Below are 71,932 nucleotides of genomic sequence, written 5' to 3' on the forward strand. Positions count from 1 at the left end.
CATGTCATGTTTGGTAGTCTCAAGTCATTGAAAGCATGCACGGCCCACATCTCTCATTGGTTGATATGTCACGAAATAAGAAACAAGGAGGGAGTTAATGCACCGTGCCTAAGTATTTTGGGATTATTTGGTTTTCGTAAGGTGACTTACACAACATTTTTGTTTACATGCATTAACATTTAATAGTTAAATCAAAGGTCAAAACTTGGCGCAAAATGCAAAGGGGACCAATAAACCAGTAAACATCAAACTTCTCTCGTTTGGCCCCAACTAGAGGTCCGGTGAGATGACTATACTGCACCGGCACGGAGGGAGACGCAGCTTCATTGACTTACGGCAACTGCCTTTGGGTGAATGACACGTGGCCCCAGGGGGTGGCTGGCCCACCTATCATACAGCCAAAGGCAGGTGCAGTAGAGGGCCGAGGAGTAGTACGAAATCCTACGCACCTACGCACGCTAACCAAGGGCTGAGTGATCACTCGAATCGCAAGATCAATTGACTAGAAGCTACGCTAGACCCATGGAGGCGATGAGCGCGAGCATCAGCCGGCTGTGCCAGATGGTCCACGACGCCGGCCTGCGGCCCGGCACCGAGGAACGTCTCCAGGTAGTATTGCTTGAGGCCACCAGGGCGAGGGGCCGCTTGGACAACAGCTTCGTCTCCTTGTTCGACGAGGTCCTCGTCGGTTTCCTCGACAAATTCACCGTCGTCAAGAAGCTTGCGGACGACTTTGACGTAAGCCTCCAGCCGACGCGCCCAGGCTCTGTGATGCCCGCCACCCTCAACGGCCACTATGGTAACAACCTCTTCGACGCACTGGTGGCCCTGCGACTGCCCGCCGTCGCGCCAGAGAATGTCCACCTCGAGGTCGCGCTCGCCGTGCAGCGCCTGGTGAAGCAAGACACCATCGACATAATCACCCAGGTCTACGCGCAAATCATCCACAAGGACTACTACATGCAAGAGGAGGACGATAGGATGCTGGCCTTCTTGGAGCGTAGGGCAACCTTGGACGGCACTGTTCAGAAGCACGTTGAGCTCGCCGCCAACGCCGTTGCTCCTCACACATCGGTTGGTGACCCGGCACACTAGGGCGTGAGGATGTCGTTGAACGTTGATGGATCCGTATGTATTTTTATCTTTCCGTCAAATCCATGTAGTAGTATATGATACTATAGTAATTATCTTGTCGGATGGCTGAGAAAACAGGAGGGAGAAGAGATGGTTGTAGCACGGACTCCAAGAAAATTGGTGTCGGATGGGACTCGTGTGGGTGGCGTGTGCCGTACTGCTAGACGTGAATGCTACTGAGTTATGGCCCATGCCACCCCACTATATCGAGGTACGTAGAACAAATTTCCTGCAGTCCGTGCTCAGCCCTCCTCTATCTCTCTACTCAGCCAGCCAACGGACGCACGGAGCCCATCGTCTGTTTGCTCACATGCGGCCCCACATGTCAGTGAAAATGCAAGAGGACCCACTAAACCTGCACATCTTTCACCTCGACGTGCTGGTGATGAAAAACAAATCCAATAAATATCTTCGGTGGCCGCTTTTGGAGTTACTCAAGAGTAGTAAGATTCTATGTACAGTTTAACCCAAGATGCACATCTCGTGGCTTCAACTACCACTCTATTTTCTTTCATGACATGACCTGGATGCTGGATGTCCCACGTGTCGGCAAAAGGAGGAAGAACCTGACCAAATCTTTGGTTCTGCTATCGGATGAGATTAGTGCACTTGTTGATACTCCTACTAGAATAGAGGCTAGACATGAGAATAGATGCGAGGAAGCAACGTCTACTTCTTTACACTCGAAGAAGAAAGAAGCACGCAAGATCGAGCCTCCGCAGATCAACAATGAATGCATCGAGAAGGCACTAATCCAACTTACAGGAGTAGTAAAATGTATTCTTGTGGTTCTTGTTTTCTTTGGTCTTGCTTTTCTAGTCAAAATTATCGTTGGAGTTCGTGCAAAACGGAGGTCCATTTGGGGTCATGCGTTGGAGTTGGCCTTACAAGTGGGACCGCAGTTAAGGAAACCGACTATCGGCAAACCCCCACCTCGCCCGCCGCGCGATGGCTGAAGTTAGGCTGGTCATAGTGGGAGTAACTTAGCAAGTAACATAGCGCATTTCAAGACAAGTTTGCTTATGTGGCATATAGTTAATGAGGAGAGAAATGTTTGGAGTAACATAATATGTTACTATAACATAACGCAAACCAAAGCAAAATGAGTCTATAATGTAATAAATGCAATCATCTATGATACTACTTGTATGTTACTTTGCACTATGAAGGTAGTAACAAAGACTAGTGTCATATGCATGACACTAGTCTAAGTTACTCCCCACTATAACCAGCCTTAGAGAAACGACGAGGTTGAAGAGATTGCTCAAGAAATAATATGGTGTCAGATGGATGTCGTGGTGGTGGCGTGTGCCGTACTCCTGGACGTGAATGCTTGTTCTGGCCCATGCCACCCTACTACTCCTACTACTTACTCCTACTACTTACTCCTACTAGTATATAGTATACTAGTATCGAGGATTCGAGGTGCTGGTTACGTACAACGAACACATTAACATATTGCTACAGTAAAAACACCCGCCCGACGCACGAAGCATGTGAAGCTAGTACAAATTTAGAGAAGCGACTCGAAAGCCATTCATAAATTTAGTAAGTTTATCACAGGCATATCATTTTATTACATACAACAGGTCACCAACCCACATCGACAACGAGGATACATTATAAATACTAAATTTTTTACCACACAACAAATAACAAGCCATGAAATGAACTTCAACTCAACCATTCTGTGGCATTGGAAACGCTTGCTTTGAACCACAACTGATTCTCTGGGACGGGCCATCTGTTGTCGATCTGGAGACCAACGCAGGACCGATCATCCAGGCTGAAGCGGCCTACTATATCAGTACGAGGGTAGGGAACCACCCAAATGTCCGAGGTATAGACACAGTTGCTTCTCATAAATGTGTCAGCAGCATTTGGATCGCCTTTCACCATCATCGGATAGTTTTGTCCAAGGAAGAGTGAGTTTTCTCCAAGACTATCAATTATGTGCCAGGGAGAAGGAGTTGGCGCTAGCACACTAGTATCCATCCCGAATACCATGCAACGGGTGTTGGAATAGGTCCGGAGAGTGCGACCATGGGAGACACCTGCTTCCTTACCAGTAACATCATCAGTGGGTTGTATACACACAAGAAGAGGTGATCCATCGGAATTAGTTGCCAGGCGCCACAAAGTATATCGGCGCTGCTCGTCCTCATGCTCGTGATCATCACCATCGTCATCTCCCCCTTGGTTATAAAAATTTTCAAGTATAGGTGGTGGGATGTTCACAGGACCTTGGAAACACAAGAAGAAGGTTAATTAGTAAAGGGAAACTTGCTAACCCGCATGCATGTGGATGAAAAAATTATAATTATGGTGGAAGACAAACGTACCGAAACTACTAGGATGCCATGCAAAAACAGTGCCACGAGTGGTGGCAGCAAACACAAGGCCCTCCTATTGAATTGCATCACAGTACTCATCTGTGTACAGAAACTGATTTTTGAGCAATATCCATCGAGTCGAACCACGAAGGACGGCAACAAGCTTGTCGAAGATAGCAACAACTTGATAGTTGTTGTAATTCCAGGAGCGGTTGGGAACTCGACAAATTGCTATCTTCCGTAGAAGACAGTCACCATGATCGTATTTGAACGTGCGTACATTACCGGTGTGCTCAACCTCTGGGCAGTGTGCTGAGATTTTTGGAAGTGGAACCCGGTGATGAGTGTACACATTCACAAGTTCCCACTCGCAGTTGGACCCAATGTAAACAACCCAATCTCCATTTGCGCCCGCCCAAGCCTTGCCCTCGAGCGATGGCATCTTAACATCATACGTATCATTATCAAGCGGCATCAACTGGCACAGGGCGAGGCCTCCGTCGTGCCGGCGCCAGTCATCAGGGTCACGGCAAAGAAGATAGGGGAGATCAAACCACTCCTTGACTCTTGGGTTCTTTGTAATGATGTTATTAGTTGAGTCGAGAATGGGCTTGAACGAACCTGCCATGCTAGCCGAGGTGATGACATCGCACCGATCAATGAGTTCCTCCACCACGTCATCTTTCAGATCGGGGCAAGAATAATGGGGTCGTTTCCGGCATGTTCCCTCCATGGAGAAGACGGTCGAACAATGGCAGAAGAAAGGGTGAAGGGTTGAAGGAAAATGGAGGAGGGAGAGGAAGAGTGTGTGACAGCAGTTCCAAATCGAGAGGGAAAGGCAAAGAGTCAGTGGACGGTTGCGAGTTTGCCACGGTTCACGAAGAGGCGCCCCGGCCTACACGTCCGTTCGGAAATACTGGGCTATGTGGGACACTCTGGCCTGTCTAGACAGCCTTTTCTTTTATGTTTACCACAGACCAGCCCAGTAGTTTTTTTTTCTTTCTGAATATGGCTAGCCCAGTTCTTTTGTGATTTGTCAAGTAAGTCGTTTTATCAGGCCTGCTGGGCTGCAAATCTTTCAAGACGAGGAGAGCTTCATTTGGCTGGCCGAGAAAATGGCCTATCAGTAATTAGAAATGGGTTGTACATTTTAAAAACACATCAAACCGGCAATTATTTTCAAATATCTTTTTTTTCATTTCGAGATTTTAAATTGCATTGATTTTTATGCGTGGACAATTTATTGGATTTTATATTGATATACATTTATTTTTAAAATCAGTCTGAATGTGACTCGAAATTTCGTGATTAAAAACAGTTCAGACCGCACCGACATATGCAAAATTTCGTATAATTTTTTAACCGTGGCCACAATGTGGGCTGTAATGCTAACATAAAGAATATGGGCTCAAAAACCCCATAAGAATTAGCAAATGGGCTGTAAATTATGTGAAATAATGGCAGATGGGTTGTATGCTGTTTTCCACAGATTTGAGGCTTTCCACAGATGGCATGTATACTATTGGATGTCCATCCAACGGCCGTCGTGCTTCTTCAATCTCTGCTCTTCCTGCTCCAGCCGCTCAAACAAGCGTCGGCGGGACTGCCTGCTCCCTCCTCCCCGCGGCCGGCTGTGCTGCTGCACAGGCCTCACCGCCCCACCGTACTCCCATCGCTGGCCTAGCCATCCCTCTACTCATCCACACCTGTTGTTATTCTCCAGCGACGGCAGACGAACCAGTAAACCCTCGTACAGTCGTACTCCCCTCCGCGTGGGAAACAAAAACAACGGCCGAGTCTTCCCTGCCTCCATGTCGTTCCCTTCCTAGGACTCGCCGTTGTCCACCGCCCTGGTGCTCTCGGCGTGGCGTGGTCAGCGTGGTCAACGACCGACATGCATCTGAAGTGGACTGTACGTGGAGAGGCTGACAGCTGGGTCCACGGCCGCACGCAAGGAAATGCCTCCTTATTACGCGCAAAATAATGATTTCCTCCACCTGACATCTGGGACCCACCGAAACGGCCTCTGTATTTCGCGAAAAAAAATGTTACCGCCGCTGATAGCTCGGAGCCACCAGCTATATCTTCGCACGCAAGGAAGTGCCTCCTTATTACGCACAAAAAAATGAATACTCCCCCTGCTAGCTGGGACCCAGTATAGTGTGCCTACTAAGTTGACGGGGACGAAGGGCTTTGTCAACTTAGTCAATATGCATGATTCTAGCTTGACTGACCGTACGATGTCCATCCAACGGCCGTAGTGCTTCTTCAACCTCTGGTCTTCTTGCTCCAGCCGCCCAAAGCAGCGTCGGTCGTGCCGCCTGCTCCTGCCTCCCGTGGCCGGCTGTGCTGCCGCGAAGGCCTCACCGCCCCCATACTACTCCCACCGCTGGCCAGGCCATCTCTCCACTCCACTCACCCACACCCCCTGTTATTCTACGGCGACGGCAGCGCAGCCGAACCAGTGAACCCTCGTACTCCTCTCCGCGTGGGCATCAACTACCGCGTCTTCCCCGGCTCCGCGTCGTCCCCTTCCTAGGCCTCGCCGTCGTCCACCGCCGTGGTGCTGTCGGCGCGGCGTGGTCAATGTGGTCAATGACCGAATTCCATCGGAAGAATACTGTACGTGGAGAGGCTGACAGCTGGGTCCACGGCAGCCGCAAGGAAGTGCCTCCTTATTACGCGGAAAATAATTATTCCTCCACCTCACAGCAGGGACCCACCGGATGCCCACCAGTATATTGCGAAAAAAACGTTTGCCCCTGACTGCTGGGACCCACCCGACAGGCCACCGTATTTCGCGAAGAAAAACGTTCCCCCTGCTGTCAGCTCGGACCCACCGGAAGTGCCACCTTATTACGCACAAAAAAATGAATACCCCCCTGCTAGCTGGGACCCACCTTAGTGGCAGGCTGACTTGTGGGCCTACTAAGTTGACGGGGACGGAGGGCTTTGTCAACTTAGTCAATATGCACGATTCTAGCTCCAGTGACCGTACGATGTCCATCCAATGGCTGTAGTGCTTCTTCAACCTCTGGTCTTCTTGCTCCAGCCGCCCAAACCAGCACCGGTCGTGCCTCGTGCTCCTGCCTCCCGTGGCCGGCTGCGATGCGGCGGAGGCCTCACCGCCCCTACTACTCCCACCGCTAGCCAGGCCATCCCTCTACTCACCCACAGCCCCTGTTATTCTGCAGCGACGGCAGCCTCACACCGCAGTGACCAGTGAACCCTCGTACTCCTCTACGCGTGGGCATCCACTGCCACATCTTCCCCGGCTCCGCGTCGTCCCCTTCCTGGCCTCGCCGTCGTCCACCGCTCTGGTGCTCTCGGCGCGGCGTGGTCAACATGGTCAAGGAACGGCTTCCATCGGACGTGGACTGTACGTGGAGAGGCTGACAGCTAGGTCCACGGCCGCAGCAAGGAAGTGCCTCCTTATTACGTGCAAAATAATTATTCCTCCACCTGACATCGGGGACCCACCGGACGGGCCACCAGTATTTTGCGAAAAAATCTTTTCCCCCTGACTGCTAGGACCCACCGGACGGGCCACCATATTTCACGAAAATAAACGTCCCCCCCCCCCCGCTGTCAGCTCAGACCCACCGGAAGTGCCTCCTTATTACGCACAAAAAAATGAATACTCCCCCGGCTAGCTGGGACCCACCTTGCTGGGAGGCTGACTTGTGGGCCTACTAAGTTGACGGGGATGAAGGGCTTTGTCAACTTAGTCAATATGAACGATTCTAGCTCCAGTGACCGTACGATGTCCATCCAACGGCCGTAGTGCTTCTTCAACCTCTGGTCTTCTTGCTCCAGCCGCCCAAAGCAGCGCCGGTCGTGTCGCATGCTCCTGCCTCCCATGGCCGGCTGTGCTGCCGCAAAGGCCTCACCGCCCCCTACTATTCCCACCGTTGGCCAGGCCCTGCGGCGACGGCAGCCTCACACCGCAGCCGAACCAGTGAACCCTCATAGTCCTCTCCGCGCGGGCTTCCACTGCCGCGTCGTCCCCTTCCTAGGCCTCGCCGTCGTCCACCGCCATGGTGCTCTCCGTGTGGCGTGGTCAACGAACGACTTCCATCGGAATAGTACTGTACGTGGAGAGGCTGACAGCTGTGTCCATGGCCACAACCCAGTTTTTTTGTGATTTGCCAAGTAAGTCGCTTTGTCAGGCCTGTTGGGCTGCAAATCTTTCAAGACAAGGAGAGCTTTCATTCGACTGGCCGAGAAAATGGCCCATCAGTAATGAGAAATTGGTTGTACATTTTTAAAACACATCAAACCGGCAATTAGTTTCAAATATATTTTTTCATTTCAAGATTTTAAATTACATTAATTTTTATGCGTGGAGGATTTGTTGGATTTTATATTGATATACATTTATTTTTAAAATCAGTTTGAATGTGAGTCCAAATTTCGGTATTAAAAACAGTTCGGACCGCACCGAAATATGCAAAATTTCGTATGGTTTTTTAACCGTTGCCACAATATGGATTGTAATGCTAACAAAAAGAATATGGGCTCCAAAAAAACCTTAAGAATTAGCAAATGGGTTGTAAATTATTAGAAATAATGGCAGATGGGTTGTATGTTGTTTTCCACAGATTTGAGGCTTTCCTAAAAAAAGGTTGACGCACAAGCACTGACTGTTGGATGTCCATCCAACGGCCGTCGTGCTTCTTCAATCTCTGCTCTTCCTGCTCCAGCCGCTCAAACAAGCGCCGGCGGGACTGCCTGCTCCCTCCTCCTCGCGGCCGGCTGTGCTGCCGCGCAGGCCTCACCGCCCGACCGTACTCCCATCGCTGGCCTAGCCATCCCTCTACTCACCCACACCTGCTGTTATTCTCCGGCGACGGCAGACAAACCAGTAAACCCTCGTACAGTCGTACTCCCCTCCGCGTGGGAAACAACTGCCGAGTCTTCCCTGCCTCCGTGTCGTCCCCTTCCTAGGCCTCGCTGTCGTCCACCGCCCTGTTACTCTCGGCGTGGCGTGGTCAACGTGGTCAAGGAACGACTTCCATCGGATGTGGACTGTACGTGGAGAGGCTGACAGCTGGGTCCACGGCCGCAGCAAGTGCCTCCTTATTACGCAGAAAATAATGATTCCTCCACCTGACAGCTGGGACCCACTTGACGGGCCACTGTATTTCGCGAAAAAAACGTTTCCCCCCTGACTGCTGGGACCCACCAGCTACATCTTCGCACGCAAGGAAGCGCGTCCGGGCAAAAAAACGATTCGCCCCCTGACTGCTAGGACCCACCAGCTACATCTTCGCAGGCAAGGAAGTGCCTAACAGTCGGGGCCCACCTGGTCGAAGCGTACGTAGCGTTGACATTCTGGTGGGGAACATGTACGTACATACTGGTCGATGTAGAGGCGCGCACATGTCGTAGTAGAGGCGCGCACGTAGCATATACACGTACGTACAGCGGCCAGGTGCAAGAAAGAAAATACGGCCACGTATGTCTACGTACGGGCGGGGTCTCGAACGCCTACTCGCGCATACGTACGGCGAGGGCTCGTGTACATGACTGGGTCGGAACGGAGAAACAGCGTCGTCATCGTGTTCATGGGGAGGCAACGGAATGCGTCGTGTTCATGGGGAGGCAACGGAATGCGTCGTGTTCATGGGGAGGCAACGGAATGCGTCGTGTTCATGGGGAGGCAACGGAATGCGTCGTGTTCATCGGGAGGCAACGGAACGCGTGGGAGCCAACCGGCTGGGTCGGAACGGAATGCGTGGTCGTGTTCATCGGGAGGGATTGGACAGAACAGGCGATGAAAACGAGGCCTAGCGTACCGCACAACATAGGAAACAGACCTCCTACGTTCGGAACGGGGTCCTGTTGATCGGGGGGTCTGGCGTACCGCAAAACGGAGGAAACGGACCTCCTACGGTCGAAACGGGGGTCCTTTTGATCGGGAGGGGTGTGGCGTACCACAAAACGGACAAAACGGACTTGTGTTGGAGGGCTATGGTCGAAACGGGGGTCCTGTTCATCAGGAGGGGTGTGGCGTACCGCAAAACGGGACTCCACGGGATACTGTTCATCTCCACCGTCGACCCCCTCCAGCCTCCACGAGCTACTGTTCATCCACCATCGACCTCCTCCAGCCTCCACCTGCGACTGTTCATCCACGGGCTCCTGTTCATCCAGCCTCCACCGCGCGCTACTCCACCGGCTACTGTTCAACCAGCCCTCTCCACGGGCTCCTGTTCAACCACCCCTCCACGGGCTACTGTTCATCCTGCCCTCCACCATCTACTGTTCATCCTGCCCTCCACGGGGTGGTCCTGTTCATCCATCCCTCCACGGGGTCCTGTTCATCCAGCCCCAACCGGCTCGATCGATCGGGGTCCTGTTCATCCAGAGGCAACACCACGGGGTCCTGTTCATCCACCCCCACCGGGAACTGTTCATCCAACCCCCCCCCTCCCGCAACACTCACTGTTCATCCAGAGGCAGCATCGACCGGCTTCAGTTAGCAGCAGTAGCGAAGGAATCGCTCGATCGGGTTCAGTTAACAGCCATCGATCGATCGCTCGGTTTCAGTAACGCGTAGCCTGCAGTGTAATCGCTCGGGTTCAGTTAGAGCCCAACGCCTCGCTCGGGTTCAATTAGAGCCAACGCCTCACACACACGCGCATACGTGTATGAGAGAAACGTGCATCGCTCGGCCCCCGACCTCCCACCGTAACCGGGAACTCCCCGAAATTTTCCTCCCCCTCGCTTCTACCACGGTTTTTTTCCGTCATGGACGGCCCAAAGAATGTCATGCAGCTGCGTCTCCGGCCCGCCCAGGACGAAAAGCCCATTTTATGTCATGATTTTTTGTCATAGAAGTAGGACCCCACCACATCTATGATGATACCGGGTTTTGTCACAATTATCGTCATAGAAGTGTCATATGTATGACAGAAAAAAAATTCGTTCGGCCCAAAATGCCACGAATGTGTCTTTTTTTGTAGTGAAGAGAGAGAAGGAGTAGGGATGATCGATATGAACGAAGACACCCTCGGAGAAGCAAGGATTCGGAAAGGAAGGACAAGTCATCAAGGAGCTACACAAAACGAAGACATCAAGCTCATGTTGGTGAATGGGTATCCGGCTCCGACTCCGACAATGACTCCGAGAGAAGCTATCACTCCAACTCCAAATATACTCAAGATGAAGGTGTTGCCGGACTAGCACTTGTGTCAACCAACTCCTACGACATATTTGATTCACCAAATGAAGGAATTGGAAGATGCTTCATGGCCAAAGATCCAAAGGTATCACACCCCGAGTATGTTGATTTCAATAGTGATGAAGATGACTTGTTAGGTGATGATGAGTTACTTGTTGACAACTATAGTGATGAGTACTATGATGAAATGAATGACAATGATAAGGAGAAGATTGAGTTTCTAACTAAAGAACTAAACACTCTTAAGTTAGCTCATGAAACTATCTTAGGAGATCATCGAGAACTTTTAAGGACTCATGAGAAATTACCTTTTGAAAAGCTCAACCTTGAGCAAGAGCATGAGTTCTTAAAGGCAATCAATGATGATCTTCGCAAGAAAAGTTCTTCTTACATTGCCAAGCATTTACTCTTATCCACTTACATGCCTCAAGTCAAGTCTAGTAACAAGAACAAGAAAGATTCTTCCTCTAGTAGTAACAATAATCATGCTAAATCCAATGTTGTTGCTTCTAGTAGTTCTCTTGATTCCACTAATGATTCTCTTAGCCAAGTTACACTTGAGCAAGAAAATAGCTTATTGAAGGGAATATAGAGAAAGGTGTACAGCCTTGCCGGGAGTAAGCAATTCGAGGAAATTGTACGCAAGCAAGGAAGGCACCGGAAGAATCAAGGTATTGGTTTTGAACAAAAGTTCAATGCCAATGGAGTTGAGTGGGAAGAAGATCAATACCCCAAGACGAAGTTTGTTCCTCAACAAGAGAAGTATGATCCTACTTCATCCAAAGGGACACAAGCTCAAGATGATATTCCACCACAAGACCACAAGCAAAAAGGCAAGGACAAGCTTCAAGAGGAAATTGATGCATTTGAAGAAGCTCCTAAAGCCTTGGTCAAGTGGGTTCCCAAGACTACATCAAGTTCCACTTCATCAAGTACAACTACAATTCCGAGGATTCTGTAGGATCGAAAGTATGTCTAGAGGGGGGGTGATTAGACTACTTGACCAAATAAAAACTTAACCTTTTCCCAATTTTAGTTCTTGGCAGATTTTAGCTAATTTAGGACAAGTCAAGCAATCATCACATAATTCAAGCAAGCATGCAAAGATTATATAGGCAGCAGAAAGTAAAGCATGCAACTTGCAAGAATGTAAAGGGAAGGGTTTGGAGAATTCAAACGCATTTGGAGACACGGATGTTTTTCCCGTGGTTCGGATAGGTGGTGCTATCCTACATCCATGTTGATGGAGACTTCAACCCACGAAGGGTAACGGTTGCGCGAGTCCACACAGGGCTCCACCCAAGGGTAACGGTTGCGCGAGTCCACACAGGGCTCCACCCACGAAGGGTCCACGAAGAAGCAACCACCCACAAAGGGTCCACGAAGAAGCAACCTTGTCTATCCCACCATGGCCATCGCCCACACAGGACTTGCCTCACTAGCGGTAGATCTTCACGAAGTAGGCGATCTCCTTGCCCTTACAAACTCCTTGGTTCAACTCCACAATCTTGTCGGAGGCTCCCAAGTGACACCTGGCCAATCTAGGAGACACCACTCTCCAAGAAGTAACAAATGGTATGTAGGAAATGAACTCCTTGCTCTTGTGCTTCAAATGATAGTCTCCCCAACACTCAACTCTCTCTCATAGGATTTGGATTTGGTGGAAAGAAGATTTGAGTGGAAAGCAACTTGGGAAGGCTAGAGATCAAGATTCATATGGTAGGAATGGAATATCTTGGTCTCAACACATGAGTAGGTGGTTCTCTCTCAGAACATATGAGTTGGAATGGTGTGTGTGTTCTGATGGCTCTCTCCTCGAATGAGAAGAAGGTGGAGGGGTATATATAGCCTCCACACAAAATCCAACCGTTACACAGTTTTCCAATCTCGGTGGGACCGAATCAATAAACTCGGTCGGACCGAAAATGTAAACCTAGTGACCGTTAGAGATTTTCGGTGGGACTGACATGCAACTCGGTAGGACCGATGTGGTTAGGTTTTGGGCATAACGTAACCTCGGTGAGACCGATTACACAAATTCGGTGAGACCGAATTTGGTAATTAGCTAACCAGAGAGTTGGTCAGGCAAACTCGGTGGGACCGATTTGCTCTTTCGGTGACACCGAGTGGAACTCGGTGAGACCGAAAAGTTACAAAGGGGAAACACTGAGTTTACATTGCAATCTCGGTGGGACCGATTCGCTCTTTCGGTGAGACCAAAAAGTTACGAAAGGGAAACACAGAGTTTGCAACCCCATCTCGGTGAGACCGAGATCCTTATCGGTAGAACCGAATTGCTAGGGTTTGGCAGTGGCTAATGACAAGTGAAACTCGGTGGCGCCGGATAGGAAGAATCGGTAGGACCGAGTTTGGCTTAGGGTTTAGGTCATATGTGGATATGGGAAAGTAGTTGAGGGTTTTGGAGCATATCACTAAGCACATGAAGCAAGAGGCTCATTAAGCAACACCTCATCCCTCCTTGATAGTATTGGCTTTTCCTAAAGACTCAATGTGATCTTGGATCACTAAAATTATAAAATGAAGAGTCTTGAGCTTTTGAGCTTGAGCCAATCCTTTGTCCTTAGCATTTTGAGGGTTCCACTTTCACATCCATGCCATACCAAACATTGAGCTTTCCTGAAATAATCATCTTGGAATAGCATTAGCTCAATGAGCTATATGTTGTTATGAATTACCAAAACCACCTAGGGATAGTTGCACTTTCAGATTCCCATCAAGATGGTGTGGATCCCGAAGAAGAAGAACTAGAAGAGTTCTTGAGGGTGACTCCGCCAACATACTTCACTCTTATCATTTTGGCAAGAACAAGTGCAATCAACTTCCACATCCTGCACTAGTTCAAGGAGTCACAAACCCTCTTGTTGATAAGACAAAGGACAAGGTAACCTAAAGCTTTCATAGACATCATCTTGTGTGTGCATCACTCTATGTCTATGGATACCCTTGTTTGTTCCTTGTGGGACTAACCCGTGTAGGTATTGAAAGTGCAACTCACTCCAAAGGATAGCTCCAAATGATCTACATCAACATAGAGCATCCACATCTTCAACACCTACATGAAGTCATCATCGACAAAACCCAAGGTTAGTTCATCCCTCTTAAGGGGGATCTCACATCTAGGGGGAGCTTTACTCTAACAATTGAGTTAAAGCAACTCTAATGGTGTGAACACAACAACACTTTATGTAAAAGTGGTAACCCACATGTGCTTAAACGATGAGTATGACCTATGATCAAATGTTCTCATTTGACTCCTAAGTCAATATACTCATATATAGATGACCTAGTCATCGCCAATTGCTTGATAGATGCTAGAATTGTTTGTGCATGCTTTGCCACATATTTTATTTGTCATTTTATTGTGTGAGCATGTTGGTTGCATAATTTACTCATTCGAGGACACCCACTTGTTGTTTTGATTGATTGATTTCCTTTTCTTTTGGCCAAGTGGATGGACAAGAATGCCTAAGAACCTTATCTAGCAATCTATGCTTTTCTCGTCTCAAACTCTATTCATGCTGCATCACAAAATTTGATCAAGTCATATTCAAACCACTCTATGTGAGGAGCACTCAGAGTCCCCGATTCGTCATAGACTTAAACTTCCAAAACTTCTTTGTGCGTTTTGGTCTGACCAATTCACCCATTTCGGTCATACCGAGATCACTAAGTCGATCTAGGTTTTCAACCTCGGTGCAACCGATTTGAACTTTTCGGTCACACCGAGTTGCAGTAACTGCTTGCAGTTATGCATCTTGGTGCCACCGAGTTGTTCCACTCGGTCACACCGACAGGGTCGGGCTATATATACCCACGGGTCAAATTTTGGAAAACTTTCCGAACCTCCTCGACCCGCGCTTAGCCCGCTCTCTACCTCTAGGGTCTCCAGATCGTCTTCCTCGTCGCCAGCCGCCTCCTGCCGCTGGTCTCCGCCGCCGTCAACGGGAATCAACCCCGCCGTTGCCGCCGTAGCGAGTTCTCCGCTGAACTAGGGTATGAACTCGATCATTGCGCTATCCCTATCTGATTCCTAGCACATTGTGTTCGCCATGTATCTTGCCACGATTGAGATCATTCTTATGCAGTCAAAACACTCCGTAGTTTAGTCATGAATTGAAAATTTAGGGTTAGGTTTCCGCCGAAACCATCTCGGACCCACCGAGTTGTGGAACTCGGTACCACCGATTGGGCTCAGGCCACTGCACATGTAATTTTTGGTCTGACCGAGAATTGCAAATCGGTGTGACCGAGTTCAGGACTTTGTGAAACCCTAGCAGTATCGGTGCCACCGAACTGTGACTCGGTCTGACCGAGTTCACTAGTTTAGGTTCCAACAGCTGCTTCGGTATCACCAAGTTTACAAATCGGTTGATCCGAAATGCTTTCTGTGGAAAACTAAAACTAAGTTTTTGACTCATTCTTTTCATAGGGTCTATCTCATCTATATCTATTCACGGGGTTTGCTGTCAGTGTTTGCAATATGTCTGATCAGAGTGACAGCCAGAACAGGTCAGAGGAGCAGGTTCACCTGAGTGAGGGCACTAGTCCCTCTAGCAGCTCAGATGATGGTAGCAGGAGCACCCCAAGCAACTTACCCAAAGCTGCCACCAGGGCCAGAAAGAAGAAGACCTCTGAATCTGAGGATGAAGACTATGTGGCAGTTGAGGATGAGGCCACTTCCAAGAAGAAAGTGGTTAAGAAGGAATATAGCACTGCTGATGCCACTAAGCCTGACATGAAAACCAAAATGCCTGCAAAGAGAATTCCAATGTCTAAGGCCAGAGCATCTACTCAAGTCCCTTTGGAATCTGAACCCAAAGAGGTTGCTGCGGAAGGGAAGAAGATGAAGGAGAGGGTCAAAAAGACCACTGCTAGAGTGCTTGGAAGATCCTCAATCATGAGAGATTCTGAAGAAGAAGAAGAAGAAGAAGAAGAAGAAGAAGAAGAAGAAGAGGAAGAAGATGTTGCACCAGCACCCAAAGCTCAGAAGCTTATGGGTGATGCCATCAGGGCAGGGGCTATTCCATCTAAGCCTAAGACTGCTCCAAAGGCTGTTGTTTCAGCTCCAAAGCCAAAACTGAAGAGGAGCACCAGGAACATCCCTGCTGAGGAAAAGAACAAGGCCCCAGTGCCTGAAGCTGAAATGGAAGAAGAAGATGATGAGTCACATGTCTTGAGGAAGCTGAAGCCAAAAATCCCAGATCACAATGATGCTCATCCAGTAGCTGAGAACATGAAGATAAGGAAGGACTCAGGTCTGAGGCTATGGAGAGAGTCAGATCCATATGCCACCAGGAGGAGGACTGCTGTGGATTACAGGTTCCATACAAAGGAACAGCAGGACTTCTATGAGACAGTGTTGCTTGACAAGAAGCCCATAGTGTGTGACATGAGATGGGTCGACTGGGACTACATCAAGGAGAATGAGGATCACTATCCAGGTGTACATGACAGTTTCAAGGCTTGTGGAGTCGATGAGTTTGTGGCTCAGAAGCTCACAAAATGGAATGATGAGCTCATCATGCAGTTCTACTCCACAGCTCATTTCTACCCAGATGCAAGGATTGTCTGGATGTCTGAAGGTACGAGGTACCAGTCCACGGTTGCTGAATGGGCGAAGTTGATCAATGCCCCAAAAGAGAGTGAAGATGACTTGGATGTCTATGCCAACAGGAAGAAGGATCACAACACAATGGCACACATGTACAAGGAGATCCCAGATGCTGCTCTTGAGACACATAAGTTTGGATCTGTACATTACCTTCTGTCAGGCTTGCCAACCATCAACTGGATCCTCAAGCACACTCTCTTGCCAAAGTCAGGTGATCACAAGATGATCAGAGGCCATGCAATTAACTTGCTTCACATCTTTGATGTCCCACAGAAGTTCAAAGGCATTAGCCTAATAGTTGAAACTATCAAGAGGACAGCTGCAGATCAGAAGAGGAGTTGTGGGTATGCCCCACAGATCCAGGAGCTGATCAACTCCAAGATGGGCACTGGTACATATCTGCTGGAGAAGGAGCACATGCCTATCTATCCAGACTTCGAGGACAACACTGTGGTTATGAATGAGGATGAACCATCTTCTGTGCACGCACAAGCTAAGAAGTAGAAGGCAAAAGCTGAAAAGGCTGCAAGGATGCCAACTACAGAAGAAGCATCTCAGTATCTCCTGAAGAGCAAGCAAGATCAGCTTGGCTACCTGATTGCATCCACTCTGAGGATTGAGAAGGGACTGTCCACCCTAACTCAAAACCAGGAGAGCTTAGAGAGGATTATGGAGCAAAAGTTCTATGACTTGGATGTGAAGGTAACTGAGATTCAGTCTGTTGTGGAGCAACTTCAAGATGATATGCAGGAGAGGAAGGGCAAGACAACCACTGATGCATTTGACAGAGTGTCTAGAGCTCAGAGGTCTGCTGCAGTGCCTGTTCCAGACACCAGAGCCACGTCATTTGCACCAGCTACAGCTTCAGTGCCACCAGCTCCAGCACGTACTCCATCAGCTCCATCTACTTCAACTAAAGCCTTCGTTCTTGGAGTTATCCGGACACCACCACCTGAAGACCAAGCCTGAGATACGATCTAGTGCTATGCATTTTCTTGGAACTTTTTGGTAACTTGTTGCCAAAGGGGGAGAAAAATGTATAGATCATAGGCTTTGAGAGAGAGCGTTGCTTTTTATTCTCTCTTGCTTTGGTGGTTGAACTTTATTTGCTTTGCTTGTTTGAGATACCTTTTGTCTTTGTGATACTTGGATGATCATGTGTTTGATCATATGCTACATTAATGCTTGTTGGATGACATTGTCCTTTTATCCCTATATAATGCTTGGTGATGAGTGCATGCATTTAATTATTATCATTTTGAGCGCTCCACCAAGATGTATGTGACATGGAAGAGTAACCCATGAGCCTAACTTTTTTTGCACTTGCAGTCCAAAGCAAACCATAAACTATGCACAAATTTAGGGGAAGCTCTTGCCTTTCACATACTTCTCAAAGCGATAAAGTTTTTCACTCTTATTATCATTTGTCGAAGCTTTGATCTATATGTTGTCATCAATTACCAAAAGGGGGGAGATTGAAAGTGCAACTATCCCTAGGTGGTTTTGGTAATTCCTAACAACATATAGCTCATTGAGCTAATGCTATTCCAAGATTAATATTTCAGAAAAAGCTCAATGAATGGCATGGCATGGATGAGGAATGTGGACCCCTCAAAATGTTAAGGACAAAAAGATTGGCTCAAGCTCAAAGCTCAAGACTCTACATTTTATATTTTAATGATCCAAGATCACATCGAGTCTATAGGAAAAGCCAATACTATCAAGGAGGGATGAGGTGTTGTTTAATGAGGTTCTTGCTTCATAGTGCTTAGTGATATGCTCCAAAACCCTCAACTACCTTTCCACATCCACATATGACCTAAATCAAAAGTCAAACTCGGCCCCACCGATTCTTTCTATCCGGCGCCACCGAGTTTCAAATGTCATAGCCACTGCCACAAACCCTAGGCAAATCGGTCTCACCGATAGGGATTTCGGTCACACCGAGATGGGGTTGTAATCTCTCTGTTTCCCTTCATAACGTTTCGGTCCTACCGAGATGAGCGACCGGTCCCACTGAGATTGCAATGTAAACTCTCTATTTCTCTTTCGTAACATTTCGGTCCCACCAAAATGAGCGATCGGTCCCACCGAGTTTACCTGACCAACTCTCTGGTTAGCTTATTATCAAAATCGGTCCCACCGAGTTTGTGTAATCGGTCACACCGAGATTACGTTATGCCCTAACCCTAACCATATTGGTCCTACCGAGTTGCATCTCAGTCCCACCGAAAATCCTAACGGTCACTAGGTTTGCTGAATCGGTCTGACCGAGTCTTTCACTTCGGTCTCACCGAGATTAGTAAATTGTGTGTAACGGTTAGTTTTTGTGTGGAGGCTATATATACCCCTCCACCCACTCTTCATTCGTGAAGAAAGCCATCAGAACATACCTACACTTCCAATACACATTTTCTGAGATAGAACCACCTACTCATGTGTTGAGGCCAAGATATTCCATTCCTACCATATGAATCTTGATCTCTAGCCTTCCCCAAGTTGCTTTCCACTCAAACCTTCTTTCCACCAGATCCATATCCTGTGAGAGAGAGTTGAGTGTTTGGGAGACTATCATTTGAAGCACAAGAGCAAGGAGTTCATCATCAACACACCATTTGTTACTTCTTGGAGAGTGGTGTCTCCTAGATTGGCTAGGTGTCACTTGGGAGCCTCCGACAAAGATTGTGGAGTTGAACCAAGGAGTTTGTAAGGGCAAGGAGATCGCCTACTTCGTGAAGATCTACCGCTAGTGAGGCAAGTCCTTCGTGGGCGATGGCCATGATGGGATAGACAAGGTTGCTTCTTCGTGGACCCTTCATGGGTGGAGCCCTCCGTGAACTCGCGCAACCGTTATCCTCCATGGGTTGAAGTCTCCATCAACGTGGATGTACGATAGCACCACCTATCGGAACCACAACAAAAACATTCGTGTCTCCAATTGCGTTTGAATTCTCCAAACCCTTCCCTTTACATTCTTGCAAGTTGCATGCTTTACTTTCCACTGCTCATAGACTCTTTGCATGCTTGCTTGAATTGTGTTAAGATTGCTTGACTTGTGCTAAGATAGCTAAAATCTGCCAAAGACTAAAATTGGGAAAATGACAGATTTTTATTTGATCAAGTAGTCTAATCACCCCCCCCCCCCTCTAGACATACTTTCGATCCTACAGGCGGCACTACAACAAGGGGTACTACCTAGCTGATGGCATCTATCCGAGATGGTCTACATTTGTGAAGACTATCTCAAACGATGTGCCAGGAGGCAAGAAGTCCCACTTTGCCAAGGTGCAGGAGGCTTGCAGGAAGGATGTTGAGCGGGCATTTGGTGTGCTCCAATCTCGATTTGTTGTTGTCCGGTACCCTGCTCAGACCTGGTGGAAAGATCAAATGTGGGAGATCATGACTTGTTGTGTCATCTTGCACAATATGATCATTGAGAGCGAGCAGGAAGAGTCAGTGCTTGACACTGAATCATACTACAGGCAGGGTCCTCTAGCCCAAGTTGATCACCAGCTACCGGCAACCTGGACTGCCTACCTCAATATGCGTCAGGAGATCCGAGACCCACAGGTGCATCAACAACTGCAGCAGTATCTGGTGGAGCACCTATGCAGGATCAAGGGCGACGCCTAGCTCGACGTGTGATGAAATATGAGTTTTTATTTCTTGAACTATATAATTTGTATTGAACTATTTGTTGTTGAGCTATTTGTTGAACTATTTGATTTTTATTGATTTTCTGTGATGAACTATATGATACAAAAATTACTTATGTTGAGAATTCATGCCGAACCACGCTGGATATGGGCCGATTCGTGTCGATATCGGGCCATTTTTCGCTGAAAGTGGGCTGAAAAGCGGCCAGAAATGGGCCGATATCGGCGCCTGGGGGCGACGGTTGGGTGCCCAACCGCTCCCAGAGCCGATTCTACCACCGGCTCGCCCCAGGCGGTGATTTTTATGCCTCCTGGGGGGTGGGGGAGGGAGCAACGGCTGGAGATGCTCTAAGGCCAAGTGTTTTCTTCTGATAAAGCAACATCTGCTTTGTAGTAACACCTACAATGATGATTTGCCTCTTCAGATTTCACTGCCTCCTTTGCCACTTATCATCTGCATATTCTTTGATCCTACACCGATGAACAAGGTCAAAGAAATAGAAGGAAGCTGCAGACCTTGCAATCACAGTAACGCGAAAGCATCATGAGACCTTACAAGGTTTAAATGATACATAATTTCATCAGAAATAGCATACATAGCTTGACTGCTGAACAGCAAATTACTCTTTGATGAAGCATCTCCACAAATGAACTTGAGATATAAGTTGATCGCGCTGCATAATTTTTTCTGAGAAAAACATGATCGACCTGCATAACTCAAGAATTGCCATTATCTTACATACATGTAATGAGAGGCCAGCGTAGCCTGTGCTATTCTTCAGTAATCCTGGGCTTCAGACATGACCTGATGCTGCTAAGCTCCCTGATGAAGCGGACGAGGCGCTCCAACTCGGACGACGACGACCCGGTCCCAGCAACATCCAGCTTGGATTAGCCTGGGTGATGGTGTCGGTGTCGGAGTTGGTGCATCGTGGACACCCGAATGTTCACATTTGTGCTACACTTCTTGTAAATATGTTTCCTACTTTCTATAAAAATATAGTACGTTATTGACGTACTCTCGGAAAAAACAATCAGGGTATTGGTATGGCAGGAGCCGCCATGCTTGCGAGGGAGCACGATCTTTGGGCCTTGTCATGGACACTAAACAAAAGTGTAAGGCGCAGTACCTACTTCTGAATGAACAATGAACTACAGAACCTTGTCTCCTAACAATTGTGTGGCACCTAAGAAGGCAAACAGTTTCTTTCACGGCTTCTCTAACTAAACAGAGAACTAAAACCAGATCGATTCTGCATAGGCAAAGGGATGACCGACGCAAACATGTCATTTTTGGCTTCACAGCATTGGTTTGTCAATGCCTTTTTTTCCTCAGAAACAATGAGGTGTCCAGCACGTATGCCAGGTGTATTTCTTTTCCTCTCTCAAAAAGTCAACACTGCAAGCAGACGCTCCATGGCTTTCAAGAGCAGTAGCAGGAAATCAGGGGCTGCAAACAAAGACAGCAACACATGGCACTGCCTGCCAAGCTATATTCATCCTGTCAATCATAGGGCTGGCTGGCTGTTGATGGTAAATTATACTCGACCATGTTACATCCATTATACAACCGAGCATGGACATGCTTTTATTCCTGTTATATAGGTTTCTTCATTGTTGGCTCTAACAATGACTGACTAGAAAGACGCCGCAGTCGCTCCAACTCTGTCGCGGGGGATGAGTCGCAGCTCCGAGCCATGCTTCAAGAACACGTTGCCTGAAAAATTAACAACAGTTTTACATCAGCCGGGCAATGAAGAAAAGGGGCACATTTACATAGGGAAGTGGTGTCCTATTGGCTGGACTTGAAGTGCATAATACACAGTATACAATTTGCAAGCTCAACAAGGAGGCTGGGAGAAGATTAAATAACCTAAATGAGAATGGTAGTGAGTACTCCAGGAGACGTAAGTTTCAGAAGGAGAGAATCACAAAGAGGCTATTCAGATATGCACTCACTTCATGTAATATGTCAGAAAAATGATATGCAGTGTTTGATGCCTGTTTTATTGCTTTGCATGTCATCAATCCCTATGGTGATCATCTACTCTTCTTTTACACAAAAGCTGGTTACCTCATTTAAGTTCTAGTAGCCAACAATTTTAGTGCCAGCAGCCCAGCACAAATCAAATGGTTCGATATAAGAACACACACAAAAATATCAGTGACCTCAAACAGTTCCAGCTAATAAGTACAACCTAGTAGACAACTGAATCCAGTGACTCAAGTATTTCTATGGTACAAAATAGTTTGTCGAAAATATACTTGTGGCTAATGGAATGAACTGGGAAAGAGCGCAGATCTGAAATAAAATAATGCAAGTGTGGGTATCTGCAAATAGTACCTGCACTTTGCTGTGGGTTGATGCCTACTCCATCTGCAAAGGGGGTAAATGCAACATTATTTCAAGTGAGAAAATTGTGTATCAAACAAACAGGCAAAACAATAATCAACAAACACTTTTCTGCTCTAGTGACCTGAAGCTGGCCACATGTTTGACAGCTCATAATCAAATCGTATTTGCATTAAGAAGCCATCAAAGGACCATGCTACTATTACTATGTTAGTGCTCACCACCAATATGCCACAAAACTAACAGTTCAAAACTATACTGCAGGTTTTCTACAAAGTATTCCCTCGTTTTAGGTCACCAAGTAGTGACCTAAAATGTCTTACATTTGTTCACAGAAGGAGTGCAAACAAACAAGCTGGGAAATAATATTACCTGCGTTCAGAGATAAGTGGCATGGTTTTAGTTCAAAAATTGAAATAAAACCACGCCACTTATTTCCAAACGGAGGGGGTACATCCTTGCATGCTGGTCTAGAATTCCATCTTTGATAGGCTAAAGTTTTCTGTTAACAAATGAGATTATCATAAATGAATCTGCCAAGACAGGAAAACCCCGAGGACTGTTTTCCCACATTCGTAATCACCACTTCACCACATCATCATCATCGTCATACAAAATGTGGTGCGTGATAGCCTATCATCATCATCATTCATCAAGCGCTAGAAGTCAGATGATATGTAGTGGCCATGTCTGGATGGAAAACGATCAACTAGCACAAATCAGTAAATCACCACCGACCATCCCATAAGGTTTAAGGTCACGAAGTGCCAACCATGATTGGAAAACCTGTAAACATGTCCCGGAAAGCAAAATAAATGCCACATGGGTTCCTACTCACGCTGTCCATATCTCAGAAAACGGTGCAAGCCGTCCACGGAAAGCCTCAGCGAATCAAATTCACTCGCTAGAATAGAATCACCAATTGGCTTGCCAAAGCCAGGACAGATGAGTAATCTGTCTGTCTGGATCAGACTACATGTTGAAACCGTGCTATGCATTCCCCTGTTCCCACAAACATACAGACTTCCCACTGAATTCGTCCTGTATGTCGACAATTCAAAGTAAACTCTCTTTTTTCCCAATTCACAGGCATACCTGAACCTACAGAATACCTATATCATCAATCATTCCAACATGAAGATAAATCCCACCGAGTGGAACAACTGGCGCAGAGAAGCCATGGATTATCTACCACTTCCCCGTTAAAATCGCAACCTGATAGGCCCTCGTGACGCACCCCTAATCTAAATCGCATCAGAGCAACCAAGAGCACCACGGTCCCGACGGGATCCGACGGGAGGACGCGCGGAGGTTGGGGGCGGGGGGTCGTACCGTTGGTGATGATGGCGCTGGTCTGGGGCGGGACCTTGAACTCCTCGGCGGCGAACTTGAGCACCGCGGTGAAGGGCGCCGCCTCCGGCACGCTGAACCTGCGAAAGCCACCGAACGACACACACGGATCAGGGACGGGCAGCGGCGCACGGATCAGGACGAGATCTGGTCCGAGGAGGGGAGGGGAAGGGGAAGAGGGGGATCTGTACTCACACTTTGAAGGGGAGCTTGGGGTCGGAGGTGAGGATCACCTTGAACGACACCTTCCCTCCTCCTCCTCCGCCGCCGCCCTCCGCCGCCATGGGTGTGCTGTGGGGTGCGAGCCGAGACGCCGCCGCCGCCTGGTGGGTCGCGTGATAGAATGCGATGCGCCTCACGAGCCCTTCTTTTTGTGTAGGAGGAATTCCCTTTACGTTACTACGTACTTTTTTTCATTTCTTTCTCTTTTTTTCCTTCCGTCCAAGAAAGAAAATATTTATATCTATACAGATACGACGAATATTTCGAAAGTAAATGCATTTTGGAAAAAAAATATTTGTATAAAGACACATTTTGCAGTTCAGGTCTCCCTCACACATTCTCTTACTCCAGCTTGCCACGAAAAAGCACCAGACGAGTGCAGCCTGAACATGCTTCAGTTACGGCTATGAAACCGCAGGTTCAGCAACGGTAAACAAAGAAAACAAAAAACATCTGACCGAAATATTTGGGGACGATCCTGTATTACACTTTGGTGAAGGAACTTTAGGACATCCTTGGGGAAACGCACCTTGATCAGCAACAGGCTGATGACGCGTTCGTATATAACATCACAGATTTAGCAATTTCACATTTGACACACAGCTCTGAATCGAGCAGCAAGCTGAGCTAAAACACCCCATGCCACTCTCACAACTGAAACAAACAAACAAACAAACAAACAAACAAATCGAAAGAAATACATAGCACCTGACAGCCCTCAAGTTGCTAATGCTAACAGACAGATAGCACATGGGTGCGTGCATGATGACCAAATGAATTCCACTTCCAGCCTCTCGCGTCAGCTTCGAGACACCAGGTCCTTCATGAAATGGCAGGTTCAGCAACGGTGAACAATGAAAACAAAATATCTCTGACCAGCAACAGACTGATGATGCGTTCATAGATAACATCACATCTTTCGCAATTTCATATTCTACCCAGAACTATGATCGACATTGCCCGCCGGCTTCACTTAATGACTGCTTGCTTGCTTGACAGGCCTTGCAGCTGCAGAGTTACAACCTCAAAATTTCCGCAGCAAACAAGCTCAAAACTCGAAATACAACTCCATGCCGCCCCGGCGACAACCGGAACCAAGAGAAAAAACAACAACGAATAAATAGCACCTGAGGTGGTACTAATGCCAATGCTAGTAATACATGGGAACAACACTCATGGCAAAGCGACTGCCTAACCAAACGGATTCCAAGCTCTCGTGTCGAGTTCCGAGCACCCAGGTTTCTTCTTCAGAGCTGCGAGGGGATCTCGCCTTCCTCCAAATCATCGTCCCACAGCTTCAACGGGGACCTCATTTCGCCGTACCCGTCCACGTCCATCATCCCGAGATCAAAGTCGAGGAAGTCATCGGGGTTCATGTCCCCAAACAGCTCCTCGTAGGCGTCTCCCATCTCCTGCTCAAACTCCACGCTGGGCAGCTCCGAGAGCAGTACCCCCTGGGCGTCGTTGATGTCCAGCGGGTAGACTTTTGTGAGAGATCTCTTCTTCAGAGCTTCAGGGGTTGCGGATGGCGTCAGCTTGCTTTCTTGGTTGTGTTCTTCTTCCTGAGGATGACTCGAGACCTCAGATGCTAGAGTACTGATGGGAGACAGCACTGAAGAATCTATCTTGCGATCTGTGTCAGGTGTTTTCATATCTTTGGCAGGATCTGAAGCTGCATGGTTCTTGAGGTCAATAACCTGACCCTCTAAGGTCCCACCTTCAACTCCTTCCTTCAAGTCCACTGGGTAGACTTTCATGCAGGATTCAGCCTTTGGAGCCCCAGGAGTCATGTTCGATGCCGTCTTGCTATGTTGATCAACTTCCCCCTGTTTACCACCAAATGCCAGACCACGGACATACGACGGCATGCTGTCCATCTTAGGTTCACTCGTAACCTTCACTTGAGAAAGATTTGTGGTACGTGACGGACCAGAATCCTTGAGATCAATAACCTGCGTCTCTGGAGACAACTCGCCTTCCTCTATTTCTTCCTCCTGAAACTGGGTGCCTTCTATAGGAGGGCTATCATTCGAAGTGCCAGGGGGCTGCTCATTTCTGCTAATCTTGTTTGCAGGCTTCTCGACTTGAAACTCGTAACTATCTGATGGAAGGAAGACATTGATAGTTGGGTACTCGACAATAAGAGTGCCCCTCAGTTGGGGGCGCAAGGGCTCTTCTATATTGAGTTGACGGTGTGGCGACTTTGAATTCTATAGCAATGTTAAAACAAGAAGTCATTTTAATACAAATTTAGAGCAAAGATCAATAACCGCAGAAGACACATGGAAACTTGACTGCAGTACCTTGGCAGACTTCTGAATGAACAGTTTCAAATCACACAGTTCAGTATTGCGATATGGCGTAAGCTGGTCCTTCCAAGGGGAAGGAGTCAGATGCTTTTCCAATAAAGATAGCAAGCTTGCATTCTCGTCTGTCCTGGAAAAGAAGGCATAATGAGCATTGAAGGAACGGAGATTCTATATTTATGTGTAGGATCAAACTAACTAGCGCAACATATATATGAATGTTTAGCTCTGCTTCCAGATGTTTGGTAGTAGTAAGTAAGTGCAGAATCAGAAAATATGTCCCATAAGAAGTTTGAAAATGATAGACAGATCATCTCCATAACATACAGAGCAACTACTTCAGAAATTTTAAGTACTCTTGTACTAAATCAGCGACAATTAATATGGATCGGAAGGAGTAGCTTTTACATATATATCTTATCATCTTGCAATGGTGCTAAACTAACAAGGATTGCAAACAGGAAAAACAGGAGGAGACATTCTATGCTGATAGATTAGAAAACTTACTGCTCGTCAGTTAGGACAATATCTGTTGAATTGAACTTCCACTCGACTGTCCAGTATATGCAGTCACTTCTGAAAAGAGATATTTACACATAAGGAGGGGGAGTGATACTACTGGTAAGGTTCATTCAAATGTATTTAGGCATAGGATGCTTGCACAAATTATTAAGAAAATAAAACGTTGTATATTGATTCACAACGTGTTGTAGCCAATGTGCTGACAGTGGTTGTGTTATTGCTTAAATAGCAAGGAGAGGACAAACTTGCATGGAAAACTTATCAGTTATGAGTCGAAGCGCCTAACCATGGAATCATGCAAAGGCCAAACTGAATCATAATCACATTAAGTATGACAGGAACCCCAACAATCAAAGACTCTAGAGCAAACTTGCCAAACTTCCGAGTAGAAAAGTTGCTAAGCAACATGCAGGCCCATACATCCACCAGTGCAACTGGAGCAGCTGCACAGGCCCCCAACTTTCTTTTACGTTTTTTTAGGCAATTCTTTTAAGTATTATCAGTTCTGATTAAGAGATTAAAGATTAATCAGTTTGTTGAACTATAAATAAAGAGAAAAAGACACAGGCCAACCATGGAACCAAACCACCAACCCAAGCCCATGGCCAAACTATTGTCTCTCTCTCTCATCTCTTTCTATCACAATCACGTGCAGGAGAACTCTAGAGGCAGTTTATGTTGCGCATCAAATTCCAGGCAGCCTCTCTCTTCCTTGGCTCGCCCCAGCTCAGTGGCAAATCAAATCTCTCCAAATTAAATAGCTGGAAATTAACTCTTGGACGCCTCGTATCCTTGCTCTATTCTCCTCCGATGGCTTCTCAATTTCCTGAGAAGAGAGGTGTCCATGGCAGTCGGCTGCAGGTTCGTTCAACTGCAACATATAAATTAGGGGCTTTCCTATTGATTTTACATTCAATCCTCCCTTAAGAAAATCCGAACAATCGGAGTCGTGTTTCGCTGCTTGGTCTGTGGTCGTGGCACAGAGCAATCGGAGACCCAAGCATCAGCCTCAGTCAACAGCCGGGCTGCCGAAGGTTGTTTCGTCTCTTCTCTTGCCCCTCAGTTCTTTAGTTTCTCTTTTAAGGAAGTCTTGACCTTTAGTTAATTGGTTGTTCTTTCCTGAAGTTGTGCATCCTTGTAGCTTCAGTATCCTAATTTTCTAAGATGTCTTCTAGTTGTAGACATAGGAGATTTTCGTTTAATCCTTTGAGAAATCTATACTGCTACAAATGGTCAATGAAAAATGTTTTAATTGACTTTCTTATATATCACCAGGACCCAAATTTTGGGGGTACGGCCTTGGCAATGTGCATCAGACGTTCACAATGATGTCAACAAGTAAATGATTACTGAATACATAGGCAAAGCAACAACTCAAACAAGATAGAGAGCATTTCACTTCTCCACAGCATCCATTTGCTTTCAGTATCTTCAGTTTCAGTCAACAGTTACTGACACAAAATCAACTTTACTTCAGTAATATATCATCATCATCATCATCATCATATCGCGATAGACAGGATCGATCAATCGAAAGAGCAGCACTGAGATACCTCCTGTCGTGCCGCGAGCGGTTCTGCTCCCTCCTGGTCATGCCAGTGGGTTGGAAGGCGAGCCGGACGCCCCGGCGCTCCGCGGCCTTGCGGAGGAAGGAGAGCCACGGCGGCAGCTGGGCGCCATGGCGTCCCTCGAAGCCGCAGCCGAAGTTGCGGCCCAAGCCGCCGAGCAGCCTGTGGGCTGACTCCCTGACCATGCTCGTCTCCTCCAACAAGTTGTAATCTGCAAGCGGAGAAAACAGGGGACAGACGGTCAGCATGGATGGAGGCCACGGCGAGCGAGCGAGGGAGTGGGCCGGGGGGGCGAGGGACGGGTCCGTCACCGGAGAGGAGCTGGTTGTCGTCGAACTGGGCGAGCGGGACGGGGACGGTGCGGGGGCGCTTGCCGGAGCAGGCGGTGCGGCGCTTGTGGGCCTGCACGCAGGGGAGGCTGCAGGTGAGGCGCGAGCAGCCCGGGCACCGGTACTTCCACGGCTGCTCCCCGCACTCCTGGCACGGGGCGCCCTTCTCCCCGCCGCCGCCGCCGCCGCCGGGGCCGGAGGCGGAGGCGGCGGCGGCGCTGGGGGGCGGGCCCTGCGCGGGCGGCTCCCCCTCCATACCGAGGCCGGGGGGCAGGCGGCGCGGCGGTGGCGGCGGGGGTTTTCTGGCTAGGGTTTAGTGGGGGGTTTAGCAGCGGGGCGGGGCGGCCGGCGGCGGTGACCGTTTGGGTGTCTCTGGCAGCGAGCGAGGTGGGAAAGGTGGGGTTTTTTATCCGCCGGAGGATGATACACCAATTACTAATTTCTATTTGTGCTTTGATTTGACATACAGTATTTGGTAGGGTGCAATGAATATTTCTGCTAGGGTTAGTTAAAGAGTCGACGATTCTGGATTTTTTTGGTGCGATGAATTGATTTTAGTTAAGAGTCCGGAAGATTAGAAAAAACGCTCTAACGTTCAACCGCCATCACTTTAGAGTGAAGGAGGTGAAGTGAAGACAAAGGGATTGTCAGGGTTCCTCACTGACAACGGCGAGGTGAAAACCCCCTTCCCAGGGCATTGCCAGTGACGGATTTGCCCCAGTGACGACTGCCTCTAGTGGCGTTTATTCCTTGCGCTCCCTCATAGATCTCCCCACCGACCTCCCTCTTCCCACTGTCGGCGACCATGGTGGCCGGGGTTTGCTGGAGGAAGGTCGGGTTCTTCCTTTATGTTTTGGTGGTGTTTTTCTTTCACGCAAATAAAGCGTCGACCGGATATGAAGTTGATCGTGATTATCTTTTCTCTCATGTCCCTAGGTACATGTGGATGGTGAGGTAGCAGAGGAAGGGGAAGGCTCTGAGGCTACTTCTTATGCCGACGTTCGTTTTCCTTTTCTGTGGTGAAGCTCTTGGTCACCCGGCATCACTCCCTCTCACCTTCTTTACTGGAATAAACCCCCTTCACGAGTGCTTCCCTTTTATCAGGGGATTTAGTGCCAAATCAATTGATTCGGGTGATTTCCTGCTACAATCCCCAATATTGTTCTTCCCTCTGTGGAGGGGGCGAAGAAGAATTAAAGAGGAGCAAGGTCAGACCTGGTGTTGTGTCTCGCCGCCCTCTGCTAGCAAGGTAGCAATGGTGGTAAAAAGAGGAGCAGAAGAGTGATGGAGATCCAGATTGAGAAGGTGCTAATCATCGATGGCTGCTGTCAAGAGGCTCTCGCCCCTGCTGCAATGGTCGATTGTCAGCCGTTTTAGCTTACCATCGGATATGTTGGTTGAATGGCAGTGTTTCTTCTTCCTCCCGACCAAGATGCCAGATGAGAGACAATGTGGTTTCAGCATGAAGTCCATGATGTGCTACCATGGAGGCTTTGCCGCCCCAATTGGTGTCCCTAGCGACGTGGACTCTATGACATCACTCGAGAGGCCAAGGTTGCGAGGAAAACACTATTGTCGTGATATCGAGTTGAAGTCAAGGAAAGAAAATCCGGTGAAAATCAAGTTTTCAGCGAGATGAGTCAATGACGGGAGAATATCCAGTGGAAATCAAGTTTTTGTTGAACCGAAAACAATGTATAAGATGTTTCAGAAATTCCAAGGAACATGTAAACTTTCAAAGTCAACTTCAATTTCACAAAGGAAACAAACACAAATTCAGCATCAATTCATAATTTCACATTTTCTACATGATTCACCTTTTGATTGCTGAGGTTGGCTTTTTTTCAATAGCTCTCCGGTGAAACTGAATTACGAACCAAACTTTTCAAGGGGGGGGGGGGGGGGGTTCACTTCCAACGCCAATGGCAAATGAACCTAATTCACAAAGCACTGTAATACATCCATTTCATCAAACTAAGATCAGAGGGAGTGCTAAATTTGATCCAGGGCAAAAGTGATTCCTTTTCACTTAATGGAGAGCCAAGGGCAATAGAACCCAATCTGGAGGCATGCACACATTCCACATGTCAAAAGAAAGTGAAACGTAACTTCTTGGAACCAGAAACAGCACAGGACAGAAAACACAATTAAATAGCAAGTTGACCATCTTTAGATTGTGAGTCGACCAACAGCTGTCTTAATATCAAAGAGCTCATTCTAACACAAACGAACCCATAAACCATGGTCTTAAGCTACAATCTCGATAAACAAAATCATCACAGTGTTCGCAGAATTCAAACATCAACAGAGAGGACAGCACCCCAGGCACGCATTGGATCTGAAGACCTGTTGGGTGCTCCCACTTGCTGAAGAGTCACTTCTTCACTCCATGGTAGCTCCAGAACCGAAAGTGCCGCCGCCGCCTCCACGGCCAAAGGGCCTGGCAGCACCACCAGCACCCTGGAGAAACAATTACAGATTGTACAAAATTAGATAACCAGAAGGAAGTATAGAGTTTATATGTGCAATTAAGGAATGGTTTACATAGTAGAGTCTATATGTGCAATGAAGGAATGTTTTACATAGTACAGCACCAGAATTGAAAACTGTTTTACATAGAACAGAAACAGAGCTGAGAACTGCCAAGCTATGATCAAGCCTCATAGGAAACCAGAGCTTAACACTACAATCTATGATCAAGCTAAAAACCAATACAGTATCACAGTAGAATATTTCCAACATATAATGAGAATCAGAGTCCAGTTATCAAAACTGGTTCGAATGCTAGTAGCTAGAAACATAATCATGTCATGAATGCACACCTAAGTTGATGCCAACAATCATATGAAATTTAACAACGGTAATTGCAGTCCTTACCCTGAAAGCTGGCTGGTACTCAGCAGGAGCTCCACCCTTCTCACCAGCAAAATCACCTGGAGCACCACGTGGGCCTCCTCTGTAACCATCCCTGTCACCATACCTGGGCCTGTCACCCTCAAAACGAGGAGGACCCCTGCCAAATTTAGCAAAACCAATTAGTGAATACAAATACATCAGTGTTCTTGATATATGAATGTAAGAGAAACAGACAAGCTGGACACCATGGAAGAATTGTGTTTCATACTTTGCCAAATGTAACTACTTATGGCTTTAACTACACAACATTATAGGGAGGATAATTGTAGGTCAAATTGTAGAATATACATATACAGATATATAAAAAACACAAGCCTAATTCCCCTGTGTTTCAACAACTGAATAGCATGGCCATACAACAGAAATGGAACAGAGATTATTATTGAGCATTGGTGTGGCATGGCAAGGTTCATCAACTAATTTCAACTTTGCTAAACAAATGGTGGATCAGGACTAAAATTTATCCTCATTCCAAGTCAACAGGCACCAAGATTAGACAGACTAATCAAAATATAGAGTATAGCTAGATGATCAGTGTGGTTATATTCTCAACAGCAACAGGAACAACTATGCCCAAAACAGAGAGGCAGAATGATAACATAGCTAGCTCACCTGGGGCGGTCACCCGGTGGGCCAGAGCCGAAGGGGCGGGACGGGGGCTTGGCGGACTTCTTGAGGGTGTTGGGCACGATCTCAGACGGCAGGTTGAGGAAGGTGCGGAGGAACTCAATGCCGTCGTTGGTCAGGTACCAGTAGTAGTGCTGCCACGAGAAGGTCTCCCTGACGTACTCCTTGGACTTGAAGCTCTGCATGAGCTTGATGACCTCGAGGTTCGAGGCATCGACCTGGGGGTGCTTGGCCAGGTTGTAGTCCTTCTTGGCGTACAAGACTCCCTCTGCACACACAACACAATAGATTCATCGGTCAAATCCTTCAGACCATCCAAAGTAGTAGCATTCTTGGACACATCAATCAAAAGTTGAAATTCGCAGCAAGGAATTCAGTTAAGATGCTCAGACTATTGTAATAGTCAGTGGAATTCTTCAAGATTGCAGCTTGACATGAATAAGATTCTACAGTTAGGATGTCAGTGGTGTCCTAACTGTCTATGCTCGAACCTTGCAGCAACCGCGCATCGGAGCGAACTCGCCGCGGTCAATGGGTGCCAAGAACACTAACGGAGCAACCTGGCTAAAACCCTAGACAACACATGGATCGAACCCTACAGAAGAAGACTAACGAGATGGCATCTGGATCCTGACCACGGCCGGCACGGTGCGAAAAATGGGCGAGGGAGGGGGGAGTAGCTCACCCTGGAAGAGGTACTTGCAGATCTCGCGGCGGTTCTTCTTGGAGATGATCTGCGGAGGGAGACAAGGGAGGTCAGATTAGGGAGCTCTACCACCGGAGCAACCAACGGGGAGAGCGGACTCGGCTGGGGGGTGCTCACCATGGTGACGGGCGCCGGGGGCGGAGGCGGGGACGGAGACGGCGGCGCCGCGGCGTGCAGGCGAACGGGAGGCGGAGCGCGGCTGGGAGGGGTGGATGGAGGGAGAAACCCTAGCCGTCTGGGGGGTCGGTATATGTAGGGCAGCCGCCTGGGCCGCGAGGTGGTGGTGGGGTGTGATGGGCTTGCGTCTGGGCTTGTTTTGGGGGGCAGGTTTTGCCACTTTGCTCTGTGGTTCTGTGCAGGCCCGGCCGAGAAAACACACGGTGGCCCAGGTGCTCTCGGTAAACATTGAGATGACATGGGCTTTTGTCTCAGAAAAAAAAATGACATGGGTTTGTACTTCTACTTCCTGTATCAAAAAAATATGATTCGTGTATATGAGAAATGGTAAACCTGTGTCAACAAGTGCTTAGATGTATACCAAAGATGTACAATGGGTATGAAAACAGTAGACCTCAAAACATACATTTGAAAAAAAATCTTAATCAATTATTTGAAAAAAGGTTAAGTATTAGAAAATATTTTATTTACCAAAAAATACACAATATGTATGAAAACGGTAGACATCATAACATATATTTGAAACAAATATTAATCACGTATATGGGAAATGTATCTATCTACTACGCCTATAAAAAGAAGAGAGGGGCAGATCCAAACAATCACATCCATCCATTATCAAGATCTAATGGCCCTTAATCCTTCGGTGTTTAACGCTACCAACCACGCATTAAGCCAATCCATCGATCGCTAGCCCTGCCCCTCCTTAAAACAAAAACCGCTGCCCGCACGACCGCACGACCTCTCGTCCCATTCTCCTCGTCTCGCACCGTTCGCCGCCTCGTCGTTCCCCCCGCAGCCTCGCGCCGCCGTTAGCCGCAGACGCCGCCCGCTGCGCCCTTCACCGCCTCCCGCAGCCGCGCCCTCCGCCACGGGTCGCCGCGGGAGCCGCCGCTGCAGGTTGCTGCGGGTCGCCCCGCGGGAGCCACCGCACCCTTAGCCCGACCGCCCAGCTTGGCGTCCGCCCCGCCGCCCGTCGTTCCTCTTCTGCTTCCCGGCGGCCTAATGCAAGTAAGTTTCTTTTACATTTTCCACCAAAGGGATTGAGCAACTAGGTGGTAACAGATGCGCAATATATCGGCCACTCCTATCCTATTACTCTTGTTGTTGGAGATATTACTGCTGGGCGTAAACCGGCCTATCTGGCCGGGTCAACTTCATCAGTAGTTCAAGAGTGCTAAAGCCCGAGAAGACAGATGAGGGCCTAAAGCCCGCAGTCGGTTTAAGACTTGTAGTTGTAAACCGGCATTTGTATATAAACTTGTATTGTAAGTTAGGAATAAGGAGAGACCAACCCGGATACGAATATGGACCGGTGTTGGGACTTTGTGAACCGACGGGCGTCACCCGTGTATATAAGGGAACGACCCGACGGCGGTTCAAAGACAACAGACAACAACTCGAGACTTCGGCGAAGCTTGTTTGCTCCCTAGTCATCGAAACCCCATCAATTCCATCACAACTAGACGTAGGCTTTTACCTTCATCGAAGGGGTCGAACTAGTATAAACTCTCTTGTGTCCCTGTGTCCGCTTTAACCCCTTCAAGCTAACCCGTTGCGATGGCTCCACGACTAAGTCCTTTCTCTAGGACATCTGCCGTGACAAAACCACGACAGTTGGCGCCCACCGTGGGGCTATCGCACGATGGTTTCAAGTTCTTGGAAGGCCGCTTTGAAGGACTCAAGGGCTACGCCGTGGGCCGGATGACTAAGAGTCGTCGCGGCAAGCTCTACATCGATGATGCAGGCTGGGGCCCCGAGGCCGGCTCAGTTGAGTACGGGTACTGGGTCCCCTTTGGTGGCATACACGTTTTCATCGGCAAGATCGGAGAACCGGGCCCTCAGCCGGACATCTGCACCGACCTCGTCGAAACAGCTCAGCGTGCGCGATCTGCCCGGGTTAAACCGGCCGTGAAGCGTGCCTTCATGGGAGTCATCCATGGAGGAGGACATGAGGACGGATCGGGATCTGGCGGCGAGACCGTCATTTACTCCGGCGATGAGTCATCCGGAGAAACCGAATCTCTTTATCAGCTACAAGATGGCCGGATTGGGGGCTGTTCCGATGGTGACAGTATTCCGGACCCCTCTAATCTACCCAACCGAGTTGGAGTATTCATGGCTGGTACGCAAGCAGCACTTCATTCTTCGACTGCTGCACCAATAACCTCCGGTTCAGCAGCGGCGATAGCTGCTGGGGCAGGGAGCTCTGCGCGCCCGCCAGCTCAAGTTCTATCAGATCTATTTGATGCATTGGCTGCGCTTATGGCGGAGGCTAATCCGGCGGATCAGGAAGTCCACAACGCGGAGATTGCAAAGGTGAAGGAACAGATCACCCAGGCCAAGGCGGACCTGGCAGCTGAGGATGCCAGGATGACCGCAGAGTGGGCTGCTTTAGACGCACAAGCCTACAGGCTCATGTTGGATCAGAACGCGTCGCATGAAGTCATGAAGAGGAAGTACTGATCCCGTTTGCCTTCGGTTTTCGAGGCCAGAGACCTTTTCAACACCCCAGGAGCAGGAGCCAATAATCCGCTGGAGGTAAACCGGGCGGAAGCCCCTGCGACCGGCGCGCCGGTTCAGCCCCGTCGGATGGATCCGCCTCGTCAAAATACTGTTATACCTCAGGCTGTTTCAACACCTCCGGGTCACTACTCCAACCCGATGGACAATCTCGTTGCCGCTGCTGCACGGCTGGAGGCCATTCCAATTGAAGGTGACTCGCCGCAGGCAGTAGAGACGCGACAGGTCAAGGAGCTTCTGAGGACAGCTTTGGTTCAACAAGAAGCATACTCGTACAGCCGCGACCGGATCCACTCGACCCCCCCGTCCAAGCCGGAGCTATAGCAGACATATGGATGAACCGGCAGTGTCGAGTAATGAACGACGTGGAGCGCCCCGTGGAAACAACCCGGCGGGTGGTGCTGAGAACGCTCAGGAAATGGTGGACCGGGCCCGAGCGCGCAGGGAGGCCGAGTTAGCCGCACAGCATCAGGCTCGGCAGCTCATGCCGGTTCGTCCAACTATCTCGATCGAACCTGGTGTTACTTCTAGTTCTTTGGGGGTGCCTTGCCTTATCCCCGCTTTACGCAATGTGCGCCTGCCCAAGGATTTCAAAGGCCCGCGCAAAGTACCAAATTACACGGCGGATCAACCTCCAGAGACATGGGTGGAGAGCTATGAGATGGCCATGGAGATGCTTGATGTGGATGACGCGGCGTGTGCGAAATACTTCACCATGATGCTTGAAGGAACGGCCCGTACTTGGTTAAAAAGCTTGCCGGCTAATTCTATCAGTTCATGGGCCCAATTACGAGCCCGGTTTATCAGCAATTTCAAGGATACATGCAAACAGCCTATGTCGATAGTGGACTTAGCTGCCTGCATCCAGGAGGAAGGAGAATCAACGACTCATTGGGTGCGCCGGGTTTCACAAGTGTTGCACTCATCAGACCGCATCAATGCTGACACCGCAGTATTAACCCTAGAAGGCAACTGCCGGTTTGGGCCCCTAAAGCTGAAGTTGGGACGGATGAAGAGTCATTGCACTGACATGGGGACCCTCATGGCTGCTTTGGTAAAGTATGCTGATTCTGATAGTACCAAGGATCCCGAATCTGATGATGACAAGGCAGGGAAGGGAAAGAAGAACAGCAACTCCAAAGGTCAGCGGCATCACTGGGCAGGCAATGGTGGTGGAGGCAAGCGTAAAGCGGATGGCAATATGGACTTTGTGGCTAATACCAACACGCAGGACAATGGCCAGCGACGCAAGGGTAAACCGAAAAATCGCAGTGGGGCACCCAACCCTAACCCGGACCGCCTAAACTATCTGCTGAGCCAGCCCTGTCCAAGACATGGGACGAAGGAGGCGCCAGCAAACCACCTTTGGAAGGATTGCTTCATTATGCAGGAGTTCAAGAATTCTAATGCTTTCCGGTATGATCACGGCTCCGGCGGTGGCTCAGGGTCCGGGCCGGGTTACGGTGGAGGAAATTCCGGTTCAGGATTTAATGGTAATCCGGGCGGACATAATAATCAAAATAGTTAGAACAACCAGGGTGGTTACAACCAACAGCAGCAACAGTCAGGTTACCAGAGCAACCCAAAGCAGTTGAGCAGTGGGCAGTACCATGTCTTCACCACTATCTTGGACAAGCGAGACCGGAAGGTTCAGAGGCGGGCGGTCAACTCTGTTGAACCGGCCATACCCCGTTATCTACGCTGGTCTGAACAGCCAATCATATGAGCAGAGAGGATCACCCTCCCCAGGTTGATAATCCGGGTCAGTTGGCTCTGGTGGTGGCGCCTCAGGTGGGAGGTTACAAGTTCACCAAGGTGCTCATGGATGGAGGGAGCAGCATTAATATCTTGTACTATGAGACCTTCCGTCGTATGGGACTAACAGATAAAAATCTCAAACCGTCCAATACAGTGTTCCACGGTGTAGTACCTGGCAAATCAGCATATCCTGTTGGTAAGATAGCTCTGGAAGTGGCCTTTGGGGATGATCATGATTCCAGGTCGGAGACATTGACGTTTGAAGTGGTGAAAATCCAAAGTCCATATCACGCCCTGTTTGGGCGACCGGCCTACGCCAAGTTTATGGCATGGCCCTGTTATGTGTATTTGCAGCTAAAGATGCCGGGTCACAAGGGGACAATAACGGTTCACGGAAGCCGCAAAATCGCTTTGGAGTGCGAGGAAGGAGATGCGGCCTATGCAGAGTCGGTTTGTGCCACCGAGGAGCTGAAGTATTATAAGGACACTGTTGATCTGGCGGACATGACTCCATTAAAGAAGCCAACTACGGAGCATGATCCGGCCCTGAAGTTCAAATTGGCAGTAGAAACTAAGCTTGTTGACTTCATACCTGGCAATTCGTCCGAGCAGTTCAGCATCAGTGCCAACTTGGATCCGAAATAGGAAAGCGCGCTCATCGAGTTCATCCATGAGAATCGGGACATTTTTGCATGGAAGCCCTCTGACATGCCAGGTGTACCGAGGCAACTCGCTGAGCACACCCTTAATGTGGATCCTAAATACAAACCGGTGAAACAGTTCCTCCGTCGGTTTAACGAAGAAAGACGCAAGGCTATTGGAGAAGAGGCAGCCAGGCTCTTAGCAGCTGGCTTTATTATTGAAGTTTTTCACCCTGAGTGGCTTGCCAATCCGGTGCTGGTCCTTAAGAAAAACGGCACCTGGCGCATGTGTGTGGATTACACAAATCTTAATAAGGCTTGTCCAGCAGATCCTTTTGCCCTCCCCCGTATTGATCAAATTATTGATGCTACGGCGGGTTGTGAGCGTTTAAGTTTTTTGGATGCATATTCTGGCTATCATCAGATCAAAATGGCAGTTAAGGACCAGGAGAAGACAGTATTCATAACTCCCTTTGGAGCCTTCTGCTATGTGTCTATGCCCTTTGGGCTCAAGAGTGCCCAAGCAACTTATCAACGGTGTGTGTGCAAAATTGTCTTCACAAGCAGATTGGCCGTAATGTACATGCTTACGTGGATGATATCGTGGTTAAATCCAGGAAGAAGGAGACTCTGATTGATGATTTGAAGGAAACCTTTGATAACCTGAGGACATACAAGATGATGCTTAATCCGGACAAGTGTGTCTTTGGTGTACCGGCGGGCAAGTTATTGGGTTTTCTGGTGTCCAATAGGGGAATTGAGGCTAATCAGGAGAAGATCACAGCCATCACCTCCCTGGCTAAACCGAAGTGTATCAATGATGTTCAACGCCTGGCAGGCCGGATTGCCGCGTTAAGCCGGTTTATCAGTCGTCTTGGTGAGAAGGTAATCCCTTTGTATCAGATTTTGAAGAAGACGGATCAGTTTGTTTGGAGTTCCGCTGCTGATGAAGCATTTGAGGACTTAAAGCGGCAATTGGCCAATCCGCCTGTGCTCGCCGCTCCCATTGACAAGGAGCCGTTACTGCTATATGTTGCTGCTAATGCTCGGGTGGTCAGCATGGCTATTGTGGTGGAGCGAAAGGAGGCAGGTAAGGAGCATCCGGTTCAACGTCCGGTCTATTATATCAGCGAGGTACTCATTGAGTCCAAGCAAAGGTATCCGCATTGGCAGAAGCTGGTGTATAGAGTTTTTATGGCAAGCCGGAAGCTTAAACAATACTTCCAAGGGCACCCAATTACGGTGGTCAGTTCTGCTCCTTTGGGGGATATCATCCAGAACTGGGAAGCAACTGGCCGGATTGCCAAGTGGGCTATAGAGCTTGGGCCGCACGGTTTGAAGTATGTGCCTCGAATGGCGGTTAAGTCTCAAGCGCTTGTTGATTTCATCAATGATTGGACGGAAATGCAAGCACCTGAAGAAAAGCTAGATCACACATATTGGACCATCCATTTTGACGGATCCAGGCAATTGGAAGGCTCGGGGGCTGGAGTCGTATTAACTTCCCCACGAGGTGATAAGTTTTTTTACGTTCTCCGCTTAATGTTCCCTTGTACTAACAATGCAGCTGAGTATGAAGCCTTGCTCCATGGTCTCCGGATGGCTAAGGAGATGAATCTAAGTCGAGTTAAGTGCTTCGGTGACTCGGACCTCGTGGCTCAACAAGTGTCTGGCACTTGGGACTCCAAGGACCCACTCATGGCAGCATATCGTCGTGAGGTGGATATTGTTGCAGGTCATTTTAAAGGCTATCAGGTGGACCACGTGGACCGGCGGAAAAATGAAGCGGCGGACGCCTTAAGCCGGCTGGGCTCTCAGCGCAAACCGGTCCCGCCCATTGTTTTTCTGGATGTGCTGCACAACCCGTCGGTCAAGATCCCTGGTGAAGAGGATTTGACTATTCCTGATCCGGAGGCTCAATTGGTGGCAGCTCTTCATGTTATTCTGGATTGGACGCTTCCTTACCTGGCGTACAAGAACCGGGGCGAGTTACCAGAGGATGAGACTCTGGCCCGACAGATAATCCGGCGGTCCAAGTCCATGACTATTATCAACGGCGAGTTGCATCATTGCAGTGTGTCAGGGGCGTTTCAACGCTCTGTGTCTCCTGAAGAAGGCTGTGAAATTTTGCGTGAGATCCACGAAGGAGATTGTGGTCACCACGCCGGTTCAAAATCTCTGGTGGCTAAAGCGTTTTGCCATGGCTTCTATTGGTTAACTGCTCATGCTGATGCGGAGGATCTAGTCAGACGATGTGATGGTTGCCAAAAAATTTCCTACGGTTTCACCAAGATCCATCTATGAGTTCATCTAGCAACGAGTGATCGGATTGCATCTACATACCTTTGTAGAACACGCGCGGAAGCGTTCAAAGAACGGGGATGAGGAAGTCGTACTCGACGTGATCCAAATCACCGGATATCCTAGCGCCGAACGGACGGCACCTCCGTGTTCAACACACGTATGGTCAGCGTGACGTCTCCTCCTTCTTGATCCAGCAAGGGGGGAGGAGAGGTTGATGAAGATCCAGCAGCACGACGGCGTGGTGGTGAATGCAGCAGTCACCGCAGCAGGGCTTCGCCGTTCTTCTGCGAGAGGGAGAGGTGTAGCAGGGGAGAGGGAGGCGCCAAGAGTCAAGGGTGCGGCTGCCCCTCCCTCCCCCCTTTATATAGGCTCCCCTAGGGGGGGGGGCGGCCCTAGGAGATGGGATCTCCTAGGGGGGCGGCGGCCAAGGGGTGGAGTGCCCCGCAAGCCAGGTGGAGCGCCCCCCACCCTAGGGTTCCCAACCCTAGGCGCATGGGGTGGGCCAAAGGGGGCGCACCAGCCCACTATGGGCTGGTTCCCCTCTCCACTTCAGCACATGGGGCCCTCCGGGATGGGTGGCCCCACCCGGTGGACCCCCGGGACCCTTCCGGTGGTCCCGGTACAATACCGGCGACCCCCGAAACTCTCCCGATGGCCGAAACTGCACTTCCTATATATAATTCTTCACCTCCGGACCATTCCGGAACTCCTCGTGACATCCGGGATCTCATCCGGGACTCCGAACAACTTTCGGGTTACTGCATATTCATATCTCTACAACCCTAGCGTCACCGAACCTTAAGTGTGTAGACCCTACGGGTTCGGGAGACATGTAGACATGACCGAGACGGCTCTCCGGTCAATAACCAACAGCGGGATCTGGATACCCATGTTGGCTCCCACATGCTCCTCGATGATCTCATCGGATGAACCACGATATCGAGGATTCAAGCAACCCCGTATACAATTCCCTTTGTCAATCGGTACGTTACTTGCCCGAGATTCGATCGTCGGTATCCCAATACCTCATTCAATCTCGTTACCGGCAAGTCACTTTACTCGTACCGTAATGCATGATCCCATGACCAGACACTTGGTCACTTTGAGCTCATTATGATGATGCATTACCCAGTGGGCCCAGAGATACCTCTCCGTCATACGGAGTGACAAATCCCAGTGTCTATCCGTGTCAACCCAACAGACACTTTCGGAGATACCCGTAGTATACCTTTATAGTCACCCAGTTACGTTGTGACGTTTGGTACACCCAAAGCATTCCTACGGTATCCGGGAGTTACACGATCTCATGGTCTAAGGAAAAGATACTTGACATTGGAAAAACTCTAGCAAACGAACTATACGATCTTGTGCTATGTTTAGGATTGGGTCTTGTCCATCACATCATTCTCCTAATGATGTGATCTCGTTATCAATGACATTCAATGTCCATAGTCAGGAAACCATGACTATCTGTTGATCAACGAGCTAGTCAACTAGAGGCTTACTAGGGACATGTTGGTGTCTATCTATTCACACATGTATTACGATTTCCGGATAACACAATTATAGCATGAATAAAAGACAATTATCATGAACAAGGAAATATAATAATAATCCTTTTATTATTGCCTCTAGGGCATATTTCCAACAGTCTCCCACTTGCACTAGAGTTAATAATCTAGTTACATTGTGATGAATCGAACACCCATGGAATTCTGGTGTTGATCATGTTTTGCTCTAGGGAGAGGTTTAGTCAACGGATCTGCTACATTCAGGTCCGTATGTACTTTACAAATATCTATGTCTCCATCTTGAGCATTTTCACGAATGGAGTTGAAGCGACGCTTGATGTGCCTGGTCTTCTTGTGAAACCTGGGCTCCTTGGCAAGTGCAATAGCTCCAGTGTTGTCACAGAAGAGTTTGATCGGCCCCGACGCATTGGGTATGACTCCTAGGTCGGTGATGAACTCCTTCACCCAAATTGCTTCATGCGCTGCCTCCGAGGCCGCCATGTACTCCGCTTCACATGTAGATCTCGCCACGACGCTCTGCTTGCAACTGCACCAGCTTACTGCCCCACCATTCAAAATATACACGTATCCGGTTTGTGACTTAGAGTCATCCAGATCTGTGTCGAAGCTAGCATCGACGTAACCCTTTACGACGAGCTCTTCGTCACCTCCATAAACGAGAAACATTTCCTTAGTCCTTTTCAGGTACTTCAGGATATTCTTGACCGCTGTCCAGTGTTCCTTGCCGGGATTACTTTGGTACCTACCTACCAAACTTACGGCAAGGTTTACGTCAGGTCTGGTACATAGCATGGCATACATAATAGACCCTATGGCTGAGGCATAGGGGATGACACTCATCTCTTCTATATCTTCTGCCGTGGTTGGACATTGAGCTGAGCTCAATTTCACACCTTGCAACACAGGCAAGAACCCCTTCTTAGACTGAACCATATTGAACTTCTTCAATATCTTATCAAGGTATGTGCTTTGTGAAAGACCTATGAGGCGTCTTGATCTATCTCTATAGATCTTGATGCCTAATATATAAGCAGCTTCTCCAAGGTCCTTCATTGAAAAACTCTTATTCAAGTAGGCCTTAATGCTGTCCAAAAGCTCTATATCATTTCCCATCAAAAGTATGTCATCTACATATAATATGAGAAATGCTACAGAGCTCCCACTCACTTTCTTGTAAACGCAGGCTTCTCCATAAGTCTGCATAAACCCAAACGCTTTGATCATCTCATCAAAGCGAATGTTCCAACTCCGAGATGCTTGCACCAGCCCATAAATCGAGCGTTGGAGCTTGCACACCTTGTCAGCATTCTTAGGATCGACAAAACCTTCCGGCTGCATCATATACAATTCTTCCTTAAGGAAACCATTAAGGAATGCCGTTTTGACGTCCATTTGCCATATCTCATAATCATAGAATGCGACAATTGCTAACATGATTCGGACGGACTTCAGCTTCGCTACGGGTGAGAAAGTCTCATCGTAGTCAACCCCTTGAACTTGTCGATAACCCTTAGCGACAAGCCGAGCTTTATAGATGGTCACATTTCCATCCGCGTCTGTCTTCTTCTTAAAGATCCATTTATTTTCTATGGCTCGCTGCTCAACGGGCAAGTCAGTCAAAGTCCATACTTCGTTTTCATACATGGATCCTATCTCGGATTTCATGGCTTCCAGCCATTTGTCAGAATCCGGGCCCGCCATCGCTTCTTCATAGTTCGAAGGTTCACCGTTGTCTAACAACATGATTTCCAAGACAGGGTTGCCGTACCACTCTGGTGCGGAACGTGTCCTTGTGGACCTACGAAGTTCAGTAGCAACTTGATCTGAAGTTTCATGATCATCATCATTAACTTCCTCTCTAGTCGGTGTAGGCACCTCAGGAACACTTTCTTGAGTTGCGCCATTTTCTGGTTCAAGAGGTAATACTTCATCAAGTTCTACTTTCCTCCCACTTACTTCTTTCGAGAGAAACTCCTTCTCTAGAAAGGATCCATTGTTGGCAACAAAGATCTTGCCTTCGGATCTGAGGTAGAAGGTATACCCAATAGTTTCTTTAGGGTATCCTATGAAGACGCATTTTTCCGCCTTGGGTTCGAGCTTTTCAGGTTGAAGTTTCTTGACATAAGCATCGCATCCCCAAACTTTTAGAAACGACAGCTTAGGTTTCTTCCCAAACCATAATTCATACGGTGTCGTCTCAACGGATTTCGACGGAGCCCTATTTAAAGTGAATGCGGCAGTCTCTAAAGCATAGCCCCAAAATGATAGCGGTAAATCGGTAAGAGACATCATAGATCGCACCATATCTAATAGAGTGCGATTACGACGTACGGACACACCATTACGCTGAGGTGTTCCAGGCGGCGTCAGTTGTGAAACTATTCCACATTTTCTTAAGTGTGTGCCAAACTCGTGACTCAAGTATTCTCCTCCACGATCTGATCGCAAGAACTTGATTTTCCTGTCACGTTGATTCTCAACCTCACTTTGAAATTCCTTGAACTTTTCAAAGGTCTCAGACTTGTGTTTCATTAAATAGACATACCCATATCTACTCAAGTCATCAGTGAGGGTGAGAACATAACGATAGCCACCGCGAGCCTCAACACTCATTGGACCGCACACATCAGTATGTATGATTTCCAATAAGTTGGTTGCTCGCTCCATTGTTCCTGAGAATGGAGTATTGGTCATTTTACCCATGAGGCATGGTTCGCATGTGTCGAATGATTCGTAATCAAGAGACTCTAAAAGTCCATCTGCATGGAGCTTCTTCATGCGTTTGACACCTATGTGACCAAGGCGGCAGTGCCACAAGTATGTGGGACTATCATTATCAACCTTACATCTTTTGGTATTCACACTATGAATATGTGTAGCATTACGCTCGAGATTCATTAAGAATAAACCATTCACCATCGGAGCATGACCATAAAACATATCTCTCATATAAATAGAACAACCATTATTCTCGGATTTAAATGAGTAGCCATCTCGAATTAAACGAGATCCTGATACAATGTTCATGCTCAAAGCTGGCACTAAATAACAATTATTGAGGTTTAAAACTAATCCCGTAGGTAAATGTAGAGGTAGCGTGCCGACGGCGATCACGTCGACCTTGAAACCATTCCCGACGCGCATCGTCACCTCGTCCTTCGCCAGTCTCCGCTTATTTCGCAGCTCCTACTTTGAGTTACAAATGTGAGCAACCGCACCGGTATCAAATACCCAGGAGCTACTACGAGTACTGGTAAGGTACACATCAATTACATGTATATCACATATACCTTTCGTGATGCCGGCCTTCTTGTCCGCTAAGTATTTGGGGCAGTTCCGCTTCCAGTGACCACTTCCCTTGCAATAAAAACACTCAGTCTCAGGCTTGGGTCCATTCTTTGGCTTCTTCCCGGCAGCTTGCTTGTCGGGCGCGGCAACTCCCTTGCCGTCCTTCTTGAAGTTCTTCTTACCCTTGCCTTTCTTGAACTTAGTGGTTTTATTCACCATCAACACTTGATGTTCCTTTTTGACTTCTACCTCTGCTGATTTCAGCATTGCAAATACTTCAGGAATGGTCTTTTCCATCCCCTGCATATTGAAGTTCATCACAAAGCTCTTGTAGCTCGGTGGAAGCGACTGAAGGATTCTGTCAATGACCGCGTCATCCGGGAGATTAACTCCCAGCTGAGTCAAGCGGTTATGTAACCCAGACATAGTGAGTATGTGCTCACTGACAGAACTGTTTTCCTCCATCTTATAGCTGAAGAACTTGTTGGAGACTTCATATCTCTCGACCCGGGCATGAGCTTGAAAAACCATTTTCAGCTCTTCGAACATCTCATATGCTCCGTGTCTCTCAAAACGCTTTTGGAGCCCCGGCTCTAAGCTGTAAAGAATGCCGCACTGAACGAGGGAGTAATCATCGGTACGTGTCTGCCAAGCGTTCATAACGTCTTGTTCTGCAGGGAGAGCAGGTGCTTCACCTAGCGGTGCTTGTAGGACATAATCTTTCTTGGCAGCTATGAGGATGATCCTCAGGTTCCGGACCTAGTCCGTATAGTTGCTGCCATCGTCTTTCAGCTTGGTTTTCTCTAGGAACGCGTTGAAGTTGAGGACAACGTTGGCCATTTGATCTACAATGCATGTTGTAAAGATTTTAGACTAAGTTCATGATAATTAAGTTCATCTAATCAAATTATTCAATGAACTCCCACTTAGATAGACATCCCTCCAGTCATCTAAGTATAACATGATCCGAGTTAACTAGGCCGTGTCCGATCATCACGTGAGACGGACTAGTCAACATCGGTGAACATCTTCATGTTGATTGTATCTTCTATACGACTCATGCTCAACCTTTCGGTCTTATGTGTTCCGAGGCCATGTATGTACATGCTAGGCTCGTCAAGTCAACCTAAGTGTTTGCATGTGTAAATCTGTCTTACACCCGTTGTATGTGAACGTTGGAATCTATCACACCCGATCATCACGTGGTGCTTCGAAACAACAAACTGTCGCAACGGTGCACAGTTAGGGGGAACACTTTCTTGAAATTATTATGAGGGATCATCTTATTTACTACCGTCGTTCTAAGTAAACAAGATGCAAAAACATGATAAACATCACATGCAATCGAATAATAGTGACATGATATGGCCAGTATCATATAGCTCTTGTGATCTCCATCTTGGGGCTCCATGATCATCTTGTCACCGGCATGACACCATGATCTCCATCATCATGATCTCCATCATCGTGTCTCCATGAAGTTGCTCGCCAACTATTACTTCTGCTACTATGGCTAACACGTTTAGCAATAAAGTAAAGTAATTTACATGGCGTTTCTCAATGACACGCAGGTCATACAAAAAATAGAGACAACTGCTATGGCTCCTGCCGGTTGTCATACTCATCGACATGCAAGTCGTGATTCCTATTACAAGAACATGATCTCATACATCACATATATATCATTCATCACAACTTTGGCCATATCACATCACAGAACACTTGCTGCAAAAACAAGTTAGACGTCCTCTAATTGTTGTTGCAAGTTTTACGTGGCTGCAAGAGGGTTCTAGCAAGAACGTTTTCTTACCTACGTTAAAGCCACAACGTGATTTGTCAACTTCTATTTACCCTTCATAAGGACCCTTTTCATCAAATCCGCTCCAACTAAAGTGGGAGAGATAGACACCCGCCAGCTACCTTATGCAACTAGTGCATGTCAGTCGCTGGAACCGGTCTCACGTAAGCGTACGTGTATGGTTGGTCCGGGCCGCTTCATCCCACAATACCGCTGAAGCAAAATAAGACTAGTAGAGGCAAGAAAGTTGACAACATCTACGCCCACAACAAATTGTGTTCTACTCGTGCAAAAAGAACTACGCATAGACCTAGCTCATGATGCCACTATTGGGGAACGTTGCAGAAAACAAAAATTTTCCTACGGTTTCACCAAGATCCATCTATGAGTTCATATAGCAACGAGTGATCGGATTTCATCTACATACCTTTGTAGATCACGCGCGGAAGCGTTCAAAGAACAGGGATGAGGAAGTCGTACTCGACGTGATCCAAATCACCGGAGATCCTAGCGCCGAACGGACGGCACCTCCGTGTTCAACACACGTACGGTCAGCGTGACGTCTCCTCCTTCTTGATCCAGCAAGGGGGGAGGAGAGGTTGATGAAGATCCAGCAGCACGACGGCGTGGTGGTGGATGCAGCAGTCACCGCAGCAGGGCTTCGCCGTTCTTCTGCGAGAGGGAGAGGTGTAGCAGGGGAGAGGGAGGCACCAAGAGTCAAGGGTGCGGCTGCCCCTCCCTCCCCCCTTTATATAGGCTCCCCTAGGGGGGGTGCCGGCCCTAGGAGATGGGATCTCCTAGGGGGGCGGCGGCCAAGGGGTGGAGTGCCCCCCAAGCCAGGTGGGGCGCCCCCCACCCTAGGGTTCCCAACCCTAGGCGCATGGGGTGGGCCAAAGGGGGCGCACCAGCCCACTATGGGCTGGTTCCCCTCCCCACTTCAGCCCATGGGGCCCTCCGGGATGGGTGGCCCCACCCGGTGGACCCCCGGGACCCTTTCGGTGGTCCCGGTACAATACCGGTGACCCCCGAAACTCTCCCGATGGCCGAAACTGCACTTCCTATATATAATTCTTCACCTCCGGACCATTCCGGAACTCCTCGTGACGTCCGGGATCTCATCTGGGACCCCGAACAACTTTCGGGTTACTGCATATTCATATCTCTACAACCCTAGCGTCACCGAACCTTAAGTGTGTAGACCCTACGGGTTCGGGAGACATGTAGACATGACCGAGACAGCTCTCCGGTCAATAACCAACAGCAGGATCTGGATACCCATGTTGGCTCCCACATGCTCCTCGATGATCTCATCGGATGAACCACGATGTCGAGGATTCAAGCAACCCCGTATACAATTCCCTTTGTCAATCGGTACGTTACTTGCCCGAGATCCGATCGTCGGTATCCCAATACCTCGTTCAATCTCGTTACCGGCAAGTCACTTTACTCGTACCGTAATGCATGATCCCGTGACCAGACACTTGGTCACTTTGAGCTCATTATGATGATGCATTACCGAGTGGGCCCAAAGATACCTCTCCGTCATACGGAGTGACAAATCCCAGTCTTGATCCGTGTCAACCCAACAGACACTTTCGGAGATACCAGCAGTATACCTTTATAGTCACCCAGTTATGTTGTGACGTTTGGTACACCCAAAGCATTCCTACGGTATCCGGGAGTTACACGATCTCATGGTCTAAGGAAAAGATACTTGACATTGGAAAAACTCTAGCAAACGAACTATACGATCTTGTGCTATGTTTAGGATTGGGTCTTGTCCATCACATCATTCTCCTAATGATGTGATCTCGTTATCAATGACATCCAATGTCCATAGTCAGGAAACCATGACTATCTGTTGATCAACGAGCTAGTCAACTAAAGGCTTACTAGGGACATGTTGGTGTCTATGTATTCACACATGTATTACGATTTCCGGATAACACAATTATAGCATGAATAAAAGACAATTATCATGAACAAGGAAATATAATAATAATCCTTTTATTATTGCCTCTAGGGCATATTTCCAACAAATCCGGCACCCAAGCTTTTGCCCGGATTAAGGCATTGATTGCACCGGTTCGAGCAGCAGATTTCTTCAGCTCTTCAACCCGGGCAGGAAGCACCGACAGTTTCATCAGAGTGTCTTGAATCAAAGTGGGCGCCGGTTTGTTGTGGGATGCAGTACAGATGATACGCTGTGCAGCAGTGTACAGTTGTTCGATCAACATATAGGCGGCTTTCAATTTCTTCTGCACATCTGACCCCAAGTGACCAATGCGTGTCCCTGAAATATCATAAAGGGTTAACAAACCGGCAGCTCTGTAAGACGGCAGAATCAATTCAGAAGTCAAACTGGCTTACCAAAGATAGCAGTGGTCATGGCATGCACGTGCCGCTTTATGCTGCTCAGTTCATCCGCCACCGGTTTTAGTGCAGCCTCGGCATCCTCTGCTCGTTTGAGTAAATCGGACTTTTTAGTGGCCCAATCCGCCCGCTTCTTCTTGAAGCTCTCCTTAAGCTGTTCCATGGCGCTTAAAGTGCTGGCTAATTCCTCTTTTGCTTTGGAGGTTTCAGCTTGTTGGGATTTCAGATTTTCTTGGAGATCGGCGACTTGGCTTTCTTTCGTCTTCAGCTCAGCCTGCATGCAGACAGTTATATGCTTCAGCAAAACGGTACAAGGATTGAAGTACCAACCACATAACAAGTTATGCACTTGGCACTTAGGGGCTAATGCATATTCGATCTTCATCTTTCAATTGCTTACAAAGTCCCAAGATCAATACAAGTATTCAACTTGGCACTTGGGGGCTAATGGCTATTTGCTCGTATATATTCTGATGCGGCAATCTCAATTACTTAAAGTCCCGGTTTAACTACGCTAAGTTGAACCGGCCCTTGGGGGCTACATCAGCAAATTTCAAAGCATTAATATTCATATTAGTAAGTCCCGGTTTGAAAGAAGATTACAAACCGGCCCTTGGGGGCTAGGAGAGTCAGCAAGAATTGAAGCATACAAGCAGGAAAGAGCATATGGAAGTTACCTCATATTTATCTTTCATCATGTTAACCCGACCGGCTTCATAGTCACGACTGGTATACAGTCGGTTCAGGTAGCCGGAATGGATATCTTGGGCGTTCAGAGCAGCGTAAGTCGCTAGATCAGCATTCCACTTGCCTTTGCCAAAAGCAGCAAATTCTTCCTTGGCAGTGTGTTTGGACAAAGCGACATGATTGCTTGGCTCTGTATGGCCAATGCCAGTAATGACAACCTCATCATCCTTGGCATCGCCGGTTTGCACTGGGGCTGTTGGCTTGTCAGTAGGTTTTGTTGGACCGGTGAATTTCTCAATCCGGATGGAACTTGTGGGCTGATTGACAGGACTGGAGGTATCAATAGGTCTCTCTTTAGCAATAAGATCGTCATCTTGCTGCGGTGGATCATTGGGTATATCCTCAGGAATAGCCGCTTCAAGATCTGGTGTTTTGCCCGGTTCAAGGATGGCATCTTCTTCGGCCGCTTTGTCCAGGCGAGCCTTCTTGCTTGGCCTAGGCTTGGCCCTGAAAGGAATAACAAAATCAAATACAGCATATGTTCCAAGGTGATGTACTGCAAATATTATGATAAGTATAGCTTACCCAAGCACCGTTTTGAGCGGTGGCAGCTGAGTAGCCGATGACTCGCCAGAGGATGAGTGGGAAGTAACCTGGTAATCGGAGTCAGATGGATTAAGAGGTTGACGAAAGCAGCCCGCTTTAGGACAAGCACTGACAAGCAAATTAGAGACCTCTGAGCGGCGTTTCCGAACCGGACTGTTCGGTAAACCGGCGGAGGTAACTACCTGGCCGCTGTGCCGGGTGGTGCGACGAGCTTCGTGCTGTTGGGTCTTCATAAGAAATTTGGGATCCAAATAAGTAAGAGGATGAGAAAATTTAACTTTCCGGTTTGCCTGACGGATTTTTAGTGAAGGCAAAGGTTCTGAATCGGAAGAGAGAATAATTACCTCTGCAGCATCAGCATGTCTGGCTTCGGCATCATCCTGACAAATATCATCATCAATAAGACGCATGAAAAATAAGCCAAGTGAGTCAAGCCCTACCTCAAGGTCCGGATTATCCACATCATCATCAAGGGCCGGATTGGAGGATGCAGTGGTTCTTTTCCTGTGGGCAGTCTTCTTCACAGCTTTAGTCTTTTGCCAGGTTGCTCTTTCCGGTTTGTCTGGTTTTTCTGGTTTCTCCTGTGGCAGTTTCTTGCTCCAAAACGGATCATTGCCCTAGTTACACAGACACTGATATTAAACAATGACCAGATATATCAATAACAGATTCAGCAAAAAGAAAAATCAAAGTCTTATAGCTGGCGGTTTGTTGGTGGCACAGAAGGGAAGCAGGCCGGTTTTAGCACAGATGTGTTTCGGTTCATTCAGCATCTTATTCATAGCCTCTGTGATCTCTTCATCGGTGAGCTGGATGTTGGAATGTCGCAGTGGGTCATCAACACTGCCAGTATACTCGCACATCAAACCGGAGCGCTGACTAAGGGGCAGTATGCTCCATGATATCCAACAACGAGCGAGATCAACCCCTGTTAAACCGTTGGCCATAAAGGCTCTGAGCTTCGACAGTTGAGGAGTATATTTACTTCTCTCCTGGGCAGTCAACCTTTGCGGAAAGGGGTGTGTATTGCTGAGCCACTCCGGACGAAAGCCAGGCAAGGGATTCTCGCCAGCAGGGGAGGTGTCTTTGCAATAGAACCATGTCTGATTCCACTCTTTGGGGTGGCTGTGCAGTTTGGCGTGAGGGTATGTGACCTCTTTCCTTTTCTGAATCGCCACGCCACCCAACTCTGTATTGGAGCCGTCAGTAAACTCAGTACGGCGGTTTAGATGGAAAAGGTCTCTGAACAATTCCACTGTGGGCTCCTCTTGAAAGAACGCCTCACAGAGCACTTGGAAGTGACACATGTTTGTAAGAGAGTTGGGGCCAGTGTCTTGTGGATGGAGTTGGAAATCGGCTAAAACATCCCGGTAAAATTTAGAACCGGGCGGCTTAAAACCCCGGGCTAAGTGATCTACGAAAACGACGACCTCTCCTTCTTGAGGTGTGGGAGGGCATTCTTTGCCGGGAGCCCTCCAATGGATGGTATCTTTGCTGCCTAAGGCACCGATCAGGACTAAATCGTCCAGTTGAGCTTCTGTGATGCGAGAAGGAACCCAATTGCACTCATATACTTGCTTGGCCATGATGAAATCTACATGGTAGAGGATCCCGGTTCAAAAATGCACTGATTAAGGTACATTGGTATGTGCAATGTTAAACCGGAGACAGATCTATCTAAACCGGAGTTTTATGAAGCAACAACATCTGGCGGTTCAACAAGGGGACTAATGGTATATACCGGTTTGGCAATTTTTTCTACAGGGTTAAACCGCCTGATCTAAGCATTGAAACAACTGAGATTGCGGATGGATAAGTATGCAGAAACAGATTTCACAAGATTTCTCTACAGCATTGGATCTGAAGCAAGTTCAGAAAATAAGAAAAATATTCAAAAGCTCAAAGTAGAACAGTATTGAATCAATGGGCAGAAATATATGTGAGATCTATGGTCTTGGGCATGAAACTAAAGGTGGATACTAAAAGCTACCGCTACACAGAGCAGGGGTTCACAGATGCATCCAGGAGCTAGTATATGAACATGAACAGGAGATGAACACTGCAAGAACACAAAACCCTAGAACAGATCTGTGTTGAGAAGAGCAGCAGGCTTACCAGAGTTGAGGAAGACGCGGAAGGTTGTCGCGGTGCTCTGGTGCGTTCAGGTTGATGCAGCGGCCAAGGTTGGTGCAGAAGTTGACGGCGGTGGCGGAGCTCCGAGGCTGGCGACGCGAGGAAGACGAAGAAGAAAGGCACGAAGGGGAGAAAAGAAATGACCCTTCGGTCCTATTTATAAGGCAAAAGGACATGTGTCAGGCGCGACAATCAAGGGGCCGCGAAACGGAGCTGTTGCCTCGATTTCTGTAGATCTATTAAACAAGCAAGCGTAATGGATAGCTTCGTCATGACAGGTGACGTCACTCCGGTTTACAGCAATCAGAGAAGATGACATCATGGCGGTTTACCAATTTATGAGAAGATGTTGAAGACGAAGTTTTTGCTAAAGGATTGACATGAACCCGTTCAAATCAATCTGGGGCCTAATGTTGGAGATATTACTGCTGGGCGTAAACCGGCCTATCTGGGCCGGGTCAACTTCATCAGTAGTTCAAGAGTGCTAAAGCCCGAGAAGACAGATGAGGGCCTAAAACCCGTAGTCGGTTTAAGACTTGTAGCTGTAAACCGGCATTTGTATATAAACTTGTATTGTAAGTTAGGAATAAGGAGAGACCAACCCGGATACGAATATGGACCGGTGTTGGGACTTTGTGAACCGACGGGCGTCGCCCGTGTATATAAGGGGACGACCCAGCGGCGGTTCAAAGACAACAGACAACAACTCGAGACTTAGGCGAAGCTTGTTTGCTCCCTAGTCATCGAAACCCCATCAATTCCATCACAACTAGACGTAGGCTTTTACCTTCATCGAAGGGGCCGAACTAGTATAAACTCTCTTGCATCCTTGTGTCCGCTTTAACCCCTTCAAGCTAACCGGTTGCGATGGCTCCACGACTAAGTCCTTTCTCTAGGACATCTGCCGTGACAAAACCACGACAACTATGCTTCTTACCAATGCCTAAACTCATCATTTGTGTTTTCTCAAAATATGAAGAGAAGATTATCTCTGTAAACTAGAAGTTCTGTTAGGTCTTTTGCTTTATTAATGGCTCTTTTCTCTGATGATGTTCACATCGCCCAAGCCCCATTTATAGTGAGGTGAATTGATGTGATTATATCTTCATGCTAACAGTAACACCCTTTTTGTTTCAGACAATGACAATGATCATGGAAAGCCCGATCAGCACAAGGTAAAGCCGCTTTTATCTATGGGGAACCCAGAGACTGTTGCTCCCCCACCAATGCTTGATTGTAGCCAATCATTTGTAAGTTCATGTCATCATGGGAATTGTTCTCTATCTCATATGCTGCCTTCAGTTGATCAACTATTTTTTTGTTATAGGCTTCCTTATACTGCTGATGCTTATGCTGGGATCTTTCCAGGATATGCCTCGCACGCTATTGTAAGTTTACTCTATCCTTTTACTCTCCAAATCATGTAAGATCTTTTACAGTTCAAGTGATTACATATCCCATTTATATCTCTGTGGTTCACTTATGAGTTCTTTAAATTCGTTTACGATTTGTTGAGTTTTGGAGATCTTATTCATTCTGCTATGGCTTGGCCTCATCGAGAAGATAATCTTTTTACCTCCTTATTGCTGAGTTCGATTACTGTTGCTTCGCAACAGAACACACTTAAAGTGTTCTCTTAAAGGATAAAGAAGTGCATAAACAGATCTTTCATTGTTTTCGCATTAAGGGCTTGAGCTTTATTGACCGCTTCAGAAATAATGGAAACAAATGGATAGGATTAACTGAAATCATATTTTGATCCTGCCAATGCACATGATAGTGGTCATATTTAATTATCGGCCACTCCTATCCTATTACTATGCTTCTTACGTTGTGTGCCTGTACGAATTTCCCGGAGAGACGCCATGGGCACTCTGGTTAGCAACAGCTTCTTCACCACTTCTCTGGTGAGGAAAACATTGCATGATATTCAAAGAATATGCAACTTTCCTACATGATTCAGTTTCTATAATTTCCTATTGCTGTGGTTATGTAAAAAAAATTCTAGACCAAGATTATTTATTCTAGAAAGGAAAAGGTAAAAGGAAGAAGAATAGTGCCTCTTTCAATACCACGGTTCATGGCGAACCAATGCCAGTGTTATGTGTTTGCTGATTTCTTAACCAAATCAATGATTTGGTACAACTTCTGTTGTTTCTTCTATATGATATCAGTTTTTCAAATCACAAAAGTATTTCCCTAGCTTTATTTTTGATATATGCAGGCTGATGATTCTAAGTTATTGGGCTTCTGCTACAAACTGAAGTAAATCCTCTATGTCTTCGCATTGTGGACTTGGGCACTGAACTTTCAAAAATAGTATGACCTCGACCCTTTAAATGTAATGATCGTTTAGTTCTGGTTGTAGCCGTTGATAATGCGTTGACATGTTTTCTTTACTATGGGTTAATTGTTATAACCCATAGGTTACTAGGATTTGTGCTTTAAATGGTTTTCTTACCCTTTTGTGGAAATGAGGCACAAGATCGACCACATTTATGCAGAGTATCCCGGCCCCGAATTTTACTGGCAAGCAACACCAATTTGGATTATCCAGATAAGCCAACCATATGTTTGATTAGGAAACAGCGAACCAGTGTTGTATATTTCTTCTTTCCCCCTGATGACCATGTTCGTTCTTCTGGATAATTGGACACGACATATCTATTTGCCTTCTCCTAATGTACAAGCCATTTAAGATTTTATTCGTTTTCTACTGATGTTACTTCATATGAGATCAAGGTTATGACAAATGTGCAATTTTTTCTGCTAGCATATATGTGTTCTGGATGCGTTGATTTAACCAAAGGAGTGTTATGTTCTCTTCTGATACACTTATTCATTAATGAGATTTTGAAGGAAACTTATGAACACATGTATATGTGGCATACCTTATCTTGAAGTATGGCCAACAGTAGCTCAGAACAATAAGAATGACCATTTTTTTAACTTTTGTACAGAAACATGTTTAGGTACATTGAAAAACGGATGTTATAAATAATGGCCTTTCTGAAACTTAATTCAAGTATAAGTTCGTTTGCAGTATTTTTGACTGCTACTATTGGACTATCTTTTTTATACACGTGAATTTTCACGTGCAAGATTACAGTGGATATCATCCGAGAAAATAAGAACTCTTGAAACTGGCAGTGGGTGGTACTGCTAGCTAAAGTGCCCTTACTCCTGGATCATCACTCAAGTGTATTTTTGTCTGCAACTAGAAAGAGAGTGTTGAAGGAAGTTCTGGGACCTCTTGATTGTGAACTTTCTTCAAAGATGCATGGCTGTTGTATCCTCTCTGACATTATAAAAGTTTTTGCCATGATATATCTTGTTGCGGTTTCATAAACTGAACAATCCTCAAAGTGCCTAGATGTGTTTTCATATTGAAATTGTACTTTCATTGAATATATTGCCATCAATTCCACATATTTCTACTCACTTTGTTGTTCTGCACTTTGAATTGACAGTGTCCAAAAGGTATTTTATTTTATACGCTCACTGTCGTGGTTTTGTCACGGCAAATGTCCTCGTGAAAGGACTTAGTCGTGGAGCCATTGCTACGGGTTAGCTTAAAGGGGTTAAACCGGACAAGGGACACGAGAGTTTTATACTAGTTCGGCCCCTTACGATGAAGGTAAAAGCCTACGTCTAGTTGCGATGGAATTGCTGGGGTTTCGATGATCAGGGAGCGAATCCGCTTTGCCTGGATCTCGAGTTGTTGTCTGTTATCCCTAAACCGCCGCCGGGCCATCCCTTTATATACATAGGTCGACGCCCGTCGGTTTACAGAGTCCCGATGCCGGATCATCAATGTGTCCAACTCAGTCTTTATCCTCCCTATCTTACAATACAAGTTACATGAGAAAGTCGGTTTACATCTACAGGCCTTAACCCGTCTTTGGGCCTTGGGCCTTCGTAAAGCGCCACCATCCTTACGTTTTTATGGGCCTCTGATCTTCATAGAGTTAACCCGGCTACCCCTGGCCAGTTTACGTCCAGTAGTAATATCCCCAACATTAGGCCCCAGATTGATTTGAACTTGTTCATGTCAATCTTCAACACTTAGAAAAATTCTTGCCCTAGCACCTTCGCATGGATCTTGTAAAACCGCCGTGATGTCATCCTTCAGATCCACAGTAAACCGTCATGATGTCACCTATTCGTTGAGGCCAAAGATGCCCTTCATTAATGAGTATCCAACCATCGAGGCGATAACCTTATTAAATATCCATTTTTGAGCTCCTCGATTCTCGTGCCTGTCGCTTATCTGTTCGCCTTATAAATAGGGCTGAGACCCCCTTTTCCGTTTCCTCCGCTACCTCTTCATCTCTTCTTCCTCCTCACGACGTCCCTGCGCCCGAACGCCATCGCCGTCGTCAAGCTTCGTCTCTTCCTCATCCTTGGCCACTGCATCGACCTGAACGCTCCAGATAACCGCGTCACACCTCCGCTATCTTAACAGCTTCGGTAAGTTTTCCCCTTTTTCTTCATAGATCCACTTTAGGGTTTTCGTATTCATCGGAGTTTGTCGCAGCTTCGGTGGTGTTCTTCTCTTTTCTTCCCAGTAGCATCAAAAACTAGCTAGATCTGCTAGCTCTTCGTGCGACTTAGGTCTTATCTGAACCTGATCATCCCCTTCATATATAAGAAAACTCACCTGAACCTGATGAACTGATATCTGTAACTTAGTTCTTGAATATATTCTCATTTTCTGTCACCCCTTAGATCTGAAATCACCATATAAATCTGTGAAACCTGTTTCCCGTACTTAGGTATTTTTTCAGATCTGTACCCTTCACACCAATATAGGCGGTTTAACTTTTTGAAATATGATAATCTGGCAGGTACCATTAGTCCCCTTTTAAACCGCCAATTTATTTATACTCCGGTTTAATAGTACGCATATACCTCTGCCTCTGTTCATTCCTTATCATTCATAAATACCCTGTCGTTGGTTTACCAATTTGCACATACTCGGATTCCTTTTCCTTGTTGTACCTTATGCATCACCATTAATGAATCGTAAACCGGCATTATTTTCTTCCCAGTCTTTCACTTGCAATGGCCAAGCAGTTTTATTCCTGCAACTGGGTCCCCTCCCGGGTTACTGAGGAGCAACTCAACGGAATGGTCAAGATTGGCACCTTACCGAAGAAGAATGAGATCCGGTGGCGAGTTCCTGGGCCGGAAAATCCTCCCACCCCTAAGCAGGGTGAAGTAGTGGTGTTTGTTGATCACATAGGCCATGGCTTTAAACCGCCCGGATCGAAGTTTTTTCGAGATGTACTTGCTAGCTTTCAGCTCCATCCTCAAGATATTGGACCCAACTCGGTATCCAATATTTGCAACTTTCAAGTCTTTTGTGAAGCGTACCTTCAAGAAGAACCAACTGTTGAGCTATTCCGGGATTTCTTCCATTTAAACCGTCGCACTGAATTCATAGACGGACCCAATACAGAACTTGGCGGTATCTCAATTCAAAAAAGGAAAGAGGTTGAGTTTCCTCATGCCAAACTTCACAGTCACCCCAAAGAGTGGAATCAAACTTGGTTCTACTGTAGGGACACCTCTCCGGAAGCTGAAAACCCTCTGCCAGATTACCGCGCTCACCAGCTTGCTAATACTCATCCGCTTCCGCAACGACTAAGTGCCCAGGAACGGGCCTTGTACGCACCTCAACTTGCCAAGCTTAGAGCCTTCTTGGCCAACGGTTTAACAGGTGTGGACTTCGTCCGTTGCTGGATATCCTGGAGCATTTTGTCGTTAAGTCACTGCTCCGGTTTAATGTGTGAGTATACTGGTGACGTAGAAGACTCCCAACGCTATATCAATATTCAGCTAACAGATGAAGAAGTCACTGAATCTGTTAAGAAAATGTTGAATGAATTGGAAGCTGTTTGCAGCAAGAGCGGGTTAAGCCCCTTTTATACACAAAACAAACCGCCCGTTGTAAGTATTGTTTGTGCTTTCGGTTTACATCTGATATTTTTGAACTATGCAATCTTTGAATACCCTCCGCTCATGTTTAAACAGGGTGACGATCCTTTCTGGAAAAAGAAACCTCAAGAGAAAGCAGTGAAGCCTTCTCGTCCTAAGACGAAAGCAGTCAGGAAAACCACAAAGAGAAAAGCACCTGAACCCATCGGCTTCAAGCTTGATGACGATCCGGATGAACCGGAAGCAGAGGTAGAACTTGACTCACTTGGTTCACTTTTCATGCATCTCATTGACAATGATACTTATCAGGAGGACGTTGAGGGCAGCCAAGCTGACGATGCAGAGGTAATTATCCTTTCCTCCGGTTCAGACTCTCTGCCAACACAAAAAATCCGTCAAGCAATCTAGAAAGTAAGATTTTCTCATCCTCTTTCTCACTTGGATCCAACATTTATTTTGAAGAAGCAGCAGCACGAGGCTCGCTGCACAACCCGACACAGCGGCCAAAAGGTCACTTCGACCGGTTTACCGGACACCCTGGTTCGAAAAGGCCGATCTGAGGTCTCACCCACTTCTGACACTTCTTATCCCAAGGCAGGCTATTTCCGACAACCTCTTAATCCGTCTGATTCGAATTATCAGGTGACACCTCCTTCATCCTTTGGCGAGTCAACAGCGACCCAACTCCCTCGTCTCAAAACCATGGCTGGGTAAGCATTTCAACCAAATCTTTTGATGTTTCACACTTTATATGCTATGCTAACCTTTGCATCTTATTTTGTTTAGCGCCAAAGCCAGACCCAGTAAAAAGGCTCGGGTGAATAATCCGCCTGAAGACCATGTGGTTATTGAACCGAAGCAAACTGCAGGATTAGAGGGTCCAAATACTGAGGCCACATTTGATGAACCACCCCCTCAAGATCATAATGCTGATGAACAAGCAGAAATTGATACTGCTGTGCCAGATGATGAACCGGCAAATCCAATCTAGACTGATGACAGACCGTCTAGTCCAGTGAGAACTACTGACATTCCATCAACTCCAGAAAAGGCTGCTGGAGACAAAGAAGGCAAGGTTATCATTACTGGTATTAGTCACACCTCTCCTGGCCATCCTGTTATATTGGCGAAACATAGTGCCAAGGAAGAGCGTGCTGCCATGGAGAAAGGAAAATGGAGCACCGATTTATCCAGCTATGCCCATCTTAGTGCTCAAGAACTCCACTTTGGTTTTCTAAACCGACTGCACTCAAACCGCGACTATGAAGCCAGTTTGGTGAATCTGATGAAGGAGCGCTATGAGGTATTTTCAACACTTTCTCCTTTGTTAAATCCAATTTGTAAGTACCAACTCAAGTAGCCCTCAAGGACCAGTTTATGATGGTAATCATAAATCGGGACTTTGTAATATCTCTACCCTTACATACTTATCCTCCATATGTTAGGTGATCCTTTGAAATAAACCGGCACTTTATCGTTGTATTCCTGTAGTTTTCCTCTGTGTAGTCCCCAAGGGCCGGTTTATCTTTCCAAGGTGAACCGGGATTTTAACCAATGCTCTAATTTGAACAAATGTACATTAGCCCCCAAGTGTTAAGGATAATGCTTGCATTGTATTTGAGACTTGCAAATTTTTCTGATGACATAGCAAATAGGCATTAGCCCCCAAGTACAAAGTGCATAACTTGTTATACGCTTGGTACTTCAAATATACATAGCCCATTGATGATATATCTTGCCTTTGCAGGCCGAGCTGAGTAAGAAGGATGCTCAAACCGCTGACCTTCAGGAGAACATTAAATCTCAGCAAGCGGAGGCTTCCAAGGCCAAGGAAGAGTTGACAAATGCCTTAGCAGCCATGGAGAAACTGAAAGAAACCTTTAACAAAGAGCATGCAGACTGGGAGACAGAAAAGGCCGGTTTAACAAAGAAGGCCGAAGACGCAGAAGCATCCCTGAAGCCGGTGGTTGAAGAACTGACCGGCTTAAAACGGTAGATTAATGCCATGACTTCTGATGTATTTTGGTGAGTGTCCGCATATTAAGCTTTTCCAATCCATAATATCTTACCGAAGACCGGTTTACTGATGCCTTACTGGACAGGGACCCGCATTACTCATCTGGGCTCCGACATGCGGATGAAGCTTAAAGCGGCCTATACTTTGATAGAACAGATGTATGCTGGATCCCAACGAGCCATTTGCACTGCAACGTATAACAAGCCTCCTCCAACGCTGATAAAAAAACCATCGAAAAACTGGCCATGCTGCCTGCCCGGTTGGATGAACTGAAGAGATCAGCCACAAGGTGAGGTGCACTGACCGCACTAATCCGGGCTAAGGCGTGGATTCCAGATCTTGAACCGGCAGATATCGGCCAAGGTTACCCCAGCGTGAAGGAAGATGGCACAAACTTCAACAATGATGATCTCTGAAGGCTGACAAAGGAAATGCGGCCTATATCGAGTAAACTGGCGGATGACACAGATCTATTCATTATCAACCGGTTTATAATGTTGAGGGGAAAAGACAGCCCGCACCGATTCATGATGTAGAAAATCTTGTTCCGCCGATTCGTAAGCATACTTATGCCCCTGACATTGACCCTTCCAACCATATTCATGAAGAAGCCGTTTTTCAAGCCTTAACTGGAATCGATTGGTCAACGATTGATTTCCAGCAACTGGGTAGGGATGAGGAGAATGCGACCGCTCAAGATGACCCTCAATCTTCAAGCCGTCCAGATGAGGAATCATAAACCAGAGGCCCGTTTATCAGTTGTAGTCTGCCGCTCCTATTAAAACAATTATTCAATTTGGGTTGTTTAAAGCGCCTTGTAATAGGATAGCGTGAACACATTATCTGTCATGCCATCGAGCATGTTTGTTTCGCTTGATACTGAGAACTTGCCATGCCTTTCGGATCGATGATATGCATAGTCCATTATGGCTTTTATTTAACTTGTTCATGCATATAAGAACTTGAAAGTGTCCTAGTGGTTTACCACTGGACGGGTCATGATGCCCAAAAAAGATATAGATAACTTGGATGGATAACCAAGATTGGAATAACCAGATATAAAATAGATGATACCTGTGATATATCTCGTTGGCTGACCAACTGTTGGTATAGTAAGGGTGAAAACACCAATCTGGAGTTTTGATGAGTCCTTTCCCTCTTGTCGGTTCATATAAAAACCATACCGGGTTATGATAACCACCTGTTTGTTCGTATAATGCTGGTGACCTCTAGTCAAAACCAGACCGGAGCAACTTACTGCCGGTTTAGAACTGATCATGTACTAACAACTGAGCGTTGAAAGCCATGCCGGGTTGTGATAAACACCGGTTTATCAGAAAATATTCATAAATCTCTTATCAAAAGATTTTAAAACAACAAATACAAAAGAAATATGCAAGGCTTTTCATGGGCTGCCAGGCCCTAAATCGAGGCTTTTCATGGGAGTTAAACCATTTTTCAAAGCCTTTTTAAGATGGACCTCAATCTTTAACCAATCATCATTTTAACTTTGACAAGTTCAGGGTCTATGAGATTGACTTGTCAAACGTTCGATGGGTCATACCAGGTTTACCTGGATGGAGTGGCTTACTTAAAAAGGCAGGATAAACCCGGGGTTTTAGGTGAATACACCTGGCTTCCAAGCCTGGCTTGATAGCCTATCACAAGGGTGCAAGCTCGTTGTTCTTCGAGAAGCAAGGAGCCCCCAAGTAATATTTGAGCTATGCTCAGTGGTTACCTATGTTTGAGTTGTGCTTGATGCAACAGACTCTCTTTGGTTCCACATAATTTCCTTTTGGCTTTAAGCCTATCAAGAGGTGTAGCTATGGTGTAAATACAACCAAGCCCCCTAGTGATTTCCCTTTTTGGTCTTAAGCCGATCAAGAGGCGTAGCTATGGTTCGAATACGACCAGGCCCCCTAGTGATTTCCTTTATATCTATGTAGCTTTATAGGCCGGGTTAATAGAACTCCACTTTGTAAGTAGAAGCCCCCTCATAACCACACATGATGTAAAAAAAGAACAGAGACCCTGCTTTAGCCGAGGCTCCAGTTTATTATATAATATATACATTGTCATAAGTATGTACATGAGAAGAGCCCGTGGCTCAAGTATAGTAAGGTCGAAGAAGAGCTATATTCCATGGCTGCTGGGTCTCCTCCTCCGATTTGCGTGAGTCTTTGTGCTCTCGAACATCGATAAGGTAGTATGACCCGTTGTGCAGATTTTTGCTGACCACAAAAGGTCCTTCCCAGGGTGGGGATAACTTGTGCATATTAGTCTGATCCTGGATGAGTCGGAGCACCAGATCGCCCTCTTGAAAAGTTTTGGTCTTAACCCGACGGCTGTGATAACATCGGAGATCTTGTTGATAAATCACCGACCGCGCCGCTGCGAGATCACACATCTCATCTAACAGGTCCAGTGAGTCCTGACATGCCTTCTCATTTTCAGCTTCAACGTAAGCCGCCACACGGGGCGAGTCATGACGGATGTCACTAGGGAGAACTGCCTCTGCTCCATAAACCATGAAGAAAGGCGTGTAACCCATAGATCTGTTTGGTGTGGTGTTGATACTCCATAATACGGAAGGCAACTCCTCCACCCAACAACCCGGTGTCCGCTTTAAAGGAACCATAAGCCGGGGTTTAATACCTCTCAAAATTTCTTGATTTGCCCTCTCTGCTTGACCATTAGATTGGGGGTGAGCTACTGATGACACATCAAGCCGGATGTGCTCACGTTGACAAAATTCTTCCATAGCACCCTTGGACAGATTAGTACCACTATCAGTTATAATGCTGTGTGGAAAACCAAACCGCAATATCACCTTTTTGATGAATTGAACCACGGTGGCTGCATCACACTTACTGACTGGCTCTGCCTCTACCCACTTGGTAAACTTGTCAACCGCCACCGACAGGTGGGTCTTTTTGTCCTTGGATCCCTTAAAGGGTCCAACCATATCGAGCCCCCAAGTTGCAAACGGCCAAGTGATTGGAATCATTCTCAACTCCTGAGCCAGAACATGAGCGCGGCGTGCAAGTTTCTGACAACCGTCACACCCATTTACTAAATCCTCAGCATTAGCATGAGCCGTCAACCAATAGAAGCCGTGATGAAAAGCCTTAGCCACCAAGGATTTTGAACCGGCGTGGTGACCACAATCTCCTTCGTGGATTTCTCGCAAAATCTCACAACCCTCTTGAGGAGACACACAACGCTGAATCGCTCCTGTGACACTGTAATGATGTAGCCCCCCTTTGATAACGGTCATTGACTTGGATCGCCGGATTATCTGCCGGGCCAAGGCTTCATCATCCGGTAACTCACCCTGGTTCATGTAAGCCAGGTACAGGACTGTCAATCCAGTATAACATGCAAAGCCATCACCAACTGGGCCTCCGGGTCAGGAATAGCCAACTCCTCTGTGGGTATCTTGACCAACGGATTATGAAGTACATCGAGGAAGACATTAGGTGGCGCCGGTTCACGCTGAGAGCCTGGACGACTTAAAGCGTCCGCCGCTTCATTCTTTCGTTGGTCTATATGGTCAACTTGATAACCCTTGAAATGACCAGCCACTATGTCCACCTCTCGTTAATATGCAGCCATGAGCGAATATTTAGAATCCCAGGTGCCAGATACCTGCTGAGCCACCAGGTCCGAGTCACCGAAGCACTTAACCCGGCTTAAGTTCATCTCCTTAGCCATCCTCAGACCGTGGAGTAAGGCCTCATAGTCAGCTGCATTGTTAGTGCAAGGGAACATTAAGCGGAGAACATAACAAAACTCGTCACCTCATGGGGAAGTTAATATGACTCCAGCCCCCGAGCCCTCCAACTGTCTAGACCCATCAAAGTGAACGGTCCAATATGTGTTATCTGACTTTTCCTCTGGTGCCTGCAACTCTGTCCAATCATTGGTGAAGTCCACAAGTGCTTGGGATTTGATTGTTGTGCGAGGCGTATATTTTATCCCATGAGGTCCAAGCTCAATGGCCCATTTGGCAATCCGGCCAGTTTCTTCTCTGTTTTGAATGATATCTCCCAGAGGGGCTGAACTAACCACTGTGATAGGATGACCCTGAAAATAATGCTTGAGCTTTCGTCTTGCCATGAAAACCCCATACACCAGCTTCTGCCAATGCGGATACCTCTGCTTTGACTCGATAAGCACCTCACTGATGTAATAAACTGGCCGTTGAATCGGATACTCCTTTCCAGCCTCCTTGCGCTCCACAACAATAGCCACACTAACAGCCCGGGCATTAGGAGCCACATATAGCAATAAGGGCTCTTTATCGACCGGAGCCGCAAGGACTAGCGGTTCAGCTAACTGTCTCTTCAAATCCTCAAATGCTTTATCAGCCGCGTCGCTCGAGACAAAGTCATCCGTTTTTGAAAGCACGAGTGCTCCCTAGGTGGTTTTGGTAATTAATGACAACATATCTCTTGTTGGACTAACGTTTCTATCTAGTATGTTTCAGATAAGTTCAACAGTGGAGTGGCATGGACTAAAGGTTGTGGGAAATTCTCCAAGATGCTAAGGACAAAGGATTGGCTAAAGCTTAAAGCTCAAGACTCTTCATTTTATATTTTAGTGATCCAAGATCACATTGAGTCTTTAGGAAAAGCCAATACTATCAAGGAGGGATGAGGTGTTGCTTAATGAGCCTCTTGCTCAAGTGCTTAATGATATGCTCCAAAATCGTCAGCCACTTTCTCACTTCCACATATGACCTAAACCAAATATCCAACTCGGCACCACCGATTCTTCCAACCCGGCGCCACCGAGTTTCACTTGTCATAGCCACTGCCAAAACCCTAATCAATTCGGTCTCACCGATGGGATCTCAGTCTCACCGAGATGGGCTTGCAAACTCTCTGTTACCTACTGCAATATTTTCGGTCCCACCGAGATATGAAATCGGCCCCACCGAGTTTGCTTGGCCAACTCTCTGTTTCGCTTATTACCCAAATCGGTCCCACCGAGTTTGAGTAATCGGTCAAACCGAGTTTTGGATTTACCCTAACCATAGCACATCGGTCCCACCAAGTTGATCCAATCAGTCCCACCAAAAACCCTAACGGTCACTAGGTTTGCTAAATCGGTCCGACCGAGTTTTTCAATTCGGTCTCACCGAGATTGGTAAATTGTGTGTAACGGTTAGATTTTGTGTGGAGGCTATATATACCCCTCCACCCCTCTTCATTTGGGAAGAGAGCCATCAGACTAAGCCTACATTTCTAGCATCCTATTTCTGAGAGAGAACTACCTAACCTTGTGTTGAGACCAAGATGTTCCATTCCTACCATATGAATCTTGATCTCTAGCCTTCCCCAAGTTGCTTTCCACTCAAATCTTCTTTCCACCATATCCAAATCCTGTGAGAGAGAGTTGAGTGTTGGGGAGACTATCATTTGAAGCACAAGAGCAAGGAGTTCATCATCAACACACCATTTGTTACTTCTTGGAGAGTGGTGTCTCCTAGATTGGCTAGGTGTCACTTGGGAGCCTCCGACAAGATTGTGGAGTTGAACCAAGGAGTTTGTAAGGGCAAGGAGATCGCCTACTTCGTGAAGATCTACCTCTAGTGAGGCAAGTCCTTCGTGGGTGATGGCCATGGTGGGATAGACAAGGTTGCTTCTTCGTGGACCCTTCGTGGGTGGAGCCCTCCGTGGACTCGCGCAACCGTTACCCTTCGTGGGTTGAAGTCTCCATCAACGTGGATGTAGGATAGCACCACCTATCCGAACCACGGGAAAAACATCCGTGTCTCCAATTGCGTTTGAATTTTCCAAACCCTTCCCTTTACATTCTTGCAAGTTGCATGCTTCACTTTCCGCTCCCTATACACTCTTTGCATGCTTACTTGATATGTATTATGAATATTGAAATTGTGCCTAAACTCCACTTAAACCGAAAAAGCTTAAAAACTACAACTTTAGCATTAAGTGTCTACCCCCCCTCTAGACACATCTACTTTAAGGTCCTACAAGTGGTATCAGAGCTTTGGTCTCCATTGCCTTGGTTTAATCACCATTGGAGGAAGATGGACGTGTCTACTTTAGGGAGTCTTAGACATAGAGTGCCTATTCTTGATGGAGAGTATTTTCATGAGTGGAAAAATGAGATGCTTGTAATTTTCAACCAATATCATTTGAACAAGTATATTGCTAGCCCTTGTGCACCTCATATTGGTCCGTTGCATCCCACCCTAGATGAAGATATTGACATAATTCGCAATCTTAGAACTGTTGAGCTCATCATTAGAGGATTGCCCAAAAATTTGATTGCTAGTTTGCCTACTCTTAATTGTGCCTATACTATATGGAAATTTCTTGAGGAACGATTTCCCGATTATTCCTTAAAAAACTTGGATGAAATTCTCCATAAATCTATTGCCTTGAGTAAGATGAACTCTAGTGATCCTAGTTTTGGTGATTGTCTATTTGAGCTTACCAATCTCAAGTGTGCTAAAGGAGATGTTGGAATCATTATATCCGAAGCTATAAGAATTCATAAAGGTGACCACTTTGATGATCATTTATCTAATGAATTACCCTCTCTAGGAAATGATGAGTCACAAGATCATGGTGAACATGGATACTATGATGATGATGATGATAGTGACTTCGATCTTGATGATGCAATGAGACATTTTGGTCTTACGGAAAATCTTCGGGGATATGTGTCAGGAGGAAAGGAATGGGTTCTTGATAGTGGATGTACTGATCATATGACCGGAGATAAAGAGATGTTCCGTGAGCTTGCTGAAAATGATGGCCCTCGAAAATATGTCACCTTTGGTGATAATTCAAAGGGTAAAGTGGTTGGCCTTGGTAAGGTGGCCATCTCACATGATAGTTCCATTCAAAATGTCATGCTCGTTGAATCTCTCGGCTACAACTTACTCTCAGTATCTAGACTTGCTAATTTCGGTTTGAATGTCCTATTTACTGAGGTAGATTGCCAAGTGTTTCGTCGAGACAATCATAAAATGGTCTTTACCAGTATGCGTAGAGGTGATCTTTACATTGTCGATTTCTCAAAAAGGGCACAACCTAAAACTTGCTTTATTGCTAAATCCTCAAAGGGTTGGTTGTGGCATAGACGACTAGGTCACGTTGGCATGAGAAACCTTGACAAGCTTATTAAAGGAAATCATATCCTTGGAGTTAACGATGTCATATTTGATAAGGATAGACTTTGCAGTGCTTAAGCAGGCAAACAGGTTGGAGTTAGGCATCCCGTGAAGAACATCATGACCACAAGGAGGCCACTCGAGCTACTTCATATGGATCTTTTTGGTCCCAACGCCTACAAGAGTCTCGGTGGAAATTCTTTTGGTCTAGTTATAGTTGATGATTTTTCAAGATTTACGTGGGTGTTTTTTCTTAATGACAAGTCACAGGTCTAGAAGATCTTCAAAAAACTTCGCTAGGAAGGCCCAAAATCAGTTTGACGTGAAGATCAAGAAGGTTCGGAGTGACAACGGAACGGAGTTCAAGAACGCAAATGTGGAAACCTTTCTTGACGAAGAAGGGATTTCACACGAGTTCTCGGCTACGTACACACCTCAACAAAATGGAGTTGTTGAGAGGAAGAACCGGACGCTCATCGAAATGGCAAGAACGATGCTTGATGAATACAAGACGCCGAAGCACTTTTGGGCAGAAGCGGTTGAGACAGCTTGTCATGCAACAAATCACTTGTATCTTCACAAGCTACTTGGCAAGACGACATACGAGCTCCTCACTGGTAACAAACCCCAAGTTGGATACTTTCGAGTATTCGGCTCAAAGTGCTACATTCTTGACAAGCATCATCGTTCAAAGTTTGCTCCTAAATCTCATGAAGGTTTTCTACTTGGTTATGGCTCAAACTCTCACACTTACCGTGTCTACAACAATTTCACCCGAAAAGTTGAAGAGACGGTAGATGTGAAGTTTGATGAATCTAATGGCTCGCAAGTAGAGCAATTGCCAACCGATGTAGGAGACAAAGACCCTTCAGAAGCAATCCAAGACTTGTCTATGGGCAAAATTCGTCCAACGGAGGTGAAGGAGAGTACCTCGTCCGTCCAAGTGGAAGCTTCTACTTCACGACAAGGTGAACCAAGAATTGATACGGAGGCATCCACAAGTGGGACACACCAAGATGAAGAAGACAAGGAAATGCATCAAGAAGAACATCAACAACCTCCTTCTCCACCACGACAAGAGAACGACAACGTCAACAATGAAGAAGGCCAAGAAGAAGAACAAGATGAAGAAGATGTTCAACGAAGACCCAAGCAAAAGCTCTCACGAGTTTGAGCAAGAATTGCCAAAGATCATCCCGTCGAGCAAATCTTCAATGATATACAAACCGGGAGAATCACTCGCTCAAAGACTCGTTTAGCTAACTTCTGTGAAAACTATTCACTCATCTCTAGCATTGAACCTATGAAGGTTGAAGAAGCATTGGAAGATCCGGATTGGATAAACGCTATGCATGAAGAGCTACACAACTTTGAGAGAAACCAAGTTTGTACATTGGTTGAGAAGCCCGACAACAACCACAACATCATTGGTACCAAATGGGTGTTTCGCAACAAGCAAGATGAAGATGGACAAGTGGTTCGCAACAAAGCACGTCTCGTCGCCCAAGGGTACACACAAGTCGAAGGTATGGACTATGGTGAGACATATGCTCCCGTTGCTAGACTTGAGTCCATTCGCATCTTACTTGCCTATGCTAATCACCATAATATCACCTTGTACCAAATGGACATTAAAAGTGCTTTTCTAAATGGTGAAATAGAGGCGAAAGTTTATGTCAAACAACCTCCCGGCTTTATCAATCCTAAGAAACCAAATCATGTTTACAAACTTCACAAAGCTCTTTATGGTCTTAAACAAGCTCCTAGAGCATGGTATAAATGCTTGACCAAGTTCCTTATTGCAAGTGGTTTTGAAATTGGTAAAATTGATTCTACTCTTTTTACTAAAAGGGTTAATGGAGAACTATTTGTATGCCAAATTTATGTTGATGATATCATATTTGGTTCAACTAACCCTCTCTTTAGTGAAAAGTTTGGAAAGCTAATGTCAGAGAAGTTTGAGATGTCTATGATGAGTGAACTCAAATTCTTTCTCGGTTTGCAAATCAAGTAAACTAAGGAAGGTACATTTGTCTCTCAAACGAAGTACACCAAGGACTTATTCAAGAAGTTCAATATGCAAGAATGCAAAGGTATGCCTACACCCATGCCTACTAGTGGACATCTTGATTTGACCAAAGATGGTGAACCAGTTGATCAAAAGGTTTATCGCTCTATGATTGGTTCTTTGTTATACCTATGTGCTTCACGTCCCGACATTATGCTAAGTGTGTGCATGTGTGCACGATATCAAGCCGCTCCTAAAGAATGTCATCTTAAGGCCGTGAAAAGGATAGTGAGATACTTAATTCATACACCAAACTTTGGCATTTGGTATCCTAAGAGGTCTTCTTTTGATCTTGTTGGCTATTCCGACTCGGATTATGCCGGAGACAAGGTTGATAGAAAGTCTACTTCGGGTACTTGTCAATTTCTTGGTAGATCTCTTGTGTCTTGGTCTTCCAAGAAACAAAACTCGGTATCCTTATCCACCGCCGAAGCGGAATACATTGCTGCTGGTTCATGTAGTGCTCAATTACTTTGGATGACCCAAACTCTTAAAGATTATGGGATCTATGTGAAACATGTTCCACTGCTTTGTGACAATGAAAGTGCTATCAAAATTGGTCATAATCCCATACAACATTCTCGAACTAAGCATATTGAAGTCGTCATCATTTCATTTGAGACCATGTTGCTAAGGGTGACATTGATCTTAAGCATGTTCGCACCGATAAGCAATTAGCGGATATATTTACTAAACCTCTTGATGAGAAAGTATTTTGCAGGTTGAGAGGTGAATTGAACATTATTGATGCTTCGAACTTGGAGTAGGAACTCCATCGGATACATGCAAGACTTGAGCTTATGACTAATCCATGATATATCTCTTATGATGACTATCTTATGTCTTGGATATATGTGTACCTTGCATGTTGTCTAACCCATGTAGATGCTCGGTTGAATCTAATTCCATGAGATTGTGACTCACTCACATCTTGAGCAATCTCTACATCATCAAGTCTCTACACAATGGTGGTTGAAGACAAGGAAGCACAAAACCATTCAAACATATCCTTTGACAAATTCTATGTTGAGCTTCATGATTGTCATTTTTGGATACACAAGTGCTCTTCCTTGCAAGAACTAACCCATGTAGGTAGATGAACTCAAACTCCAAGTGGTGCTCCCAACTCTTGATGAGCTACATCAACCTTGAGCACCCACACAAGTTCAACTACATGAGCAAGAACCACACCACCACCCAAGGTATGTTATTCCATCTTAGAGAAGCTTTACTCCAAGACATGAGTCAAAGCAACTCAACAAGATGTGAATACATCAAGATGCTTAAACGAAAAATGGTAACCCCATTTTGAGCTTAAACGATGAGTATGACCTATGATCAAGTGTTCTCACTTGACTCCTAAGTCAATATACTCTAACATAGGTGACTATGTCACCGCCCAATTCTAGATGAAGTTCTCTTGTGTTCTTTTCTGTGTTATTGCATTTGTCCCATGCATGTTTATTTTCTTTCTCTTTTTCAAAAAAAAATTCATCTAGATCTTTCAGTTTCTTCTCTTTTCTTTTTTGTTTTTGTTCTGCATTTTCTGCATTCAATTCGTTGCAAATCCTTCAGGTAATTCATTGCAAATCTTTGTGAGATCCTACATGTCTAGTGAGCTAAGGTGACAAGTGTTTTTCTCTGTGTGAACTCGGTTTCACCGACTTGTAATTTTCGGTCCAACCGAATCTTTTCGGTACCACCGAAACATGCCACTCGGTGCCACCGACTTCGCAATAGGAAAAACAGTTTGCCACTTGTTCTCTATTTCTTCTGATCCAGCTCTACTCAGTGAATCTTGTCCTCTACAAGCATCACAGTTTTATCCATTGCTTTGTGCTGAGTCTCAAGGACCAAACCTATACGACGGATTCCAGAAAGCCCTTCTTGGAAATTGATGTCAAATGGGGAGAGAGAGATCACATCAAAGCTCAAGGGGGAGAGAAAGTCTCAAGGACCAAACCTAGAAGAGAGAAATTATTAAGGGGGAGAGAATACTCAAGGATCCCAGATGTCCCGGATGCTTGATGTTCAAGAGGAGAGATGTCACATGTCTTTTTGGGGGAAAGACATGTTCATATGTGCTTATTTGCATTAAGT

The 71,932-nt window shown here is 46.7% G+C and overlaps 3 protein-coding genes across 3 annotated transcripts; all 3 read right to left on the minus strand.

Annotated features, from left to right (window-relative positions):
- Positions 1–21,392: 21,392 nt before the first annotated feature.
- Positions 21,393–24,053, minus strand: CCP2 (ubiquitin-fold modifier). The gene is made up of 4 exons (XM_048710369.2): positions 23,840–24,053; positions 23,627–23,724; positions 22,286–22,318; positions 21,393–21,658 (listed from the first exon to the last, which is right to left on the minus strand). The coding sequence occupies exons 1-4, from the start codon at positions 23,926–23,928 to the stop codon at positions 21,579–21,581; spliced, it is 300 nt and encodes a 99-aa protein (XP_048566326.1). The 5' UTR covers positions 23,929–24,053; the 3' UTR covers positions 21,393–21,578.
- A 781-nt stretch (positions 24,054–24,834) lies between these two features.
- On the minus strand, positions 24,835–28,996 carry LOC125546202 (uncharacterized). Its single transcript, XM_048710370.2, has 5 exons — positions 28,574–28,996; positions 28,248–28,473; positions 26,680–26,748; positions 26,170–26,302; positions 24,835–26,076 (listed from the first exon to the last, which is right to left on the minus strand). Exons 1-5 carry the CDS (start codon positions 28,845–28,847, stop codon positions 25,114–25,116), a joined length of 1,665 nt encoding a protein of 554 aa, XP_048566327.2. The 5' UTR covers positions 28,848–28,996; the 3' UTR covers positions 24,835–25,113.
- Positions 28,997–30,738: 1,742 nt separating this feature from the next.
- LOC125546203 (small ribosomal subunit protein eS10z-like) lies at positions 30,739–33,093 on the minus strand. The gene is made up of 5 exons (XM_048710371.2): positions 32,958–33,093; positions 32,820–32,868; positions 32,120–32,402; positions 31,469–31,604; positions 30,739–31,051 (listed from the first exon to the last, which is right to left on the minus strand). The coding sequence occupies exons 1-5, from the start codon at positions 32,958–32,960 to the stop codon at positions 30,974–30,976; spliced, it is 549 nt and encodes a 182-aa protein (XP_048566328.1). The 5' UTR covers positions 32,961–33,093; the 3' UTR covers positions 30,739–30,973.
- Between the last annotated feature and the right edge of the window lie 38,839 nt (positions 33,094–71,932).

Source organism: Triticum urartu, chromosome 3A (assembly GCF_056163025.1).
Source record: "Triticum urartu cultivar PI428250 chromosome 3A, HENAU_Tu73, whole genome shotgun sequence".
Classification (NCBI taxonomy): Eukaryota; Viridiplantae; Streptophyta; class Magnoliopsida; order Poales; family Poaceae; genus Triticum; species Triticum urartu.

Bases quoted from the DNA above. Each gene is read 5' to 3' on its own strand.
- LOC125546202 (XM_048710370.2), bottom strand. From the start codon at position 28,847: ATGGAGGGGGAGCCGCCCGCGCAGGGCCCGCCCCCCAGCGCCGCCGCC. The intron at 26,749-28,247 runs GTATCTCAGTGC...ATCTCTTTTCAG, and splicing joins CGCTCGCGGCACGACAGGAG to AAGTGACTGCATATACTGGA. The intron at 26,303-26,679 runs GTAAGTTTTCTA...CTTCTTTTCCAG, and splicing joins ATTGTCCTAACTGACGAGCA to GACAGACGAGAATGCAAGCT.
- CCP2 (XM_048710369.2), bottom strand. From the start codon at position 23,928: ATGGCGGCGGAGGGCGGCGGCGGAGGAGGAGGAGGGAAGGTGTCGTTC. The intron at 22,319-23,626 runs GTACGACCCCCC...CCCCCTTTGCAG, and splicing joins CAGCGCCATCATCACCAACG to ATGGAGTAGGCATCAACCCA. The intron at 21,659-22,285 runs GTACTATTTGCA...TTAATTTTTCAG, and splicing joins CAACCCACAGCAAAGTGCAG to GCAACGTGTTCTTGAAGCAT.
- LOC125546203 (XM_048710371.2), bottom strand. The intron at 32,403-32,819 runs GTGAGCTACTCC...TTGTGTGTGCAG, and splicing joins CTGCAAGTACCTCTTCCAGG to AGGGAGTCTTGTACGCCAAG. The intron at 31,052-31,468 runs GTAAGGACTGCA...TTGTTTCTCCAG, and splicing joins AGTACCAGCCAGCTTTCAGG to GGTGCTGGTGGTGCTGCCAG.